At 41.7% G+C, this 72089-nt stretch overlaps 1 protein-coding gene across 1 annotated transcript; it reads right to left on the reverse strand.

The window, feature by feature from the left end:
• Positions 1 to 37877: 37877 nt before the first annotated feature.
• On the reverse strand, positions 37878 to 49932 carry LOC115384260 (uncharacterized). Its single transcript, XM_030086592.1, has 3 exons — positions 49804 to 49932; positions 39868 to 40626; positions 37878 to 37973 (listed from the first exon to the last, which is right to left on the reverse strand). The coding sequence occupies exons 1-3, from the start codon at positions 49930 to 49932 to the stop codon at positions 37878 to 37880; spliced, it is 984 nt and encodes a 327-aa protein (XP_029942452.1).
• Between the last annotated feature and the right edge of the window lie 22157 nt (positions 49933 to 72089).

Below are 72089 nucleotides of genomic sequence, written 5' to 3' on the forward strand. Positions count from 1 at the left end.
GTCCTGTTGTTGTATTTTGTGGCTCTCTCGACTTTGTTGGGGCTTCAGTAGTCACCTTGGGATATCCTATATTTCAGGTTTTGGCTTCAGAATGGATGAACTGTGAGAAGGAAGCAAAGGGTGGGAAAGGGACACAGTTCTGTTCTTTGTACTTTGAACCCTGGGAGATCCACTTTTCTTGAAGACTGAAGGGGAGCTTCTCCAATATGGGATTCACTCCTCGTGAAGGATGGAGATATGCTAACCCAGGAAAGTACCCACCTGTCTTTGCATACTCCAGTTCATGCAACAGGTCTCCGTGTTCTTTTAATTTCACATTGTGTTTGTTTGTGATCCTGGGGAAGTCTGCAGTTCTCTTCAGGAAAGAATGTTGGACTCCTTCTGGGGGTCCATAGGTCTCCTCCAGTCTTTGCCAAACCATGTTTAGCCCTGGAGCTGAGCTTTGGCTGTGGATGGCTGGGATTCTTTTAGCCTGTTCTTTAGACGTTGGTCCAAGCCATTTGGTCAAGAGGTCTAACTCTTCTCTTGGATTCAAGGTAGGGCTGCACAATTAACAAAAAAAAAAAAAAAAAATCCTGATCTCGATTCATACATCTATGCGATCTCATTTCTCAATGGTGACGACCAGGCCAGCTGACAGCTTTGCCTGGGCCCTGCGTGGTGCCTGCATGCAGTGTCAGACCGAGGGGCAGGGAGGGGCCGAGCGGGGCGGCGCAGTGAGTAAGTAAGTAAGAAAAATTTATTTATAGCGCTTTTTACAGACCAGGAGTCACAAAGTGCTTCACAACAAAAACAAAGTATAAAGATAAAAGAACATTCAAAAGAGCATTTAACATAAAGATAAGGGATTTGTAGACATAGCTCCGAAATAAAAGCGAGTGTTGGAAACTGTATAATCAGTATATGGTGCCGCCAAGACACACCGTGTCAGTGGGTCTGAAATGCCTTCTGGAACAGATGTGTTTTTAGATGTTTTTTGAAGGCCTCCACTGAGTCCAGGGAGCGCAGGTCTAGGGGGAGCTCGTTCCAGAGGCGAGGCACAGTGGACGTGAATGAGCAGTCACCCCTAGTTTTAAAGTGAGTCCGGGGGGTTCTCAGCAGGCTCTGTTCAGTGGACCTCAGGCTTAGGGCCGAGCTGTATGGCTGAATTAGGTCTCTGATGTAGATGGGTGCCTGGCCATGTAGGGCTCGGAAGGTCAGCACCAGGATGTTAAACTGGACACGGAGCAGAACAGGGAGCCAGTGGAGGGATTTTAAACCAGGTGTGATATGGACCTCCTGTTGGTGCTGGGCAGTAGTCTCGCAGCTGAGTTCTGGACGTACTGAAGACGAGCAGCTCTTTCTTGTTGAGGCAAGTGAACAGGCTGTTGCAGTAGTCCAGTCGTGAGGAAATGAATGCGTGAATGATCATTTCTAGCTGGTTTTTTGATACCATGTGTCTGAGCAGTGCAGCGCGGCGCCTGCATGCTGCATCGGGAGCCATGAGCGGGGTGCTGGATGGGCCCCCCACCTTTAATTCTGCCCCCCTAACCCTAGGCCCGGGACAATAGACCCTTTTGTCCCCCCCTGTCGGCGGGCCTGGTGATGACCCCACCCCCCCTCCCCCCCAAAACAAAAGGAAAAAAAAAAAAAAACACTTCGACCACATTTTGATCCAGAGCTTAATCTGCAACAAAACAAGCACTCCCACTTTCTCCCTCGAGTTGTTTTCTAGTTGTCTCCTTTACATGACAAGGATGCAGACTCAGTCAGCCGTTTAGTATACCTTTCTATCAATAGGACACACTGACACGTAGACATTGGAGGCATGGACAAGCCTTGAAGGCTGTCCATGCACGTGCTTTCTCCCATGCTACATTCTGGGCTCAGCTGTGAGCGTTCCATGCAGGCGCACTGATCCACGCATCCTCGGGAAGCTTTTCCGGCTCTACAGACTGTTTATCTGCTCCTTTATTACAGATTATTTAGAGAAAATAAAGCACATACATTGTCATTTATTTTTAAAGTTTTAGCCTTTTTTTTCTGTTTCTGAATCTCGGGGCCGGCGTCGAGCGATTAAATACTTTCATTTCTGTCGGCAGACCTTCTCCTCACTCCCGACAGAGTCTGCCCTCTCTGTCCACCAGTTTTTCTCTCTCTGGCTGTCTCTGTGTGGAGCCATGAAGCTGGAGCTCCATCTACCGTCACTTTTACCGTCATATACCGTCAGCAGCAGCGAGACGAGTGCGCAGCACCGACGCTTCCGGGTCCGAAGCAGAGCAGTGGCACCGAGGTGGAGCGGCGGTTTACGAGTGGCGAGCCGGTAGCGGTAAACCAGGAGCAGCGAGGCAGCACGAAGGCGGCACGGTTACACCGGTAGTGAACCCGGGCACCAGGGACAGAGGTACGCACCCGTGGGTACCGGTGTGTGAGGCCGTGCCGCCAGCCCAACATGGCCGCAGCGTTGCACCGCGGACCTCACCTGCACCCCCTGGTCGTGAAGGACAGGATCGTTGCCGACCTGCGGGAGGACATCCGCCGGCTGTCAGAGGAGCTCAGGGAAAAAGACGATCTGCTGGAGCAGGCCTGGACGCTGGCCGAGGGACAATCCATGCTCATCTCCTCCTTCATGACCACCACCACCACTCCAGCTCCCTGGGCTCCCTCCTGCTCTACTCCGGACCATCAGCGCTCCTGGGCGGAGGTGGTAGTGCGAGGCCGCAAGCCTAAGCCCGCCGTGGCTTCGCCTCCACTGCCCCTCTCGAACCGCTTCCATGCCTTGGAGCAGTACAATGACAGCCCGGTGGGTGGTGAGGGTCCGCGGCCTGCTGCGGCCGCTGCTGCTCCCGCGTCCTCTGGTGGGTCCGCCGCTCGCCGCCACGACACCCCGGAAGCCACGCTGCCAGACACCACCAGGCACCGCCGTCGCTCCGCCACGGCTTCGGATCATTTCACCCCGGCCCCGGAGACGGATTTCTCCCCCGCAGTCCTGGCCTACTCCACCTCGGCCCTGGAGAAGGAGCTCCCCGCCGCAGCCCCGGATCACTCCGCCGCGGCCCTGGAGCCGGACTGCTCCCCGCTGGTCCCGGGGTGGCGGCGATCGCCCCGGTCCGTGGCCTCCACAGCCCACCTGAGGCTGATCAGAGAGGCGATGAGGAGGCACTCCGGGAGCCACCACCACCAACGCGGGGAGAACCGGGACCGGAACCAGGACCAGGGCCAGGACCACCGCTCCAGCAGTGAGGTTGCAGCCGGCGGCGCCGCTGCACCGGCGGAGCGCTCCCCAGCCCCGGACACTGACACCGTTGCCCCACAGCCGCCCCCGCCCCGCCCCCTTTTTTCCCCCACATCTCTCCTGGTTGGGGACAGTAGCATCAGGAACATTCACTTTTTTAACACCATCCCGCGGTGTATTCCTGGTGCTACTGTCCCCATGATCCTCCCTGCAGTCCCTCCCCTCCACTGTCCGCCGGGTCATCGTCCACGTCGGCACTAACGACATGGCCCGGCGGCAGTTGGAGGTCACCAAGCAGGATTTTAAAGACCTTTTTAACCTGTTGGAGAGCTGTGGAAGGTCAGTTTTAATCTCTGGACCTTTGCCGACCTTCTCCAGGGGCGCTGAACGCTTCTCCAGACTGCTCAGCCTCAACACCTGGCTTCAGCGCTCCTGCACAGCCTCCAACTTTTATTTCATTGACAAGTTTAATCTTTTCTGGAACCGCCCAGCTTTTTATCACCAGGATGGACTTCACCCGAGCACGCTGGGCAGCTGCATTTTAGCAGATAACATTCAGCACACAGTCCACACATCCCCCGCTGACTGACTACCTGCAAGCCCCCCCCATCCACCACATGCCACACACACCCCTCACACACCTTCACTACCCCCTAGGGTTGCCAACTCACAGAGATTGATATAAAGAACGCCTCTCGCGGGCAGCTGAAAAAAACTGGGTTTTTGGGGGGTGAAAAACGCATATATAACAGCATTTTGCCACAGTTATACAGACTATAAAAACACATTAGGCTACTGTATTACACTTACAGTAGCAAGATTGTAATAACTCATGATCAGCTTGATCTGTTTGTATTTGAGGCCTACAGTGAGACAGTTATCATTCAAGTATCATCCTCATCATGGACAGCAGCTCTCAGCCACTGCACCGGACGGTAGAGCAGCTCAGCAGCTCCTTCAGAGGCGACTGAGACCCTCAGAGCAGGAAGGAGCTACCACAGGTCTCTCATCCCCACCGCTGTCAGACTGTACAGTTCTACTGTGTAGAATATGAGCAATAATCCTGGACATTATAGTATCCTGTACCCCCCCCCCCCCCTTTAAGAAATTCAGCGCCACTTTATCATCCATTCACTCCGCTAAAACATATTGTACATATTATTTATCATACTGTATAGTTATATATTGCATCATATATTGCATATTGTTTTGTATATACTGTATATAATATTTATATCCTGTTATATTTTTAAGATTCAGGTAGTACATACAGTTAGATCTTCATTGTCTTTAGGTTCTATTATCATTCCTAGTATGATTTGCACTATAACTTGTTAATTATTGCACCATTCATTAGTTTTGCACCCCGCTGTGTGTTCTATGAGCCGATACACCTGTAAATTTCTCCACTGTGAGATTAATAAAGTCTTCTATTTCTATTCTATTCTATATTTATTGCTAAACGTGCAAAATAACAAACAGCTGCTGTCTCTTCTGGATTTTAACATGTTCTTTTTTTTATTTTCAACTAAAAAAGTGCAAAATCAAAACTGAAAAACCTTCTGAACAAAAAAACCAACAAGGTTCCGTTTCTAAACTGAAAACACTCCACAGTCTGCAGCAGCAGACACACATCAATGAACTAAACATGATATATCCGATATGGAAACGGCACAAACTTACATGTCTCTGGAAGCCATGCTGCGCTGCTGTAATGTTTTGATTTCCTTCTTCCCACGCGCTCTGTGACCGAACTGACTACTGGCCAATGAACTGCCGTAGCCTCCGAGGAACGGTCTTTTTTTGACCAATGAGATAAGAGTGATTCTGCGTTGTCGAGCCATCTCTGTCAGCTCATTGGTCACAGAACGTCAGAGAGCCGGTGAACAATTTACAGTAAGTTTACAAAAAAAGCGCATGTTTCATTGCTCACGTTTTGACTCTCACAAAAATACGGAACAAAGTGCGTTCCTTTTCAGCTCAATACGGAACGCACACTTTTACATCCAAATACGGAACGATTCCGTTTTTCAAGGAACGGTTGGCAACTCTACTACCCCCGGACACACCACACACTGTACACAGCATCCCAGTTATCATCTCCTCCAGACACCACATCCCCCGGACTGTTTTTAAACGACAAAGGACTCTTTTAACAATAAAAGTCCACCGAGAGCGCACATTCAGCCCGCCCACCACCATTAATATGGCCCTGCTGAATGTGCGCTCTCTCTTAAACAAATCTTTTATTATTCATGATCTTATTTCAAACAATAACTTAGACAGTCTGCTTGACACTGACGCACCTGTTATCCTCACTGAGGCTTCCCCACCGAGTTTTAACTTTTTATATTCAACCAGACAGGGTAAGAGGGGTGGAGGGACTGCTTCCATTTTAACACTAGGAATACCAGGATTTTCTGGCCTCCCTGGGAAACCCAGAGAGGCCAAAGTGGTCCAGTACTTTTGAATACACAAGTCGTTCTCCTGCAGCCAGCCACCATTCATTTGTAAATGCAGCCGATACCTTCCAGCTAGTTGGTTCATGGATACCTCTGAGGGGGAGGAGGAGGCTTGAAAACAGCCAGGGACTACTTTGAGATGTCCTCCTGAGTTTGGCAGAGAAGATTCTTTCCAAGCACAATTAACTTTTTTACCCATCACAAATTGTGATGTAACTCCCAGGTGTTTGACTGGGACCCAGTTGAGACTGACAGGTTTCCCCCAATCTCTAATGTTTGGAGTTTCTTTGTTGCAAACTGCATTTGGTCCTACAATCCAGGCAGGCACATCACCACAGACAAACAGCTGTTCCCAACAAAATCTCAATGCTGTTTCTTGCAATACATTGCAACAAAACCAGACAAGGTTGGGATAAAGTTCTGGGTGGCATGTGACCTGAAGACTAAATATGTGTGCAACATGACCCCTATGTTGGGAAAGACCCCAGCCATGCCAAGGGAGTGAGAGTGGGAGAAGATGTGGTGATAAAGCTGATGGAGCCGTTTCTGGACAAAGGCAGAACGGTAACAACAGATAATTTCTTCATGTCTCTGGCTCTCGCCAAACAACTCCTCCGACGGAAGACCGCCATCCTTGGCACAATGAATAAGATTCATCGGGAGGTGCCCGGATCAGCCAGGCAGACTGAATTCTGTGCATCATCAATAAATCACAGGAAGAAATTAAAAACATAAACTGCGTCAACCTCTTACTTCAGTTTTACATTAGATGCTGATTCAGTGTTTTATTTTCTACAAGCACATTCAGCGCCTTGCAAAAGTATATTTCCCCCTTGAATTTTTTGGCCTTTTGTTAAATTTCATACTTCAAACATAAATATATAAAATTGGCAAATCGGCCAGGAAGGAAGATTCTTTCCAAACTCAATGAATTTTTTGTAATCCCAGGTTCTTCTTTCCTACCTATGAAACTCTTCCCCTTCTCCCCTGGTTTTCAGTGCACAGCTCAGCGGCCACTCACTGGCCTGCTTTTCTTTTGTAAACGCAGCCGATACCTGCCAGGTTGTGGGCTCATGCATACCTATTGGGGGGGGAGAGTGAGGAAGGAAGATTCTTTCTCCAAACAATGGATTTGTTTTTTGTGGTGGGGGTTTGGGGGCCAGAGTGTGAGGGGGAGAAAGGCACTTCAGTGTAGGAGGTAGCCTTATGAAAAGGCCACCTCAAACCTCCCCTCAACAGAAGGACTGATTTTGTGGCAAAGAGAAGAGTGTAGTTTTGCGTTTGTCACATCTGTTCTAAGACTGGATTGCACTCAGACTCTGTTTAGTCATTAGCTCAACATTTGATCATTGAGGAAACGATCAGACAACTTCTGAAGCCACTATGAGAAAAGGGGGTGAATAATATTGCACATCCCACTTTTCAGGTTTTTGTTTCTAAAAAAAAAGTTTAAATGTTGTACAAATTTCATTTCACTGCACTTGATGTTGGTTCCTCACAAAAAATGCCAATTTTATAACTTAATGTTTAAAGTATGAAATTTAAGAAAAAGGGCAAAGAATTCAAAGGAGGTGAAGACTTTTTCAAGGCACTGTACATACTATGTTATAACAAATATTGTTTTCATACGCAGGACCCACAGATGCACCGGAAGAAATATATCTTATTTTTTTAACTATGAAATACACACTAATAAAATGTGCAACCCCCCCAATTCTCATGCAAAATGATACTTTACATCCACAACAAAGTTTTCTCCTCTGAAAATGGTCATTTGTGTCAAACTGATACAAACTATCACATGAAGAGAGTTTTAGAAGCATCAGCTGAACATTGGTGTGTGTGCTACACTTCTCCCTCTGTTTGGGCCTCATTCCTGCATGATGCATTGCGTAGTGGCTGCATTTACAAATGAAAGGTGGCTGGCTGGAGGACACCGACTTGTGTATTCAAAAGCACTGAGCCACTGTGGCCCCTCTATGGGTTCTGGGACGGGTTGGGCCAAACCGGCCCCTAGTTGGTAAACCTAGTGTTAAAGAACTCATTTAACACGTGTGCAGTAGCTTTTAACAGTTTTAGCTCCTTTGAGCACCACGCCTTTGTTTCTAACAGTCCCCCGATCCTGTGTTTAACTGTCTACAGACCCCCTCAGTACTCCAGTCTTTTTATCAGTGAATTTTCAGAACTTTTATCAATAATCATTCTAAATATAGTAGAATTTTAACAACTGGTGATTTTAACCTACATGTTGATGACATCTCGGACTCTTATGTCCAGAGAATTTTTAAACCTTTTAAACTGTTTAGATTTTAAACAGCATGTCGCACAGCCAACTCACAACAGAGGAGACACCCTGGACCTGGTTATAACCCACGGTCTGTCCATCAGTGTGTCCTCTGGTGTTGACCTGGCTGTGTCTGACCACTACTGTGTGTTTTTTAACATCACCAGTTTTAACCAGCAGGGGGCCCCAGTGAGAACAGTGAGGAGACGCTACCTTACTTCTGAAGTGGCTGCAGATTTTAAAGAGATTTTACAGAGCACTCCTGCTGTGATTTTACCTGCACCCTGTGATTTTATCGTTGATGATTTTAACAGTAAACTGAAGTCCAGTCTGGACTCAGTAGCTCCACTTTTAACCAAAACAATCAAGGGCCATTCCAAACCCCCGTGGAGGAAAAACGATGAAATCATCAAACTAAAAAGAAACTGCAGGAGAGCTGAAAGAAGGTGGAGAAGATCCAAGTTGACTGTTCATCACGACATTCTACGTCAACAACTCAAAATTTACAATAATGCAGTTAAACAGGCTGAACTTCCCACTTTTCTCAACTTATTTCAGACAATAAAGACAACCCCCGGTTCCTCTTCTCCACCTTCAACATTTTAACTGGCACTAATTTTAATAAAGCTTTTAAGGAGTCGACAGACGCTCTCTGTGAAGACTCTGCAGACCACTTCAGAACTAAAATCATGGACATCAGGTCCAGTCTTTTACCCCAACAGGTTTTATCAGTGAACACAGCTGAACCGTTGTCCATGCCTGAGGAAACACTGGACAGTTTTGACCTGGTTGATGCGAGGACTCTTGGTCGAGTTTTCTCCCAAGTAAAATCAACAACCTGCCTTTTAGATCCCATCCCCACACCACTGTTTAAATCACTTTATGGATTCCTTGAGGAACAGATTTTAAATATCATGAATTGCTCTCTTCAGACGGGTGTCTTCCCCACTGCCTTTAAAACGGCGGTGGTGAAGCCCCTTCTGAAGAAGAGCAATTTAGACCCCGATGTTCTTAATAACTACAGACCAGGATCAAACTTACCATTTTTAAGTAAAGTTTTAGAAAGACTGGTTTTTAACCAAGTCAATGACTTTTTAATGATTAATAACATTTTAGAAAGACATCAGTCTGGTTTTAGAGTGAACCACAGTACCGAGACCGCCTGTGAAAGATTTTAAATGATATCAGGTGGAATTTAGATGACAAAAAACTCACAGTGTTGGTTCTACTGGACCTGAGTGCCGCCTTCGACACAGTAGACCATCACATTTAAATAAATAGACTGAATCACCTGGTGGGCCTCTCTGGTACTGTTCTTAACTGGTTCAGTTCTTTTCTCACAGATCGATGTTTTCATGTAAGTCTGGATACCTGTTCCTCAGGAACTCATGAAATTAGATGTGGGGTTCCCCAAGGTTCAATTTTAGGTCCCATACTTTTTAATCTCTACATGCTTCCACTTGGGGACGTCATCAGGAGACACGGCATCAGTTTCCATAGCTACGCTGACGACACTCAGCTGTACATCGCCGTGTCTCCTGGTGACTCAGGGCCAATAGAAACCCTTTTAAACTGTATTTCAGACATCAAGTCATGGATGCAGTGAATTTCCTACAGCTCAACCAGGACAAGACTGAGGTTTTAGTTATCGGTCCTGAAGGTCAGAGAGAGAAAATTTTACCTAAATTATTAGATTTTAAACCAGCACAATCAGTTAAGAACCTGGGCGTGATTTTTGACTCTGAGCTAAGTTTTATCCCACACATTAAAAACATAACTAAGATTGGATTTTATCATCTAAAGAATATAGCCAGAGTCGCCCGTTTCTCTCTCAGGCCAGTACAGAGGTGCTAATGTAGCTTTTATCTCCTGTAGGTTAGACTACTGTAATGCCTTGCTCTCTGGTCTGAAACAAAAGAACATTTCAAACCTATTACAAAACTCAGTCGCTCGCGTGCTGACGAGGACCAGGGGGCGGAGCCACATTACACCGGTTTTACAGTCGCTGCATTGGCTCCCTGTCCGCTTCAGGATCGATTTTAAAGTTCTCTTATTAGTTTTTAAATGTCTTAACGGCCTTGCGCCTTCTTATTTAGCTGATCTGTTTTTACCCTATCGACCCTCGCGGGCCCTGAGGTCCTCTGGCAGTGCCTTATTGTGTGTTCTCAAAGCTAGAACCAAAACCCATGGTGAGGCGGCTTTCAGCCATTACGGCCCCCGCCTGTGGAACAGCCTGCCAGAGAACCTCAGGACCGCAGAGACTGTTGATATTTTTAAAGGGAGGTTAAAAACACACCTTTTTAATCTGGCTTTTAATTAACCTTTTATAGTTCTTATCTCCATCATTTTTATTTTTTTTATTATCATTTTATTTAAATCTATTTATCCTATTTATTCATTCTATTTTTATTATGTACTTCTAACTTATTTTAATTTTTTAGTTTATAATCTTATCTTACTTATTTTTATTAGCTTTGTATCATGTGTTTTTATGTTTTTAGCTGCTGAACACCAGTGTTTCCTTCAGGGGGGGTTCTTCACACCGGGAGTTGGTCCCGGTCCTCTGCTGGGGTCGCTGCGCTTGAGTCCTCTGGTCCTGGCTGGCCTGGGGGGCTCCACACCTTGGTGTGCGGGGTCCCTTTGGTCGGGCGGGGTCGGGGGTCGAGTGCTGGGGCCCCAGTATTAATGACCTTTGCCTTCTTCTGGTGTGGACGGCCCCACTGGTAGTGTTTTCCCATGATGCTTAGTGCCATGCCATGTCTCCTCTGCTGTGTGCAAATAATTCAGAGTGAGTGACTGTGTGTGTGTGTGTGTGTGTGTGTGTGTGTGTGTGTGTGTGTGTGTGTGTGTGTGTGTGTGGTGTATATATATTGATGGTGCTGTTTTTATTCTTTTGTTTTTATGACTGTTTTTACTGTTCAGCACTTTGTGTTGTTTTTATAGATATGAAAAAGTGCTCTCTGATTTGATTTGATGTTTTGTTTGCCGTGGCGCTCTGGCGCATGCGTATACCGGCGCGACCTGCGCGCAACGCCCTCACAAAATCCGCTGCTACGCGGACGTCTGCAGATCCTAGCGGACCGGAACTCATGACAGTTTTTACGCCATGCAGACCCACGCAGACATGTGAAGCGAGGACGGGCCGCTGGATAAAAACTCTGTTTGTTTTCCATTTGTTGAGTTTGTATATGTTCTTTCCTTTAATTGAAAAAAAAAAAAAAATAAAACTCCAAACACTTACTACATTACCCACAATGCCTTGGGTGCATGTCAGTACAGCAGTGACTGTGAATGCAATAAATATTTATATTTGGGAAAGCAAATGGTGAGAGAATCGTGATCGCAATCCTAAGCCAAAAAGATCGTGATTCTCATTTTTTCCAGAATCGTGCGGCCCTAATTCAAGTTGAGTTCTTCGATGACGCCTCGAAAGGAACTTTTCCAAGCCCTCTGCGTGGTCGTCAAACTCCATCAATCCAGATGTGATCACCTCTCTTCGCATTAGATATTTTGCATCATCTGGTGTGGCTGCTGCCTGTTTTGACGGACTGGTAGGATCCCACCATTGTGGTGCAGACGGGCTCAGGTGAGTTGAAATTGGATGTAAATCCGGGCATCCCTTGTTTGTGGGAGTACATGTTTGCTTTAAATGTTGCCTTTCCAACTGCTGCTTCAGCTTTGGCAAAAGCTCTGAGTGCTGAGGAGCTCGCTGTTGAAGATTTGCTACCTGTGCGTCCAGATGTCTTGGAAGATTGGACCATGCAACTCATCTCTAGAGATGGATTTGATGATTCTGTATCATGCCATATGGCTGCTTGGAGGCCGACTGAGAGCGACGAGAAAATCAGTGTATCAGTTGAACTGCTTCGTATTTAACTTGATGTTTTACTGACCCGCGCTCGTAGGACAGCCCAGATAAGTCCCATTCTCAAGGACCTGAACTGGCCCCCTGTTTCATTCAGGATAAATTTTAAAATCTTGGCTTTGACGTTTCAGGCTCTACACGGGCAGGCACCGGACTACATCAGGGGCCTGATCCAGCCCGATGTTTCCACTCGCTGCTTGAGGTCCTCCAACCAAAACTTGTGACTGGTTCCCCGCACGTTTTAAAACTCGAGGGGATAGATCATTTAAGGCAGTGGCACCGCGTCTGTGGAACGAGCTTCCCTGCTCGCTCAGGTCTCTGGACAATGTCGATTCTTTTAAAAAGCAGCTAAAGACCTTTTTCTTTTAACAAGCCTTTTAGTCTGTATGGTACTGTTTCATCTTGCATATGTATGTTATTTTGGTGATTGTATTTTGTATTTTGTATTTTGTATAGACTATTTTTATGTGAAGCACTTTGTGACCCTGGTCTGGGAAAAGTGCTATACCAATAAAGCTTACTTACTTACTTACTGTTTTCTTACTATTCTGCCCTCGCACCACGTTTCCAGCTAGACAGATAGTTAACACGATGGAGGGACAAAAGCTCCAGAAGTTCTATTGAGGAATGATGTTTCTTCTTCTTGACTCTTTTCTTCCTCAGTTTTATTTCTTTACACCAGAGGTGGCCAACCTTTTTTGGGCCAAGACCTACTTTTCAAGTAGTCAATCCTTCAGGGTCACCCGGGGAGGTGGTGGCGGTGGTGGTGGTGGTGGGGGGGGTTACGGGATAGTTGTTCCAAAATAAGTGATTTCCAAATAAAATATGTGTCATGTTTTTGCCTTAATACTCTGCTTTTTTTTAACTTCGTCTGGTAGAATACAGAACAAACAACGTGAAGAATGAACGGTTTTGTACTTCATCCCTGCAGGAAAGTCAAACGACACCAAAATGGCACAAAACAGCTCTCTGACCAGAGCGGCTATCTGTTGCCAGAGTGAGCGGGTTTCTGCCAAAACAAGCTTCTTTTTTGAACTCGTTGGACGGATTGATGCTATAATTATGCTTTTATGATGTGTTTTTTATTATACCAATATGGTTTTAACGTGCATTTTCAACTGAGATGGCGGTTTGGGCTGCCTTCTATTGAGTTTAACGGGTTCATATTGTTTTCAGGGGATAACGACAGATCTGGCAACCTCCTCTAGCAGACTGCAGAGACTCCGCAGGCGGTGTGAATCACAGTGCTGCGGTGATTCCGGACCGCAGCCGGACCATATCCATTGTGCATCAGGCGTGATTGTCATGCATGGAGCGTGGTGCGTGCACACACACACACACACACACACACACACACACAGTCTTGTATTTCTATCCTTGTGGGGACCGTTCATTGACTCCCATTCATGTCTAGCCCCTAACCCTGACCCTTACCCTAACCCTAACCCACACCACAACAAAGCCTAACCCTAAAGAAATGTTTTTGCACTTTTACTTTTTTCAGTAACAACAACATGGTCAAGAAAACACTGTTTCTCCTACTTAGGACCGGAAAAAGGTCCCCACAAGGCACGTCGTTCCACGTTTTGCTATCCTTGTGGGGACATTTGGCCCCGACAAGGATAGAAATACAAGAACACACACACACACACACACACACACACACTCACTTGCTCGGGCACGCACACAGATGTTGCTTTCTTCTTTCCTTTTCTTCCCTAAGACTACAAAGGATGAAAAATATAACATTCAAAGTATGAACAATCACATCAAACATTCTTAATATCACTAAACAGATGTAAACAAAGCCTGTCATCAACTTAAGATGTAGCGCTGAGGCCCTCTGCTGGACAGATACAGTACTACACTGGTGAAATGAAACTCGTCACCAGAACGTAACTCAGCAATAAAAAAAGCAACAGAACGTGCAGAGATGCATAACGAAGGTAAAAACACTCCAACATTAGTGTGAAATCACTGACAGACAAAGCTCTGATCAAGTTTTGAAGAGAAGCCAACTCGTGGTGATTTTCACGTGCTGCTGCGCAACTGTTCCGTCCGTGAAACAGGTCCCACTGGGAACTAAAACCACCGGGCAGTACAAATAATAAATTAATTTATTATTATTATTATTATTATTATTATTATTATTATTATTATTATTATTATTATTATTATTCATTTACTTTATTACTTTTATTAGAGTTGATATATTTGTAATAAAAATAACTTTATTTTGCCAACTAATGTTTTGATTATCATAATTATTATTCACTTTATTAGTTTCATTGTCCTTGTTCATATATCTTTAAAAAAAGTCTGTTTTTCTTTCTCATTATTGTCAATATCCTTATTGGCATTGTTACAATTATTGTTGTTGTTGTTGGTGTTATTATTAAAGACACTGTTAAAAACTTGTTCTAATGAAAATGGAAGGTTGGGCGGGTTTCAAAACTGCACTCAATTCCAATGCATTGCTAAAAACTGACATATTATTTCTGATAATGTGTCCAGTAGACATTCATTCAACCCTCGGTTGCCGTGACGATGGCGGACATTAATCTTCCCAGGTGGAAATGGTGTTTTAGGCAGATTCATTCAAGCGTTCAGCAGCTGATGTGGGAGGTCAGAGGTCACGGTCGCTCCCAGGGGAGCGTGAAGTTGGGGTCAGAGGTCGCTGAGTCTGCATGTCGGGAATGTTTTGAGGATTGATCAGCAGGGAGAACGACTGTGGCTCCAGCTGTTCGGCTTGTTTCCATGGAAACGGCAGGAACCCTGAACATCTTGTTAGTGATAGTTAATCAAATTAATCATGATTAGGATCAGGATCAGGATCATCTTTATTGTCATCGCAACAGGTTACCGAAGTTACAAGTGCAACGAAATTTCAAGGGTTTTTAAGACGCCCAGGCAGCCAATTACGGCGCTCCGTCTTGAAAAGGAAACAGAGTTAAAGAAACTCAGACCGAGATAAGTGGGGGGGGGGTTAAAAAAAGATGCATCAGTTAATAAAGGGCTGCATGTTTTTTTAATTTCTGATTAATCACAGAATTAGAATGATGGCTTAGTTTTCAATTTTAAAACTGTGTTTGACCTGGAAGTCAAATTAATTAAGTGGAACTTTATTTATTTATGTATGAGAGAAAAGCCAGTTCTTTAGCGTATGAACTTTTTTTAAACTTTTTTTTTAATATTTAAAGTGCATTACAATTCCGTGTTTACTATTATAATTAGAATAATTCTTTACTTTATTATTTTATGATAATTTTTAGCATATTATTGATTTTTTATTAATTTTTTTATTCACAAATTATTAATATTTATTTTATTGTTTTTTATCAGTATTATTATATTAATATTCATATTTTAATAATATTTTGCTTTCATGAATTCATTGTTATTATTAACATTATTATTATTATTAACAGCAACAACAGTAACAATAACAACAACAAATGATAATAATAATAATAATAATAATAATAATAATAATAATAATAATTATATATTTACTAATTATTATTGTTTATATATATATAAATATTAATATTTTTGTTTTCTGAGCAGTCAACTAACCAATTAATTAGTTAATTAATTGAAGCTTTAATCCAGTACGTGGCTGCAGTTCTCCCTGATAGAAAGTTTTCCACTCAGGTTTGGTTCTAAAAGATCTCTTAGCCTGTTGTCAAAACAAAACAAAAAGAAAACATAAACAGTGTGTGTGTGTGTGTGTGTGTGTGTGTGTGTGTGTGTGTGTGTGTGTGTGTGTGTGTGTGTGTGTGTGTGTCAGCCAGTGATTGGTTTAATTAAATGTTCTTTCAGCCTGGGCCGTTCTGAAAGCGATCACTGTAATCACACACTTGTTGGAATTGGCAATCTGATGCAGCGGCAATTTGGGGAGGAGGGATGGAGGAATGGAGGGATGGAGGGATGGAGGGATGGAGGGATGGACGTGGCGCTGGTGGCGGCGGAGGGACGTTCAGACGATTTGTCCACCAGACGAGCTGAAAGTATCTAAATGTGTTGATTGTTTGTTTGGTGTTTATGTCTGATTAGATGCAATTTCAGCTGGAATTCCTAAATTGACCACCGCCTGAGAGAGATGTGTGTTTTTCTGCTTTTATCTACTGCAGGAGGAAGAGGAAGAGGAGGAGGAGGAGTACCGAATGTTCCCTTCACTTCATTTGAGCTCCACCCATCTTTTATGTACAGTCTATAGATGACGCCACGTTAGCTCCGCCCATCTTCATATACAGTCTATGGATGATGTCATGTTAGCTCCGCCCAACTTTATATACAGTCTATAGATGACGTCATGTTAGCTCTGCCTATCTTTATATAGTCTATGGTGATGTCATGCTAGCTCCGCCCATCTTTATATACAGTCTATGGATGATGTCATGTTAGCTCCGCCCATCTTTATATACAGTCTATGGTGACGTCATGTTAGCTCCGCCCATCTTTATATACAGTATATAGATGACATCATGTTAGCTCCGCCCATCTTTATATGCAGTCTATGGTGACGTCATGTTAGCTCCGCCCATCTTTATATACAGTCTATAGATGATGTCATGTTAGCTCCGCCCATCTTTATATACAATCTATGGATGATGTCATGTTAGCTCCGCCCATCTTTATATACAGTCTATGGATGACGTCATGCTAGCTCCACCCATCTTTATATACAGTCTATGGATGACGTCATGCTAGCTCCGCCCATCTTTATATACAGTCTATGGATGACGTCATGCCAGCTCCACCTATCTTTATATACAGTCTATGGTGACGTCATGTTAGTTCCGCTCATCTTTAACATACAGTCTATGATGATGTCACATTAGCGCCGCACATATTTTATATATAGTCTATGATTATGTCACGTTAGCTCTGCCTATCTTTATATACAGTCTATAGTGACGTCACGTTAGCGCCGCCCAAATCCAATGGTCGACCGGGAAGAAGACGCATCCCGGGGGAGACTAAACCACCGACGAGAGCAGCCGAAGCCAGCAAAACCATTCGAACAACGTAGAAGCCGAAACCCCGAGCCGATGGGACCATTAAAGAGCAGTGAGAAACAAATTGATCACTTTAAAAAAAAGGTTTGGCCGCTGTTCCTTTCACCGGGAAAACAAGAAGGCGGACAGCTAGTATGACTTGGAAAGCCTGAAACAGAGACGCACAATCAGTGCTGATAGACTAAACGAAGCTGAGCTGTCAGAAGAATTCTACATAGCTGCACTGAAGGAAAAAGAGTCACCAGGGGGCGATGGTGAGTCACAAGATGCTCTTAAAGGTGCAGTAAGGTGTTTGCACGTTTCATGTGAAATAACGGCCCCTGCAGGCCTTGGGCGTAACTACAGCTTAGTGAAACACTCGTGTCTGTGGCTTGTGTCTATGTACGTGCACGGAAGAGGGGAGCTCCTTCCTCGCTCTTTAAGTAGCGCTCGAGTAAAATGTAAGTTTCTTTTGCCTGGTGGGGTCTGTGCTGGAGTTGTGGCCGTGCCAGAAGCTGGTCTTTTTTAATACTGCTCAGTTCTGGCTGGCGAAGCATCTGGCCGAGTAATGGCGGACAAAACGAAAGTTAAGCGAGTCAGGCCAGTGGGAGCGCGCATTACGTCTCATTGTCTCAGATTCTCCCCAAGAAATACAAATTGCCGGACCGGCACTGCAACTTTCAACTGACAAGTTAGCACTGTTAGCGGTACTTGCAATGAATATGTCAGGGCACATTGTACACATCATTTTTAGTATAGACAGTACAGATGATGTTGTAAAGGACACACTCAGGTTGATGCGCTGCAGAGACGCCAATGACATTTTCAGGGAGCAGGAAAACCGTTACGGTGATAGAGCACAGACAGCAGAGGAAATCGTGTTGCAGTTACAATCATGACCAGCTGTAAAAAACCGCCAACCACGAGAGATGTTAGAATTAATTAATCCTAGCGGTGGAAAGAGCAGCACAGGATCTCAAAGACCTGGACTGCGTTGAAGCTATGCTCAACCCACTAGTGATTCGATCTTTGGAGAGTAAAGTCACTGACGTCATGAAAGGAGAGGTGGCAGCCTGGGGGCTGTGGTCAATCTCGCCTCTGATACCAACTACATCACACATCAAGCTGCAGAGAGTCTTGGACTGACTGGAGAATCCATCTCGCTGGTTGTGTACGCTGTTGGCAGGATGAAGGTGAAGGTTAAAACAAAAAGGTACCTCATCACAATAAAGGTGTGGACGTCTCAAGGCACCTTGAGGCTCCATGAGCTGATCTGCTACAGGATGGAGGACATCTCCAAGGTGCACCGTGTGATAGCTTCTGATCAGCTGGAGAACTTTTTTCCCAGAAGTTAAGCAGGGGAAATTAGTTTGCCCAAAAAAGATCGACCTTCTCATCAGAGTTGGCGACCTCGTACTGTGGGACGGTCCTCTTGAAAAGCTCGAGAGTGGAACGCACCCTCAGCTCTTCGAAGAAATAGAGGTAACCACGCAGCACTCAAAGACACACTTTTCAGGTTCTATGAGGTCACTAGCTGTCATGGTGGAAGAGCATCCCGTGGGGAAGACGGGAGGTCTCCTGGAATGTGAAGGTGAGCTGGAAATCTGTACGACAGCTGGAACGGCGCCACATGGTGGGTGAGTCACCTGCATAAAGACACCTGACAGATAAAGCCCTGGGGGTTGGCTACCTCCTGCAGGAGGATGAGCTCTTTTTGATGGCGTCCATCAACTTTTCGAAGAGGAGGAAGAAGATGAGGACTGAAGTCGACCTCACAGAGGAGGAGGACAATGTCCAAATACCGAATCCATTGACTCGTCATGGTTTGCTGAGCCAAGTCACCGGTCTGTACGACCCAATCGGATTGGCCACACTTCTGAAACAGAAAGGTGTGATCCTCGTAAGGAGGGAATCCAGAAGGCTGGGCCCATAGTGGACTGGTGATGGATCCCCGCACAGCTCAGTATCGCTGATTTGCTCACAAGAGGGTCCTCTCCCAAACAGCTTGATGGAGAAAGCGCATGGAAGCAAGGTCCCGCGTTCCTGTCTGGTCCAGTTGAAGGATGGACCATGACGTCCGCTTCAGAAGTAGCAGCTGATGCTAGAGAATCCTTCTCTGCCACTCTCACAACTAGCCTGGCACGCCAGACTGTCTCTCCATGCTCAGGGATACAAGGGGAAAGAATCTGGGACCGCGCCATTTCAATCTGACTTATGCCGGGCCAATCATAGCCCACGAGAGGCGGCGTTAGCGTTGCGTCCCCCAAAACAATCATGGTGGCGGCCGCAACACAGCGAGGTTTTATCATGGCTCTGTCTGAAGTTTTGAATGAACTGAATTTTTCGCTGAAACCACAGCAGGAATCTGCTCCGAAGGCTTTTCTTTCTAACCCCCAAATTCCACCAGACACGAAAGCACCGTGCCGCGTCCCAGAGGGGCCGGTGTTACGACGGATCAGCAGAACACAGGCGCCACGGTGCTGGTGATTCACAACGGTGCTGCACCGCGCTCTTGGTGCGCGTTGACTATGCTGGCGCGGCGCTTTAGCGTCCGGTGGAATTTGGGGGTAAAACGGACGTATTCGCCACTCTCCCCACTCATAGATTTTTCTGACAGAAACAGCAGAAATCATTCACCAGTTGTCTCAACTACATGCCATGATCCCGTGTTTTGGACTACAAAACGACGACAGCGGAGCGCTGCGTTTGTCGCATTGGGGTTGAGTCACAGCCTTGTTTCTTGGATTGGCTCAATAGTCCCGCCTCTCGTTGCCAGTTTGAAATGCTGCCCCAATGGCGCGGTGCCAGACTGTCTTTATATGTGTGTAGCACAAATTCAGGCTACCTCAAAAGAGCCCAGGCCAAGACAGTGGCGATGCTCAACAGTCCATCAGTGAAGATCAACCAACCACAGATGGGATCAGTGAAGCTCCAGATTCTAAAGTAAATGCAACTGATTCAACCTCAGATGAACCTGATGATCCTGAGGCGATGTGGGGATCCCCCAGGAGAACCCAGGTACAGCTCTGTAGCTTAGCTCTGTAGAGTAACTGCCTCTGTCCACATAGACTAGAGGCAAAATCTGAAAAGGGGCCTAGAAATCCCTTTAGGGAGTACGGAATGTTAGGAGCCGGCATTCATTTCAGACTATTAAAGTGATCCATACAGAAGATTTTTCAGGTGGATGCCCATTGAATTAGGCTTTTATTAGTTTTTAGAGCAAAAAAAAAAAAAAAAAATGGCTGCCAAGGTCGAAAATACAGAATTATAAAAACATGACACAGCTTCATATGTACTTAAGATAATGTTATGAAATTTGCTGTAGTTGAAGATATTATCACGTGTGATGCATGGTGAACTTAGTTCAGATAGATTCCCATATTTTTTATGCATTTAATATGATTTTAATATTACTTTGTAGCCAAATCAAAGATGAACACCATTATGAAAACGCTTAATGATAACAAAATCACCAATGTTTTTATTTATGATGATATCATGAAATTTTGAAGATGCTCTCATGCTACAATAACAAAACAGTCTGAAAATATCATCCAGTCTGAGTCATCATGGGCACAGTTCAAAGGATTTTGACAAGTTCCCTCCAAACAACCACAACCGGCGGGGTATCTCAGTTCCTTCAGACGACAACTGCATCTTTGAGATTCACAGTTATTGCACTGGCATTGTGTGAGTTTGAGGTAAACCTCTGGCAATGGATCATCGTTCATCAGATGAGGAAGTATATTTCCAGTTGTGCCGTCCTGGTTCCATTCATTTCCAACCGGGGGACATCTGTCTGACCGTGCAATCAGTGAAGAGAGCCAAATTGTACACTGATGATGTGCTCGCTGAATGTGCAGCTTCAAGGAAGACCGAGTTGGTGGTAACTTCTCTGGATCTTTGGGACCCTTGAGGAACATTTTAAAACGCACATCATTGATGTTTGTGTCATTTGCATTGTTGGAATACAGCCTGCAGATGAAGTTCTCCACAACAGTCAGAGTTTGTTCCGTGAATGTGCCATGCCCAAGCCCGTCCAGTAAGGGACAATTACTGGTGAATGTTTTCCAGGCTGTTGTTTTGCCAATGCCACAAAATTGGCTGATGGTGTCACAGCCTGATATGGTGTGAAATCCGGGAAGGTTGTTTCAGAGAACTGGATCAAGGTCTACATTGTGTACAGCAATAAAGCTCCGTTGCTTCGCTGTTCCTGTCTGGAACCAGATCTCTCTGGTTAGGTCACTGGCAAAGTGAACAAGGAGAACAAGAACGTCTGTGTCTCTGGAACTAATGACCAGTTGCTCAAATCCAAGATCTGTCACACATTTACAATGTAACAGCATTCTGGTATCAGCTTCGTCGTGGTTACACTTCAGGGAATTGACGTCTGTTCAACGGGATGATTCTGCAGATGATTCTGCAGATGATTCATGGAATCCTCCAGAAGTCATGACTTCGTGATGTCCTTGTGTTGACTTTGCTTGACGGATCAGCTCTATGATCAAGAAGTGTTCCAAATCTTGTTTGTTCTCTGGGAGGTCAATAAACTGTCTCCAGCTGACAGGTAGTGGCACGTCCCTGTTATCCACTTTGCGACGTATTGGCCGGCTTTTTCCTGTCTGTGAAATCTGAGTGGTATCCTTGATGGTATGTGCTTCATACCGATCAAATACAACATCGACTCTGGAGCACGACTGACTGAAGTGACTGAAGACTGAGGCGACAAAACGGTCTGCGAGTTTTCCAAAATTACGGGTATTTGCAGGCTTGCCAGTTGCTTGGACAAATGCCTGACCATCGCTGATCACACAAGTTTTCAGGTTTGTTATTGGCAGTTGTTTCTCTACAGTTGTGCTTTTCAGGAGAATGTTGCCCAAAGCTGCTTTGTTTGTGGATTGTATTACTCCGGAGGTGTCTGCAAGTGAAAGTGGAACTGGCGAGAGTTCATAGTTGAATTTTGAGACTTGAATTATTTTTGCATCGAAATCAGACTTTGAATTTAAAAAGCATTTGAATTTCCAGCACTGATTTCTTTTAACTGTGTAAAAAATTTAATTGCAAAAAAATTCAATGGCTAAAAAAATTCATTGAAATAAAATTCAATGGCTAACCGGTTTCAAAAAATGGAAACCGGTTAACAGTGCAACTTTCCAACTTCATCTCCTTGGAAACAGAGGAAGCACATCGTTTTATAAATGTCCTGATAGCCATCACTGTGAATGGGTAAAATTGTAACTTTTGGAAAATGTCTCGACTATGTTTCCATGGAAACAGGGGAAGCACAGTATTTTGAAAACACTCCAACCCTGTCTCCATCTCCATAGAAGTGATTGTTGGTACCAGGGAGTAAAGTCTGGGGACCAGGAAGTTAGATCTGGTGACCAGGAAGTGATGGTTGGGACTAGGAAGTGATGATTTTGACCAGGAAGTGGAATCTGGAGACCTGAGAATCAAACAGATCACCTCTTCAACAGTTCCCATAATGCCCATGGCTGGACCCATACTCATTATCAATCCCACCCTGGTTCCTGGTGATGACGTGCAGCTTTTTGTAAAGTTCCAATCTACACCATTCAGTCACTATTCAGTATCGTCACCTAGATGGAGTCTCTGGACTAGCAAGGCACCATTTTGTACTTTTTTTGTTTTTTGTTTTTTTTTTTTCGGGAAAATGTCTCATTTTACTTGATTTAAGATAAATTCACTTACAAAAATGATATTCCAGCAAATTGAAAAGACTTGATTTAATAGAAGTTCTCTGAAATCCAAACAGTTTCCATTTGTGTTCTATTGGCAGATGCTTTATGATATCAAAGACTGAAAACTGTCTTTTGAATACTTTATTTATTCATTTTCATTTTCAAAAACATTGCAACACATAAAAACCTGTCCCCTCAAATCTAATTCTCTCCATGTGTAAATTTTTGAGAGCTCTCCTAGCCAGACATCAAAACTTGGGGATGTATCTTTGTTCCAGTTTTGCAAAATAATTTTCTTAGCAGTAACCATCCCGCGCTGTATTGACATAACCTTCCAGTGGCTCAGAGCCTCGAGTTGGTGAGACTAGCCAAGAATGGCTGTCTCTGGGTCTGGGATGAGATCGTTTCCATAAACCTCAGAGTAAAAATGAAAAACTTAATTCCAAAATCTGCTAAGTTTAATGCAAAACCAAAACATATGTGCCAGTGTACCGTCAGAGTGTTTACATTTCACACATAATGGTGAAGTAGAAGGAAAGAATGAATGCAGTTTAACGTGAGAATAATGTAGTCTGTGTATGACCTTGTATTGAATTAGCTGGTGTTTTGAATTAATTGAACATGTGTGTATACTATGAAGAGCTTTACACCATGCATCTTCAGAGATGGTAATACCAATTTCCCTCTCCCAACTCACTCTCAGGTGTTGTGAACTTGGAACGGTTTGAGCTGTAAAGGCATTAACAAACAATGACATCAGCTTTTTGCTCTCAGGTGCCTTTACTAAAAGAGAGTCGATTTTGTCTGGTGGGTTGTAGATTTCAAACGGTGAAATGTTAGCTCTAACATAGTTCCAAACTTGCAGGTACCTGAACAGATGAGATGGATTTAGATCAAATTTGGCATTAAGTTGGTCGAATGAAGCAAAAACATTATCAATATACAAATTCTTCACTGTAACCAGGCCCTTCTCTTTCCAGGTACTGAAAACAAAATCTGACTGAGGAGGGTAGAATGCATGATTTTGACAGATGGTAAATGGACTACACTTGTATAGCGCTTTTTATCCTGCATGACAGAGCCCAAAGCGCTTCACACTGCAATATCACATCACCCTTTCACACCATACTGGGTGGTGGTAAGCTACCAGTGTAGCCACAGCTGCCCTGGGGCAGACTGATGGAAGCTAGGCTGCCAATCTGCACCATCAGCCCCTCCGACCACCACCAACCATTCGCTCTCACAACTTTCACACTAGGCAAGGTGGGTGAAGTGTCTTGCCCAAGGACACAACGACAGTTTTACGCCTGCGGGAGCAGGGATCGAACCGCCAACCTTCTGGTTATAAGACGACCTGCTCTACCAACTGAGCTACTGTCGCTGTAGATGGGAGCAAAAATAGAGGTGTTTGTTAGATTAAATGTTTTCTTGATTTGATACCACACCTTTAGTGAATGCTTAACTATAGGTCCAGTCCCTTTAAATGGTGCAGGGCTTCTCTAAACTGTATTGAGTAGTGCTGGGAGAGAGGTGCCAGTGATGTCCTGCTCTATGGCCAGCCATGAGGGGGTGATATGGAACAATGCTTTGTTTCCAAGTTCTCAGGAACACAGTGTGAAGGCCGCTCTGTTTTGTCTGGAGTCACTTGGAAACAGCGTCTGCTAGTCTTGTGAGATCTCGCTATATGAGGTGTCATGGCTGGAAGTCATGCCAGAGTCGGGTTGGATTCTCCCCGGAGCAACAGCCTTGCTCTCAATCAGCTGATTTGAGTGTGCTTCTTCTGCAATCCTCAATAAATCCTCCTTGTGCAGCGTCAACACCTTGACTCGTCATCTTTGGCTCTGAATCCCCAAAAATTCCACAACAAGGGGGTAGTCTCGTTAGATTCTGCAGGATATGTTGTATGTATTCTGCAGGCCTGTTGCCAATACACAAGTGCTCGTGCATTAGCTGCCCAATAATAATATTGGAATAGAGGGAGCGCTAGTCCAGCCAGTTCTTTTGGCTTACAAAGGTGCTTTTTGCTTATTCGGTGTGGTTTATACCCCCAAATGAACGGCATGATGACTGAATCTAATGTTTTTTAAAAAAAAAATTTAGAAAGGAAAATGGTCACGTTCTGGAATACATACAAAAATCTGGGTAAGATCACCATTTTTATAGAATTGACTCTGCCGATCATTGACATGGGAAGTGTACGCCCAAAGCTCAATGTCGTTTTGAAGTTTGTCAATCAAAACTCTATAGTTGAGTATGTAAAGCTGATCAAATTGTCTTTAAAACTGTCAAAAATGTCTTTAAATGGTTCTCAATCCTTTTTCTGGTTGGAGACTGCTTTTTGCTCTGGAACAAATACTTATTTATATTTTCTGTCATCCACTTGTGTCTGACACCTCCTTCTTTGGAGTCATTGATCCTCATGTTTTGGAATCAGGAGTGCCGTCTTAACTTCAGGCAACAGACACTGCTCTGTGTCGTTTCTGGTGATTCTTCTCTTCTTCTCTTCTTCTTTCAGCAGATCTTCCACACACAGAGAAATGTCTCGTTGTTTTGCATTAAGTGGTTTCCTTGTTAACTGGTGACTGGTTCCTCATTGCTGCTGGTAACAACAAATGTTTAAGATGAAAACTTATTTCCAATTATCTATCTATCGGTCGGTCTGTCTGTCGGTTTATCGGTCGGTCGGTCTGTCTATTGATCTATCTCTCTGTCTGTCTGTCTGTCTAGGAATGACCTTTCAACCTATCTACCTAGCTAGAGTGTAGACCAGCCTATTAACCTACCAATTTACATACCAACCTACATACCTACCTACTGACCTAGCCACCTATTGAGGTGGCTACCTAACTAGTGTAATGGAAATTTCTCATGTATGCATGCTTTTTCTCACTTGTAGTGCTCGCAGAGGTATTTTTGTAAACAACCGTAGCTCACACACTCAGATGTGTGGGGAACCATGAATGCTTTGTCTAGAATTTACTTTTCCTGATAATCTTAGCGTAGCAGCTGCGGCACTCGTGGGAGTCTTCCTGTGTCCAGCCTACGGCTGGGTGCAGTCAAGGCCCCTGGGAGTGAACGTAGCAGATAGTTATTAGAGGCTTGCACGCCCCTGCGAGGGCAGAACTCACTCTGTTACTCTGTTGACTGCGTGACTTCTCCTGCTGTACAGCATAATAAAAGATACCAAAACGAACTCACCGGCGGAAGCCCTTTATTAAATAAAATTGCCATAACAGTTGGCGTCACGAACAGGATCCTACGAGTGGAATCCGGCGGAGGACAGAGACCTGGTGATTGGCCATCCTGCGGACAAATTGCTGCAGCCCCGCCGCCATTGACGGACTCTATGGGGACCGGGTCTGAGCCTACCGTCCGGACCACCGCTAGGATCCACGAACTGGTTTCCCTCCTTTTCGGGGAAACTCCTACAAGCACCCGGTGAGTTCTTTCCATATTGGACTGGTTGGAGGGCGAGTGACTGATGTAGTGCCGGTCACTATAATACACAGCATAAAACTTCAATCCTCCCAGAGTGAGTGGGAGAGAGATTGGAGAGGGTTTTTTAGCACTTTTGCACCCTCGGGTCTGGGCTGGGACCGTAGAGGCGAAAAGGCCGTTGGAGACGTCCAATTGAAAATGGGTAACAGATCTGTTAAAGAGAAGAGTCCTCCAGACACCCCAATATGTAATGACATGTCAGGAAGGTATGGGCCCGAGTGTGTGGGACGTGTGAGAGAATTGAGTGAATGGTTTGGGTTCCCCAAAGGGGGGAAGTTTGAGCATGAGACAGTGACTGGTTCTGCTAAAATGTTCACTGGGAAACAGGAAAACCAGGGATAAAAAGAAGATTGAGAAGTCACTTTGGATGAGTGAAGCTGGAAGCAGAGGTAGAAAGCAGAGGGACATCCGCTTAGGGAGAGAACAGGGAGAGAAAACATCATGAGGGACATGAAAGGGTTTTACTACAGATACATGTGTCTCCGTGCCATCTGCTCTCTTTCGAGGTTGATTCGTTCTGGACGTCGGATGTGTGAGGAAAGTGACTGGACTCCTCCCCTTCAAAGATCCATCCAACCACCGTGGCCTCTGCTCTACTCTACTCCCACCCTCTCTGACGTGTCGAACTCCACCTCTGCATCGGCTTCCTGCTGAAGGAGTGGTCTGGTCTGTCAGACACTCCCAACACATCGGCGCTGGAAAGCACCACCTCCTGGATGAATGATGGAAGTAAAAACCGAGCCAACAGCTCAACATCATTCATGGTTCTTCCGAAGCAACTCTCCTCAGGGCTCAAGCTACAAGAACCACCCTGACGGGGACGGAGGACGCCAGGGTGAAGCTGGTGGACAGACTGGACACTGGGTCCGTAACTGCCCACATAAGAACTGTGGACATGGACGATGGTGTGGAGAACCAGGCAGAGGAGCACAAGAAGGGGGGACACCGGGTCACGCTGAATTCTCATCCGACTGACGGAGGACATTCGGACTGAGAAGATGAAATCACCACTCACTGATGGCATGGGTGACGTACGCAAAACAACACACAACCCGCTAACCGCAATGAAGAAGCGCTTTGCACTGATACACAGCTTGCACAGGGTCAAGACAGAATAGCAGGACTTCAAAAGAATACAAACAACAACACACTGATTAATCGTATTTCATGCACAATTAGTGATGTGGGGTTTTGAGGTTTCCCATGCTCACGCTCAAGATAACACGGAAACCTGTGGGATTTTTATTTTAGTTTATTTTTATAAACTTGGTTGATTCTGGGACGGTGAATTGGATGTTGACTCCTGGTAATAGAAGAAAGCTTTCCATGTCCACTGAGATGCGACATGTTCTTATTGTCTAAACTTTGCCCGATGACTCTGATTGACTGACAGTCGATGATCAAACTGGAGATGGTGCTCACATCAACCGCAAATTTAAAACTTCAGATAAACCCCAGTGCATATTATATGCACTGTGCATACAGGACGTGATGTTGACTATGAACAATGTTTTTTTCCAGGACTTTGACAGTGATTTGACTATATCAACGTTTTTTTTAACAGGACTCAATGGCAAGCGTCTGTATGTCTGTCTACTGTCCAGATGTCTTTGTTTAATGTTTCAGGTTCTCACAAATATTTCCAAAGTTCCCTTGCCAAATCCCGCGATGGGCAATGGAATGATTTGGGACGGTTCATGCGACAACGCGTGATTTCAGCCGACTGCTGATCCAACCCTCCAATATTCGCCATCTCTCTCAGCATATCGTAAGACCTCCGCTGAAGTACATGATATGCCAATGAGCATGCTTGAATAACCACGTATGCAAATTGTGTTTTCAAGAACAAACGGAACAAAAGTTCACTTTGTTAGGATCAGAATGTAAAACCTTATTAATTTAATCTTGAGAGGGTTTTTTTTATTTCAGACCCTCCAAAGCGAACTGTAAAACAAACAGTTCATTCAGTAGCTGCATCTTTATCAGCTGAGGAGCTGAGGACAGTTGAATATAAAACAATTGCAGAGGCCTGAGAGACAGCATCACACACACAGCCTCGTGAGCTGATGATGTGAGGTTGAAGATGCACCGATCAGATAGTTTAGTACAAAATAATATACTAATGGGTTTTTGTTTTGTTTTTTGTCTGGGAAGCATTTGTTTGTTTTGTTAGAAAATTCCTGCAGGTACCCCCATCGCTCCGATCCACAATCCCGATCCTCCATTGCCAGCTGCACCGCACCGACCTGAGGAGAGCAGCTTCACAGCAGCGGGAAGTACAGACACACACACACACAACTAGAGGGACTCAGATTGACACAGATTTAGGGAGAAATTGGTTTTTCCTGAGCCTGTGAGGACATGTGCGGTGATTCTGTTCTTCTCTTTCTGCTGAGGTTTTTTTAATGCAGGAGAGAAGGAGGAACTGTTGTGGCTGTGGAAGCAGTGGACACAATAATGGAGGGAGCTGCTCCAGAGGCTGGAGGCGGGGCGGCTGGCGGTTCAGGAGGTTGTGGAGGCGATGGGGTTTTGATTACGAACGTGGAAACTTCCGACGTGATGACGACATGTTGACTGCTGGCTGATCGCCGAGGTCAGAGCATGAACACACACACACACACACGGACACTTACAAAACCACACAGACAGAGAAAAAGAGAGGTAATTGGAATTCCCAAAGTTATTTTATCAACTTTCAAATGGTGATGATTGTGTCTCGTCACTCTCAAGGGAGAAATATTAGTGGGTCAACAGAACTGATCAATCCTGATAAAGGGAGAAAGAAGAGGCAGCAGGCTGCCTCCCTTATGGGTCACTTCTCCCCCCACAGCGCTGTGGCTCTGACCACAGACTGTGAGGCTCATTGTCTTAGTGAAATTATTTAAGATGTCATGCTTTAATATTGTGAACTTTATGTTTATCTGTACGTATTATGGAGAAAATATACCAATGCTAAACACACTAGAGAACTTATTTAAAGGTATAATACATGATTTTGATTTCTGGGTGGATCACCTAAATAACTGGTGGGTCTGTTTGTCAGTCATTCTGACGAGCTGCTTTCGCGAGGCGGTTCTACGTGCTTGCGCCCAATCAGCTTCTCCCTTTTGCGCATTCAGAGTGTTTATGTAGCCGGTGAGCTTCTGAGCTAGTACTTACCGATGGCGAGTCTGACATAATGAAACTGTAACTGTTTCGGGAAAAAAGCTTTATTTATGAGCGAGGCGGATCGCAGAAACTGTAAACAGAGCCGTGCATGTCGGAGAAGAGGAGATCGCACTCGTACACTTCCGCGTTTCCTGGGAGAAGCAGGACAGCCGGGCGGATGGTCTGGCGCATGGCGTTGTTCAAAAAGTGAGTAACAGACTTGGGGCTTCGTCTTTTCGAGAAAATCGTGTATTGGACCTTTAAGTGAAGGTTTGTTTATGATTGGCTACAAGAACCCTCAATCAAATGTCAGTTTCAAGATCCACTGACACAGATGGAACTTCCATCTCCATCTGTTTTAGCTGGAATATTTGTGGACCGAACATAGATTATGTAGCTTAATAAGCTCAGCTAAACCTTGCTGAGTAACACTGAGGCCAAGTGTCACATTGACACGTCCTGGATGATGACAGTGGTTACAGGTATTGGATGTGTTATGGCGTGAATAACTGCTGAAGGTGTTTAGTTGAGACGGACAGTCCATATGATACACCTGATTTCACACCAAATCCGCTCACCAGGAAACAGGTTGTCTCTTTCCTGGGAATGTATTCCTGCTGTCGACAGTTTATTCCAAATGATTTTGATTTTATTGCTCCCATTAGGTCTCTGACTGCATGTTTGCAGGTTTCCTGGACTCCAGATGCACTGGACGCGTCCCGGGCCCTGCAGTCTTCCTTCACTTTTCTGTCTCGACCTGTCATTTCGTTGTTTCTGATATTGAACAAACTGTGATGTTATGGTTCTGATAGTTCTGGTAAAATGATAATGTTCCTTCTATATTAGCAGCTTGCTTCACGATGCGCTGTTTTGACCGCCAGGCTCAGGTTGTTTGGGATTCACGCCGGGGGAATGGACGGCGTTGAAGGACATGTTGATAACATGCAGCTTGTGTTTGAGGTTGTTTTCATGGAGCTGTCTCTTCAGACTGCTCAGCCCCTCCTTTACACTCTCACCAACTTTCTGGGGAATGAGGACAGTTTTTTTTCTCGCTCGGAGCTTCGATTAACAGACTAACCCATTCTGATGTGATATATTCTTGGTGTACATGGTGGTTCTGAGGGGGGAATGGTACATCAGGCCTTATCATTCCCAACAGGTTACATCATTGTGGTTTTCTGGGAAGTTCTCAGTGGTGGCAGAACAGCACTGTAGAGTGTTTGGTGTGTGCAGCTCACAAGGCAAGGCGAGGAGAACGCTGTGGGGAATGCTGCTCACTGCCACCTGAGTACCCTGTGACCACCTGATGGTGGACTTCGTGGAGCTGCTCTGTTTCAGATCAGACAGACCATCACAGGGCCCTTCCCCTCCTGGCTGAAGGGCCTCTCCACTCTTCTGGCTGAACCCAGGTGACTGGATCCAGGTGAAGGACTTCTGCAGGAAACACTGGAAGGCCAGGCAGTGGCCAGGTCCAGGTCCTGCTGGACTCATGCTGCCTTTAAGGTAGCAAAGCGAGCTACCTGGAGCCAGGCGAGTCACTGTAAGCCTTTCCCAGCACCACCCTGACTCCAACAGCTGATCTCCCAGCCACAGGGCAGAATAATCCCTGAGATCAGCTCCTGTGTGAGGTAGTCCACCCTCCACCAGGCAACAGTGAAGATGTTCCTGCTCCTGAGGGTGCTGCTGCCCCAAACCACAGTGGCCCCCCTGCTTCGTTGCAGACGTATGGTGGACCTCACAGGACTCCAGGACAGCCTGTGGTGGAGAGCTGCCCCTGCGGTAGCTCCAGAGTCACATAATGCCAACTGTACTGTTTGTGCTTTTAAGACTTATGCTGCCTCTGCTAACACTTTACAATTCCTTGTTCCTGTTCCTCTCCAGGATTCTCTCTACACATTTCTGCATGCAGGCAGGAATAGCACTGGCACAGAGCTGCAACATCCTTGGTTCTCACTCTAACCCTTACCCTTAGCCTTAGTCTTACCCTTACCCTTTCCCTCTCCTTTTCAGCAGCATTCTGAGGAGGTGTCTTCCCTTAGCATGGCACCATTCATAACCAGCATGAGAGCATGAGAGCCTCACTAGTCTTGTTACTGATGGATTTGACCTCCTCATGGAGGAGCAGAAGGCTGTGTGTCCTGGGCCTGCTGAACAGAGTGGCCCTGGACCTCCTTCTTGAAAAGAAAGGGGGGTTTGCCCTCTCATAGGTGATCAGCACTGCTCCTGGGTTCCTGACATCTCAGAGAACATGACTAACGTAGACACTCAGCTGTCTTCCCTGCTTGCTGAATTGAGCTCTCAGGAAACGGGTGTCCCCTTGTCTGGATGGGACTTCTGGGATGGCTGACTGAGGGCAGCTGGCGAGCTTGGCTTACTAAGGTTGCTGGCATGCTTGCTATTTTCCTGTCGATTCTGGGGGTTTTCTCCTGCTGCATTATTCCCCTAGTCCGTTGTCTGGTTGCTCGCATGTTCACAGCTACTTTGGCTCATTATACTTTGCTTCATTCCACTGAACTGTTTGCGTCCTTGTTCGCTCACCTTTCTGATGATTCTGATGATGATGATGCTGATGATTTGGGGTTGATTGACTGATGTGGGGTGTCTGTTGGCATCTCCCATGTGTTGAAGTTGATTAAACCGTGGTTGATTTAATCAAAAGGGGGGAATGTAATGGAAATTTCTCATGTATGCATGCTTTTTCTCACTTGTAGTGCTCGCAGAGGTATTTTTGTAAACAACCGTAGCTCACACACTCAGATGTGTGGGGAACCATGAATGCTTTGTCTAGAATTTACTTTTCCTGATAATCTTAGCGTAGCAGCTGCGGCACTCGTGGGAGTCTTCCTGTGTCCAGCCTACGGCTGGGTGCAGTCAAGGCCCCTGGGAGTGAACGTAGCAGATAGTTATTAGAGGCTTGCACGCCCCTGCGAGGGCAGAACTCACTCTGTTACTCTGTTGACTGCGTGACTTCTCCTGCTGTACAGCATAATAAAAGATACCAAAACGAACTCACCGGCGGAAGCCCTTTATTAAATAAAATTGCCATAACACTAGCTACCCAGCTGTTTTGAAATGTTTGGTGATCAGAGCCAAAGATGACGAATCAAGGTGTTGACGCTGCACAAGAATAATTTATTCAGGATTCCAGAGGAAACACACGGCAATCACCCGATTGAGAACAAGGCTGCTGCTCTGAGAATCCAACCAGGCTGTGGCATAACTTCCGGCAATGCTAGGTCATACAGACAAACTTCCCAAGAATAGCGGCGTTGTTTATTATTTCTGTTTTCCTGAGACAAGTGACCTCAGACTAAACAGACCGTCCTTTGCACTGTTTCTGCAATTTGAAAACTTGAAGACATAACATTATTCCATATCACTAGCCATCTAGCTAGCTACCTACCACCTACTGACCTAGCTACCTATTGACGTGGTTACCTAACTACCTACCTACCTACCTAGCTAGCTATCTACTGACCTAGCTACCTACTGACGTGGTTACCTAACTACCTACCAAGCTATCTAAGCTCTTGACCTACCAACCTACGTAGATTATAGTCCTACTTATTAACCTTCCTCCCTATACAGAAAACGTTTTGTCATATATTAGATCCAAAGTCCAGCAGTTTCTGTTTGTAGAATCTGAATTATTTTCTTGCAGAGTCTCTGAACTCACGATGAACACATGATGAACACATGATGGTCTCACTACAGACCCTCCATCATCAAAAGCTCCATCTGTGACCAAACCAGGAAGCAGTTTGACTGAAACCTTCTCACATCCTGCTCACACTTGTCTCTTCAGACCAGATCACACCAACCTCCAGGTCTGAACAGACACTCGTCTATGTTTCTATATTTCCCTTTCAGAGGATCCAGCAGAGTGGAGGATTTCCACAGAGTTCTAAACTGAAACAGATGGCGGAGAGAGGAGACGTCTTCACAGGCTGGAGCCAGATTATATTTAATATATTGATGGCGAAGGGAGGAGAGCTCAGGAGGGCTGCAGGGATTTTAATCAGTCACTGGATGCGGTTTGATTCCTGAAGCACTAAGACTGACCGGGGAGGAGGCCCAGTGAAAGGGGAGGGGGTCAGAAGTCTCAGTTGAATAAATAGTCTGCATTGAAATATTTTGGTAAAAAATTGAAATGATAGAATTAAGTAGATCAGTGTGGCAGATCTACACGCTAGGAAAGTAGGTTATACTTCAGGCAGGTAGGTCTATGATCTACATACAGCAGTACTCTACATTGGCAGGTCTTATCTTTCACTGATAAGGCACAGTGTCACTTGTTGAACGTGCTCAGAGTAACCAGGGTGAACTGAGCATGACCAGCTGCTGTGCTGTCGCCGTAGTGACGTAAACAAGCCAACACCATGTTTTCTGACATCAATGTTTATGCTGTTTCCACGGTAACGCCTCTCTCTCTCTCTCTCTAATGTTGCTGCATGATTCTTTGAACATCTCTGAAGTGAGACCAGAACAAGATGTTGAAATATTTCCATTAACTATTGATTGCCTCTCCTTTAATCCTTTCATTTATTGATGGCCTCCCACTGGGAGCCAACACGCACCGCTCAGATCACCATGTTGGCTAGGAAAAAGAAAAAAAACACGGAGTGAATCCAGTTTTACAGCCTCTACATCATTTACACATATAAATATGATATATATTTTATCATGCTATAAAAAATGTAAATATAAAGTGGTTTGAGTGAATTCATTAAGACCTATAATACCCTCCTGTCAAAACCAACTCAGTAGATCTGTCCATCTCCCTCTCGCTCTCCCTCTCTCTCTCTCTCTCTCTCTCTCTCTCTCTCTCTCTCTCTCTCTCTCTCTCTCTCTCTCTCTCTACATACATATTTATATATATTAAAAATTTCTTTATATAAATATTTATACTGTATTTTAATACTTATTTGAAAATGTTTATATTTACAATAAATAAAATATCTATATTTATATCGATTTTTTTTAAAGAAATCAATGTTAATTAATTAAATTAATGAAATAATAGAATAAATTTAGAGGAACTCGTCAAGAAAACCTAAAGTATCTAGTTTCAAAAAAATATTAAAAAAGGTGAAATGTGAACATTTTGGATGAAAAAATTAAAATCTGACTAAAACACCGTCGCCCGTTGGAATCTAAACCTATTTAAGCTCCTTTTAAAAGCTTTTAATGTGCTTTGCTGTTCCAGGGACTTTGTTTAAAGAAGTTCCACCAAAAGCAAAAACTGCTCCATAGATAATAAAGGTCACAAAAAGCAAAACAAAACAAAACAAAAACAAACAAACAAACAAAGACACGATAGTGACAGCACAGAATTACAGATGCTTTCAGCTTGCACGCATGATTTCACTACTAATGATCTTGAATTGGCTGAGCTGTTGCCATGGTAACTGTTACCACACCTGGAAGTGATCACAGCCAAGTTTTACAGATCTATACAAGGCCAATTTAAAAATAAATAAATAAATAAATAAATAAATAAATAAATAAATAAATAAATAAATAAATAAATAAATAAATATAGCAATTTCCAAAACACCATCAAATAAAAAACTTTAAATATTTAGTCCCCAAAGATAGTTGAAACAGTTGAAAACTTATATTACAAAAAAGAAATAAAACATTAAAATCAGACATTACAACAGCTTAAATGAAACATTGTCAGTCATCACTTTGATTTGAAACTTATTTAAACTAATTCTAAAATAATTTGAATGTGCTTTACTGTTGCAGGGGAATTTGTCTTGTTAAAAAGTCACAGAAAATCAAACAATCAAAAAAGGCAAAAAAAAAAAAAAAATCGTGTTTATTAAAAAAAAAAATAAAGAAAACAAGAGGAAACTAAACCCTCAGTAGTGACGGTGTCAAATTACAGCTGTTTTCACCCACAAATGACGTCACTGCTAATAACGTGTATTGGGCTGAGCCGCTGCCATGGTAACTGTAATCCTAACCCTGCCTGGATGTTTTTTTTTTCAGATCGATACTAGTGTAAATAAATAAATAAATAAACAAACAAACATTCAGCGGTGGCTTCACGGCTTTGGAAGTGGTAATGAGGGCAGAGCTGCCGGTTCTCCGCCCGTCAGTCAGCAGAGCTTGTTATCTGGGCTTCCTTCACCGCTCGGCCTCGTTATCCTGAACTCCAGGAGGCTCCAGGTGTCAGGTTACAGGAGCAGCGGGGGCGGAGTCTAGAGGGGAACCTCATCTGATCCACTTCAACATAAGAGTCCAGAACGTTTAGAGAATCTTTTTTTAAATCTTTTATTTTCATTTATTTTCATCATTCGAAATGTATATTTCAATAAACATACATAAAACACAAAGACACAAAAATGAAAGAAAAAATAGAAGTACAATAACAAATAACTAAAGATAAAGGGTCTACTAAGATGGGGTAAGAAAATTGAATTTTTCTGAGATTCTTAATGTTGTTATCAATTTTTTATTCAGTTGATTTAATTTTTCAATAGTTTTTAAGTAACTTTGGAAATCTGTAGTTTCAAATACATAAAAGGAGGGTAATTTCTTTAGACAAATCATCTTATGAATAAAGAATTTTGGGAGTATACAGATCAGATTAATGATGTATATTTCATCAAAAAGAGAAATTAGGGTTGCTAAAGTAAAATAAAATGTTTTTTTTTTTGATTGGTTCTTTTTTTTAAGTATTTTTGAGATATATCTTTCCAAATGGAACCAAAAGGAAGTGGAGTGAAAGCAATCAGCAAATATGCTCGACAGTTTCTCCTTCACAATCTGAAAAGGTACACTGGTTACTTATGTCTGGTATAAAACAACATATATTTGCTTTAAAAAAGATAGTATGTATGGACAATCTTATCAAGAAATTCCTTTATTGTATTTGTGAGCATATACCTATGAGGCATTAAAAAGACTGTGTTCCATTGTTTTTTATTCAGACATACTGAACGATACTTAAGAGAATTTGTTCATTTGTAAAAAAAAAAAAAAAAAAAAAAAAAAAAAAAAACAGAGTCCAGGAACAGTTCTTTAATTTCTTTAATGTTCCGCTTTCAAAATCAAAAAATATTTTCTTGTTCTACATGTTTTAAGGTTAAAAACAATTCAAAAAGACAATTTTCACTGTTTTATTTGAAGATTTTTTTTTTCATTTAATTCAAGATACTTTTACTTTGAAATAAGTGCAAAAACATCTTCCAATAGAACGAAGAAATGGGGGATTTTTTTTCCAAATATTTTTGACTGTCTCTATAGAAACGAGAAGACAACTTCCTCAAAACACCATGGCTCCGTTGGAAACGGAATTAAAACACAACATTTCGAAAACACTGAATCCATCTCCATGGCAGCAGTAGAAAACACAACTTCCTGAAAATGCTTGGATTCTATCTTCATGGCAATGACGGAGGAGGAAACACAACTTTTTGAAACCATTTTGACTCTATCACCATGGTGATGGACAGAACAAACAACCTTTCAAAAACATCTCCAATCTGTTTCCATGGCAACAGGACAAGACACAATTTCTTGAAATTGCCTGGATTCCATCTCTGAGGAAATGGTTGGTGAAAGATGTAACTTTTTGAAAATACTCTGCACTCCACTCAGTGGAAACCAGAGAAAGTGCAACAAAAAACCTATCATAAGAACACGTAAATAATGTCTTTAAACAAGTCCTGAAATGTAATTTACAATTAATCTTAAGACATTTTATTTAAAAGTGAAAAACTTTAAAACAACCTTATCAATTTTTATAGCTTTTTTCTTTTTTTTTGTCATTGCTTCTATGTTAAAAATACAAAAATAAAAAATAAAACAAATAACTCAATCAGTAATTTAACATCAAAACCCAACCTTCAAATCTCAATTGATTATTAAACAACCTTACTGAGAAGTTGTGCTTTTATTGTGAAATATGTGTTGAATTCCTGTTCGGAAAGCCTCAGTGATGCTCGCTGAAACCCGAAACCTTCCAGTTTGATTAAGAACAGCATTAATTACCCCCACCCCCCCCCACCCCCCACCCCCGACTCCCCCACAACAACGGTGGAGGTTGTTGAGGTTGTTGATGCTGATTTTGAACATGAGCTTGTTTCCATGGTAACATCACACCAAGAGCAGTGTGTCCCTCCTGACCTTGTTACTTTAAGCTTTACAGAATCAGCAATCATTCTGATCAGCTGTATGCTCTTATTGTGAAAGGGAGCGGAAGACATGAAGGAATCAATGACATGATTTATTTATCCTTTTATTCATTTATTGTCTCAGTTGGAAGGTCAGAGGGCGGGGCCAGCTGCAGTAAACAAACAAACAACGTGGTACAACACACTATGGAGGAATGGAAGGGGGCGGGGCAACACTATGGAGGAAGGGAGGGGGCGGGGAAACACTATGGAAGATGGCAGGGGGTGGGGCAACAGTATGGAGGAAACCACCCGGCCACCACGGTCCAGGGCCCCGAAGGATCTGGGAGGAATTCTCCCTCCGGGGACCAGCTCTGCAGAGGATGCCTGCAGATCCGGGGCCCCTCTGGGGCCGGACGCAGACCCAGCAGGACCCACAGCAGGCGGTCCACCCAGTTGGATCAAAAAGCGACGTCGCTATGAATGCTTGGCCGCCACAAGCCACTTCTGCCTGTGGGAACTTTTCTGACACCTCCTGCTTAAAACCCAGAAAGTCAGAAGGATGGTGAGGCCCCGCTTTCATGGTCTGTACTCACACTGATAATCCAGATCAAGCGAGCTTTTGCCCTCCTGCTCTACAGCCCAAGCGTGAAGCAGCCGCTCTGCATCTGACAGCTGGAGGAGCCAGAGGAGCAGCGCCTTCAGGGCGGCATACTTTTTTGGCGCCGGCGGGTCATGCAGGGAAACCCATTCACACCAGACACGATTTTGCGTCAAAAAACGCACGAAGTTGAACGCGCGTCAATTTTGAGGTCCGACGCTGAAAAACGCGGTGCGTTTTAATGCGACTCATATGTGGTGGGAAGGTGGGACTTCCGGCCTTTAACTGTGTTAGCTTAGCATCACGGCTAACCCTGTAGAGCAAGTGGTTTATGCTTAATAAAGCCAGATGATGCCATGGGCGGGACAGTACACCGTGCCTGGGTGCACGATATTATCCACTGACAGTCGGAGTTCAGTGAGTTTGAGGGGGGGCACAACCTATGTATAAATTCACAATGCAAAACAGTGTTGTCGACACACCACACGCAACCAAGAACAATCCCAAACCCCAATCTAGACAACACCAAAACAGAGCCGACAATCAACACAAAAGGACGCCACAAACTTTTTTTTTTGTTCTTTTTTTTTTTTTTTTGAGATTATAGCTAATAGTAACTAGTAGTAAACTCGGGGCGTGCATCAAGAGAGGGCTACTACAGATCACCATTATTCTAACCACCACAAGAAGACAAGGTAACCGAGTATGTGAAGAGTGATTAAAGATCATCGTGATCATGCAAATGTGATGGTGATAGAGATGGTGACAGTGATCATGCATATATGACCTCTGACCCCTGAGAAGGCCAGAAGCAGGCCAGAGAGGCCCTCAGAGCCCAGACAGCCGGCGGTCATCACAGAGCCCGGATCCCAGCCGCTCCCCCAGGCAGACGCCCACGCTCCGGTCCAGAAACGGGGCAGAGGAAAGCCCCGGCCGGGGACCCCGGCAGCCCCGGGGCCCGGGCCCCGTTGAGCCACAACCGGCAGGAGCCGGTCCAGGCGGAGGGCCATGACCCACCCAGGAGAACCGGCCCACACAGGCGGCTACCCACCCCAGGCCAGCACCCCCCCAGCGTTCCAGCCACGCACCCCGAGATCCAGGGCATACTGCCCCCCCCCCCCCCCAGTACCAGGGTGGACAGCGACCATAGCCAGAGAGCCACCGACCCAAGAAGCACACACCCATCATGCATCAGGAGGAGTGGAGGTGAGGAGAGACGGGGGCAGCGGAAGACCACCAGGGCCACCCCCCACAGGGCACCAGTGTGTGTATTTTGTTGTGACTCAGCTGCTGCGCTCCAGGTTTTTATTTTTCTCTGCTGAAGTTTCCGTCCTGGAACAATCTGACCTCAGGTCACCAAAATAAAACAGAAGGAAGAAAGTTTCACAGAATGCAATGCTGCGACTGGCCTCTGCTGCCGGTGATCAATCACAGCCGACTGGACCTGGAGGGGAGCCATGGAGGAAGCAGTGTTTTACTCTCTGGGGGAAATGAATGATGGAGTAGGGATTTTATTTTGAAAAGCTGAATATGAAAACAGCAAATACTCAGTAGATGCACTAAGATTTAAAACTGTTTGTAGCCCCTGTCTGTGGAAACCAGACAAAACACAACTTTCTGAAAATACTGAAAGATAAGTGATGATATCGAACGAATACAGATATGTTAGAAAACGATGGATATCGGACCGAGAGTGATTCATGAACATTACTGATAAAGATTTAAAAAAATGACCAAAACTGATTTAAAAAAAGGCCAAAACTGGCTAAACAATGAACAATAATAATAATAATAATAATGAATTTTATTTATCATGCACTTTACATTTGTAAAACAAATCTCAAAGTGCTACAATGGAATTTAAAACAACAGTGACGATTAAAAGTAACAGATACAGGCTAAATCAGTAAAAACACTCATACTTACACTCATAAAATGCAACAGAGAACAGTAAAATCATTCAAAAGCTTTCAAAAACAAAAACGTTTTCAGGCGAGATTTAAATGAGTCCACCGACTGTGGTGCCCTCAGGTGGACAGGTAGGGTATTCCACAGTCGGGGTGCTGCAGCCTGAAAAGCCCTGTCCCCCATGGAACACAGTTTGGTTTTGGGGACCTTCAGCAAATTGATGTTGGCGGAGCGGAGGCGTCTGGTCGGGTCATGTGGGGAGAGAAGTTCTTTAAGGTACACTGGTGCACTACCATAGACACACTGATGGGTCAAGAGGCAGATTTTGTATTCCAGCCTGAACCTAACCGGGAGCCAGTGAAGGTTATGGAGAATGGGAGTGATATGGTGTCTTTTTGGCACCCTCATCAGGATCCTGGCAGCACAGTTCTGGATCGACTGAAGCCGTTGAAGGCTTCTTCCAGAGATCCCGATGAGGAGTGCATTGCAGTAGTCCAGCCTGGAGGAGACAAAAGCATGGACCAGCTTCTCAGCAACGGGGAGGGAGAGGAAGGGGCGTAGTTTGGAGATGTTCCGGAGGTGAAAAAATGAGGTCTTACAGATGTGTTGGATATGGAGGTCAAAGGAGAGGGTGGGGTCAAAACGGACACCCAGGTTGGTAACGGCAGTTGTTGGGTTGATTATGTGACCGGCAAATGATAGAACTGTGGAAGGGGAGGACTTGAGTTGATGTGGAGTTCCAATTAATAGAAATTCAGTTTTGGAGCTGTTGAGCTGGAGAAAATTGTCATTCATCCATGCAGAAAAAAAGGACAAGAACTGAAAAAAGGACCAAAACTGAAGAAAAAAAGGACAAAAACTGAAAAAAAACCTCCAAAGCTGAAAAAAATGCCAAAAACTGAAAAGAATGCCTAAAAGTGGATAAAATGAAGAAAACTGACAAAAATGGACCGCAGCCAAAATGACTTCCAGAGCTAAAAAAAGGGACCAAAACTGAAGAAAAAGGACCAAAACTGAAAAAATTACCAAAATTGAAACAAAAAAAAATGCCAGAAACTGAAAAAATTACCAAAGCTGAAAAAAGGACCAAAATTGAAAAAAACTGCCAAAACTGAAAGGACAAAAAACTAAAGAAATTACCAAAATTGACAAAAATTCAAAAAAGTGTCAAAAAAGGACATAAACTGACAAAAATGACCAAAACTGAAAAAAAATTCCAGAAACTAAAGAACAGGACAGAAACTAAAAGAAAACTGTAATAAAGTTAAGAAAAAAAGATCAAAACTGACAAAAAAAACCCCCAAAATAAAGAAAAGGATGGAAACTAAAACAATGCAAACAACCAAAGAAAAAAGGACTGAAACTGAAGAAAAATGCCAACAACTAAAGAAAAGGACCAAAACTGACAAAAATGCAAAAAAGTGACAAAAAAGGACAAAACTGACTAAAATGACAGAAGCTGAAAAAAAAATTCCAAAAACTACAGAAAAAGACAGAAACAAAAAAAAAATGCAAAGAAGTCAAGAACAAAGGACCAAAACTGAAAAAAAAACCGGAAAAAAAGAGGACCACAACTGAACAAAACAACAAAAAAACTGAAGAAAACGACCAAAACTGACAAAGATGACCAAAACTGGAAAAAAAAATGCCAAAAACGAAAGAAAAGGAAGGAGACTTAAAAAAAAATACAAAAACATTAAGAAAAAAGGACCAAAACTGACAAAAATGGGAAAAACTAAAGAAAAGGACCAAAACTGAAGAAAATGCAAAAATCTGCAGAAAAAAGGACTGACACTGAAGGAAAATGGCAAAAACTAAAGAACAGGACTGAAAGTAAAAAAAAAAAAAATGTAAAAAAGTTAAGAGAAAAGGACCAAAACTGAAAAAAATGACCAAAACTGGAAAAACAACTTATCAAAGACTAAAGAAACGGACGGAAACTAAAAAAAATGCAAAAAACGGAAAAAAAGGATCAAAAACTAAAGAACCAAAACTGAAAAATGCAAAGAAGTGACAAAAAAGGACCAAACACGAAAGGACCAAAAATGAACAAAAGGGCAAAAAACTAAAGAAAAGTACCAAAACTGACAAAAATGCAAAAAAGTGACAAAAAATTACCAAAACTGACAAAAATTACCAAAACTGGAAAAAAATGGCAAAAACTAAAAAAAAGGACGGGAAGTAAGAAAAAATTCAAAAAAGTTAAGAAAAATAGACCAAAACTGAAAAAATGCACAGAACGATATAAAAGGTAGGAAACTACAAAAAGGGGGAAAAAAGGACCAAAACTGACAAAAATGACGAAAAGTGGAAAAAATGGCAAAAAATGAAGAAAAAGATGGACAGTAAAGAAAAAAATGCAAAAAAATCAAGAAAAATGGACCAAAAATGAAAAGGAATTGCAAAGAAAGAAAGAAAAGGTAGGACACTACAAAACATACAAAAAAAGGACCAAAAATAGCAAAAAAATGAAGAAAAAGATGGAAAGTAAAAAAAAAAAAATGCAAAAAAGTCAAGAAAAATAGACCAAAACTGAAAAGAAATTGCAAGAAAGAAAGACAAAGTAGGAAACTACAAAACATACAAAAAAGGGAGGAAAAGGACCAAAACTGGAAAAAATGGCAAAAAATGAAGACAAGGATGGACAGTAAACAAAAAAATGCAAAAAAGTTAAGAGAAAAGGACCAAAACGGAAAAAATGCAAAGAACGATAGAAAAGGTTGGAAACTCCAAAACATGCAAAAAGGGGGGAAAAGGGCCAAAACTGAAACAAATGACCAAAACTGACCAAAAATTACCAAAACTGATTTTAAAAAATGACCAAAACTGAAATATTAATGATGAAATTGTAATTTTTAACAGAAAAGTCCAATTTTAAAAGAAAATCTGCACGGTATATGTATACATATATTATATTATGTGATGTCCTATGATGTATGATTTTAAAACTTGTTAATAGTTAAAAAGGGCTAGGAATCTCTAAAAAGTGTTTACTTCTTCCTACTCCTTTTTTCGAACTGTGCTGTTATGTTGTTTTTTTTTGTTTTGTTTGTTTATGTTTGGTTTTTTTTCTTTTTTCTTTGATTCGCATTAACTTTCCTTTTTATCTTTTTTCTTTTTATACATGTTCGAAAAATAAATAAATTCATTCATTCATTCATTCAAATGTAATTTATTTAAGGACAAATGTAAAATTTTATGGGAAAAGTAATATTTTAAGGGAAAGAGTAAAAGAGAAGAAACATAGCATTTCAAAGGAACGGTACCTTTTAACGGAAAAGTTATTTTTTTAAGGAAAAAGTAGAATTTTCAGGGAAAATGTAACACTTTAAGTGAAAAGTCCCTTTTGAGGGAAAATGTGCCATTTTAAAGAAAATGTAAAATAATACAGGAAAATTAACATTTTAAGATTAATGTATCATTTTACATTTCAGGGAAAAGTAATTTTTTTTTTAACAAAAACGTAACATTTAAAATCAAAAGTTACATTTGAAGGGAAAACTACTGTTTTAAGGAAAAATTTTAACTTCTAATGGAAGTCAAATTTAAAGGGAGAAGTCACATCTTTATGGCAAATCAATCACATTAAAGAAAAAGTTACATTTAAAGGAAAACGTACCATTTTGAGGGAAAAGTTACATTTTAAGGCTAACATACTACTTTCACAGAAAACGTAACTTTTTTTGGGAACAGTCCCATTTTAAGGGAAAATGTAAACCATTATTGGAAGAATTACCTTATAAGGGGAATGTAACATTTAACATTTAAAAGAAAGGTAGAACTTTTAGAAGAAAAATATAACTTTAAAGTGCCTGTATCATGCTTCTTTAGCTAGTCCAAACCCTATTATTGACATTAACACGGTAATCGTTCATTTTTGGCGCTAAGGAAAAGTCATTTTGTGTGAAATAAAAGATTTTCTGGGGCTAATTCTGAAACCCGGAAGAGAAAATGCTCTGTTTCACTGAAAATCCCGCCTCTCCCCCTGTGGACGTAGACTGACAGCGTACTTCAACCAATCGGAGCTTCAAAACAAATGCGTCATGCGTTAGCTTCTCTATTACCCCTTTCCCACTGCAACTAGCGGGTTGACCCGTGTCTGCGACCCGCTAACTATCACCTTTTTAGACGCCTTTCCCACCACCTGCAGACCCGCGTCTCACCTCCTGCTGGCGAGCCGCGTCCCTGCGTTTTCCCGCACTGATGGTGTCCCACGTGGATGACATCATCAGCGCGACGGAGCAAAACAAAAGTAAACAATGCAGCGGTCCCTGTTGCCTGTAGACGAATCTCCTCTTCCCCACGGATCAGGGGAAGCTCTCTGGTCTCGCTATCTTGCCAATGCTGGGTCATGTTGACGAAGGAAATCTCACGCTGTGTCCAGAAACAACAACTAGCGCGCTAACTTAGCCGCGCTGCGTCGACGTCATCATGTAAGTTCCCGGATGTGTCCCACCCACTAAAAGCCGGTAGAAAGCTGACCCGGGAATTTACCGGGTCGATTGCAGGGTGAACGACCCGGGTCGAAATCCCGGGTAAACCTTTTCCCACTGCCATGAATTAGCGGGTTTAAACAGGTTTTTTGGCCAGTGGGAAAGGGGTATAACGGTTAGCTTTAAATCTTTAGCTCTAGCTTCTCTACACGCAAAGACACGCAAAAATGTCTTTTCCTGTTAGAAACTCACCAAGCGCAGACCCTTCAGACCCTTTAGACTCTTGCTCTTGCTTGATTGTTGCTTTCAGATGATGGTTAAAGTTTATCTCCGTAATCAGAGATACAAAAAGCGGCAACGCTGACTGCTGAGGGCCTGGGGGGGGGGGGGGGTCTCCTCAGTCCTCAATGGAAAATGCGAATCAGCTGCATGTTGGTCACAGGAGAGTGGGGGTGTTGTCTGCATGGGGGTGGGGTGGGAGAAGAGTGGTGGGGAGGAACTCAACTTTAGTGACGTACTTAAGTTGGAAGAGTTTCAAACGAGCTGTTTTCTACCCGAAGGGAGGGGCTGCTTTAAAGAGCAGCAGACTGAAAAAGATTACCCAGACATGCATGGATGACGGCAAATAACATTTTGGGGGTGGTTTTAAAGGGAAATCAACTTTGTGGCATGCTTAAAACCTTAAAAAAGTGGATTTTGCATGATACAGCTCCTGTAAGGGAAAAATTTAATCTAAATGGATAAAATGAAATTATACGGGAAAAATGAATTTTCAGAAAAATGTAACGTTTTAAGGGAAATGTCCCATTTTAAGGGAAAAGTTACATTTAAAGCGAAGAGTAACATTTTATAGACAGACATACACTCGTTTAAAAAAAAAAAAGATTCAGACAGGTGGAGAGATGTTTATCTCATCGGTGAAGGACTTTCCCCCGGAGACGTTTCAATACTTCATCCCTTCATACACTGAACAAATGTCATGGTTCACTTTCCATTGGACGCTTCCTAATTGCCATAAATGAGCCGCTGTTCCTCTGGAGGCCGGAGGAAGAAATGTGTTCTTTAATTAATTACAGCCGTTTAATGAAAGGGAAATATTCCACATTGCCTGATGGAGAGTGATGGCGAAGGACTGTCTCCGCTAATGGAGATGAGCTTTTAACCGGTGTGCCGGAGTCGCACCGACACCCTCGTTGATCTGAAACACTTTTCTCTCATCACTGTGGCTGTTAATATGACAGTCGTCCTGTTTTCTCTTTGGATAACTTTTTAAATCTGCTGATTTTAATAATTATCAAACCTTGTGCCTGTTCAGGGACATTCCTGCTGTATCGTTCAACTGTTGAAATCTTTAAAAGTTTTGAAAATATTTAAGCTTTTCTTTAGTTATTGTGATTTTACTTTAATCAGCCTGCCTTAGCAACGGTTGCTAGGCAGAATTTCTATTCATGGGAAGAGAGCAAAGTTGTCCCAGTCTAAGAATTGTTGCTAAGCAGAATTTTGATTTATGGGATGAGATATTAAAGCTGGCCTGCCCTAGCAACAGTTGCTAGGTTGAATTACTATTTCTGGGAAGATAGATCAAAGCTGAAACAATCTAACAACGGTTGCCGAGCTGATTTTTTTCTTATCGGAAGAAAAATCCTAAGTAAAATTTTTTTCTCAAAATTCAGGAGTCAAAATTTTACCTAGCAACTGTTGCTAAGCAGAATTTTTGCTGATTATAAGATCAAAATTCTCCACCCTATCAACTGTTGCTAGGCAGACTGTTTCCTCATGATAAGTGACATGAAATCTGCCCTGCCTTAGCAACGGTTGCTAATCAGAGTTTTTACTCATGGTAAGTGATGTCACAGCTTCCTCAACCTAGCAACGGTCGCCAGGCAGAATTTTACCTTATGGGAAGACAGATCAAAGCTAAATCACCCTAGCAACGGTTGCTAGGCAGACTTTTTACTCAATGTATATTCACAATTTCAGTTTCTTTAAGAAAAAAAAATCTAGTTTGGATCATTTTCGTGACTTTTGTATCATAACAAACAGAAAAATCAGGGATTTTTCCTCCGTATGTTAATCTGATTTTTTTCGGTGTCATTTGTCTGACTTTTAGTGTCACTTCCCAAACTCAGACACGAATAAATCTCACAAACGGAACAAACATCCTTTATTTCCAGCATTTATCAGAGAGGAATGAAATATTCAACATTTTTCCTGCCAAATGAGGCCAAAAACCTGGGCATTCAATCCATATTACTCCCCAAAAACATATCCTTCTGATTCATAACCCAATCACTGAACAAAAGAAACACTTTGTTGTTTTAGCTTCCTCACCCTAGCAACGGTTGCTATGCTGATTATTTTAATCATGTGAAGAGAGATGGAAGCTACGTACAATTTTTGCTCAAAATTCAGGAGTTCATAATGTTACCTAGCAACCATTGCTAAGCAGAATTTTTGCTCATTGTAAGTAAGATCAAAGCTTCTCCGCCCTAGCAACAGTTGCTAAGCAGAATGTTTCTTTATAGGAAGAGAAATCAAAGCGAAGTGAAAATTTTAGTGAACATTCAGGAGTAAAAATTCTGCCTTTCAACCATTGCTAGGCAGAATTTTTACTCATAAATAAGATCAAAGCTGCTCCGCTCTAGCAATGGTTGCTAGGCAGATTTTTACTCCATATAAACCTGTAACATGATCCAAAATAATGTAGTTTAACTTTTTTTGCTCAATATTCACACTTTCAGTTTCTTTAGGATAAATTATTTTCTAGTTGTATTATGTTCTTAATGTTTCTAGCTTAAAAAAACTGAAAATTCAGCATTTTTTTTAACGTGTTGTTCTTAGATCAGCTTAAATCAAAGTTGTTCTCCAAACTGACGTGTTTTCATTGATTCTCCCTTTTATGTTAATCTTTTTTTTTTTATTTTTTCATGTGTCATTTCTCTGACTTTCAGTGTCACTTCCCAAACTCAGAGACCAATAAATCTCACAAATGGAACAAACATCCTTTAATTCCAGTATTCATCAGACAGGAATGAAATATTCAACGTTTTTCCTGCCAAATGAGGCCAAAAACCCGAAGCTTAAACCTATATTACTCTCTAAAAACACACTCTTCTGATTCATAAGCCAATCATTGAAAGTAACCAACGCTTTCCCGTCTTTTTTCTGAAGCACTTCCATCCTAAACGGCTCCATTTAAATAAACATGAATCACTCTGAAAGCCTATTTTCACTCCTAATTTAAACCTCTGCTGATAAATTACCAAGCAGCCTCTGCATGCTGATGGAAAACAAGGCCTAATGCTGCCGTTAGATAGAAAATGAGAAACGGCGAGAGGAGAGAGCGGTGATGAAGCGGCGGACAGCTTTTGTCTTTTTTTCTTCTGCTAATGGACCAAAGTCATCTGTGTCCTGCTCATGAAGGACACTTTTATTTTCTTTTTAAGTTATTGAATGGGATGTCAAAATAAGAGCGGGTCTCCATTTACCTCGCAAGCTCCTATTTTAAAACACACAGTAAAAAATTGTAATTCTTACCAATTTTTTTTTAACTGGTGTTGGGGTTTACAATTGGAAATTGGGAATAAATTACTAAAGTATTGATTACTGAGAGTAATTAATTACTTTAAGCAATTTAATTACTTATTAATATGAGTAAATTTTCATTTACCAATTAATAATTGCAGGTCATTCACAGTGGATCACCAATAACAATCAATTACGATGTAATACACTGTTTACAGTGAAGCACCAAGTAATTTAACCCAACATCAATTATTATTAATCAGAATAAATGGTTACTTATTCGTTAATTATGTTAAATAATCAGCTATTTGGAAATGGAGTAGACCACAGAGTGATTTAACCATCAACTTATTGATTAACAAGGTGTTATTAATTAATCAATAATGCCACAAATTACCAATTACTGGAAATGGGTAAATTACAGAAAATGAGCTGAGGGAAGTTGTGAATTATGCATTAAATAAACCTGTGGGTTATTTCATTAATAATTCCGGGGCACCACCTCGTCAGAGGAACATTCATTACCAATTTTCAATCTCAAAGATGGAAAGATAATTTAAGCTGGATGTTAATCTTTGGATAAACAACCGTTGAATTATCAGAGAAGGTGTGAGATCGAGCACAGGCTGATACAACCAGGAACTTAGTCACAAGACCACCAAACCAAGAGAATGAATCGTTCAGTTCAGTTAATGAGCATTTATTAACGATGTCTATTACTAATTAACACATTTAATCAACAAAACAGAACATTCAAAACTTGCAAGCAGCGTGTGTGTGTGTGTGTGTGTGTGTGTGTGTGTGTGTGTGTGTGTGTGTGTGTGTGTGTGTGTGTGTGTGTGTGTTTGTGAGAGAGCATCTGGAGACGCACGAGGGGGGATGTCTCGTAGCGTGGCCCGGTGGGGCCAGCTGTGTGTGGTTCCGTGTACGGTGTGTGAGTGGGTGTGTGACTCGGGCTGGGTCCGCTCTGTCGGGTGACCGGCCGCGAGTGTATGTGTGTGTGTGTGGTTGTTGAGGCGGAGCAGCGTGTCTCTCGGAGCTGCTCCCTGAAGGGGGTGAGGGGCGGGGCGACAGTCCTGGTCTTGGTCCTAGCTTCCCCGGCAGGGACAGTGGGAGAGAGAGACAGAGAGAGAGAGAGAGAGAGAGAGAGAGGCGGAGTTCTGGCATCTCCCGATTGGCGGAGTTCGGTGTGCAGATCTGCTGCACGGGGTGTGAGGCGAGATCACACAAGAGGGGTCATAGGCTGAAAAGAAAGAGAAAGGCGGGGAGGTGAGAGAGTCAAGCGGGCGGGCGAGCTCTGCGTGTGTGTGTTCATGACGGAGGTCTACCGCGCTGGTTCGAATCTGGAGTTAGTGAGAGCAGAGCTTGAAAGATGAGCCCATCTTCCTATCTCACACGCACAGATGCACGGCTAGCCGGCATCTTGCGGGTTTGATGTGAGGAGGAAGTGCGTGCTTGTGAGTGTGCACACGGGAGCGCACGAGGAGAAAGAGAGAGAGATGAAAAAAGAAAACAACAGTGCAAGAACTGAGCCGTGGCTCTGCAGGAGGAGAGGAGCTGTAGCAGTGCAGTCCTGCTGGTGTCTTCGGTCGGGGAAGTCGCTGCTGTTCTGCTCCGCTGGGAAAAGGGGTTCACCGGTGAAGGAAAGATGGATCCGTGGCGTCTTGTCCAGCAAGACGCTTTGAGGCCGTTTAATCCGTTTGAGGACGCAGTTGGTCCACGTCCTCTCAGATAGAGGTTCGGCTAGAAAACTGAAGATGGCGCCTCTGGTGACGTCTATTTGACTGCGGAGCGGAGCTCCTGCCCCCAGGGTCTGCTTGGCCAATCAGACGGTGATCTGGGTCCTCCTTTCCTCTGCTCTGCGGAGGAGCCTCACGAGCGCCCTCGTGAGGTGGGCGGTGGTGTTGCATTATCTGGTTTTCCTCTCGTGCAGAGGTGAGGAACAGACTCCTTAGTTCTTTTGTTCTCAGGGGAGATCAGGCTGGCACATGGTGGGTTTGAGATGGGCAGCCATTTTAGATTTGTGGGACCGCCAAACGGTGCTGGTCTCCTGCTGGGGGAGGAAGTTCCTCTCCTTTGTTCTAGAGAGCTTCAAAGTCTGCTGCGTCTCCGCCACAGCGGGGGTCATGTCTCCTCCTTGAGGAGGGACGGTATTCGCAGACAACATGACTCCGGGTCATGCCTTAGCTGGATCTTTCCATCAGTGTGTCCCCGACACTGGTTTGAGTGAAAGTGTAAAATTTGTTGACTTATTTCAAAGTACAAGCATTTTGGTTCATAAAAAGAAAATCTATATCTGGCAATAAAAAAGTGAAACCTGTTCTGATTCAAGAGAAGTGCTCTTAAATCAAGATTAATTTCACTTGTTCTATTGAAAGACTTTTTAAAAAAATTTATTTCAAAGTAAAATTCTCTAAAATCAAGACAATTTCCACTGGTTTCATGGGGACATGTTGTTACTTTTTTCACAGTAAAAGTATCTTGAATGAAGACAATTTTCACTTGTTCTACTAGTTGATTTTTTTGTACATATTACAAAGTAAAAGTATCTGAAATCAAGACAATTTTCACTTGTTCTATTGGAACGTTTGTCTTTATTTATTTCAAAGTAAAAGTACCTCAAATAAAGACAAATTTCACCAGTTCAATTGGTAGATTTTTAAAAACTTATTTCAAAGTATAAGTGTCTTGATTTAAAAAAAAAAAATCTGGCAATAGAGGAACTGAAAATTGTCTCGATTGAAACGAATTTGTGTTAAATTAATAAAAATGAGTCATTTTTATTTTAAATGAATAAATAAAAAATTGGTGATATTTTCAATTTTTCCATTGTATATTTACGTTATAGATATGGGTGTACTGCGAAAAAGATCTAAATCAAGTTTTTTAAACTTATTTTGAGTGAAATCGTCTCATTTTACTTGATCTAAGCTAAATTCACTTAAAGATTATAATTCAACAAAATAAAAAACTTGATTTAAGAGATATTGTCTGAAATCAAAACAATTTTCACTTCTTCGATTGCTAGTTTTTTTTTAACTTAATTCAAAGTAAAAGCATCTGAACACAAACCAAATAGATTTATATGACTGATTTCAAAGTAAAAGTATCTTTAATCAAGAACAGTTTCATTTGTTCTATTGACATATTTACTTCTTAAATTAAGATTCTTTTATCAAACTTATCTTAAATGTAGTTTATGAAATATACATTTTAAGTGAATTTATCTTTAATCAAGTAAAGTGAGACATTTTCACTCAATGGAAGTTAAACAATGTGTTTTGCAATTTGTGATATAACTTAAATATACTGGTACATATTCAATGTAAATAGTTGTCTTGGGATTTTGTCTCTGATAAATTTGTTGATTATTCAGTTTTTGCAGTGTATATTTAAGTTGTGGACACAGATACTGTAAAAACAAAAACAAACAAACAAAAAAACCTACAGGTATCCAACACCACCCCCTGCTGGAGACCTGATAAATGCAACCTGGAAGTGTCTGGACATGCCCAGTGGTATATATATATATATATATATATATATATATATATATATATATATATATATATATATATATATATATATGTGTATATATATATATGTACATGTAGAGAGAGAGAGGTCAGATTCAGATTTTTTACAGTGTAGAGACTCCTCTGCCTCCTCTTATATTTCCCTACTGATCCATTTGCTGTGAAATTAATTAAAGTCCCTGTTAACTGAGGCTTCATGACTGTTTGCAGATTGCAATCTGATCCTTCATCTAACTCCAGCAGCTCGGCCGGCTACTGACTGGCAGCTCATTACAGAAGGACGGCGGCGGTGGCGGCGATACGGCCATGATGGACTCTGGGAGAAAGGCCTGATGAATTAAAAAGTTTTCCACCTCCATCAGGCGGAGGTTACTTTGTCTTAACTGGTGATAAAAGACTGAAGTAGAATGAAGTAAGAAGCAGGGAGTGTTTATAGGTGCCTGTCACTTTAAGAGAAGAATGCTTACACTGTAAAAAAAAAAATGGTGGCCCAAATAAAAGACATCTGCACTGTAAAAAAAAAAAAAAATTCTAAATTTAAATTTTATTTAAAAACAGATCTTGGTGCAAGAATTTCAAATCAAGAAATGAAAGTGTCTTTCTTAAATTTTCTGAAAAAAAAAATGCTTCCGGACTTGGTAAGATTCAGGATTTGTGCATTTTTGCAGTTTAAAACAGAGGGGGAGGGGTCTGAGGGGGCCTAAAAGGAGGAGTCATTTGGATAGAGGAAAAAAACAAATGTAATGTAACGGAAACTTCTAGAAAGGACTTGAACTTCGTCTCCATGGAAACAGAGGGAAAAGTTTTGAAAATGCAATTGAAAGTAAAATTTAATCACTTCATCACTCAGTCTCCATGGAAACGTGGAAAACAGAATTCGTCAAAGACAGTTACAATCTGTCTCCATAGAAACATGGAAAAGTACAATTGGTCGAAAATGTGTTGAATATGTCACTATGGAAATGAGGAAGACAACTTTTTAAAAGTGCGACTTGTTGAAAATGCTCTGACTCTGTTTCTGTGGAAATCAGGAAAACACAACTTTTCAAAACTGGAATTTGTTGTAAACACTTTGACTCCATTTCTATGGAAACAAGGAAAACAACTTTTTGAAAACACATTTTGTCATAAACACTGGGCCTGTTTCCATGGAAATGGGGCAAAAAGTGGCACTTTTTTTCCCTCTCTTTCCACAGATCAGTAACATTTTCAAAAAGCTACGCTGTCCTCCATTTCCACAGAGCTGTAACCTTTCAAAAACTTGGATTTTTGTCCCTCTAACTCCATAGAGCCATCACATTTCCAAAAAGTTGCATCTTTCCATTTTTGCTGACTACTCATCTGTATTTCTAACATCTGTATTTTCAACATCTTGCTCTCCGTCCTTCAGCAGCTCCAGGCTTTCATTTCATTCCAGGCTGAATAAAGTCATTCAGGACTTTTACCTTGATTCTCTTCAGTTGTGACTTTCACAATAAAAGCTTATTCTTTTCAATTTCTTCAAGGGAGATCTTGATCGAAGTTTTTCAAAAGGAGTGCTGTAAACTGTAAAGATGTGAGAAGATAAAATAATGAGGCTATTTAGCTGTTAAACTGTCACTAGAAATGTCACAGTGTCCCCAAATATTTTCAAAATAAAACTCCAATAGTACAGAAGGACAGTTTACAGTGACCTTTAAAAAAAAGAAAAACTGAATAACAGCTGCTTTGAGGATATAGATAAATAAATAAATAAATAAATAAATAAACGAAATTTTTGCTCTGCTAAAGTCAACAGTTAAAAGAGGAGCCAGTTAGTCTCAAGCATCTGGTCACCAGCTAACAGGGGAACCAGTTAGTCCTATACGCCGACCCCTCTCCAGTCTCCAGTCAGTCCTCCTGCTGCGTTCAGGTGACTGTATCCTGTGTTGGAAAACTCGAACTTGAACTGGGGTGTCAACAGTTTGGATTCAACGGGACAAACCGGTGAAACAAGCGTAGAAAGAAAACGGTTCTCATAAAATGTCTCTAACATGTCTAAAACATTAGCTTCAAAGTAAAAGCCAAGCACAACAGATAGGAGTTAATAAAACCAAACCTTCAAGTTCCAGCTTTGCTCCAAGTCTGTTTTCTTTTCCTCACCCGTGGCTCTGTAGAAACAAAGACTCACCATGTCTTGTTTTCACATAATGAATCATTTCAAAACCGTTGTGACGAAGGACATTCTATTTGAAGCATGTTTTTACTTTGAAGGTTTTAATGAAAAACATCTCCTCTTTCTTTTATGTGCTTGTATTCTGTTAACTATCGTTCACTTCCTGTTGTGTCTATCAAAGTTATTAAGTCTTTTCTCTCCTTATTAATTCCATGTTCGAGTCAGTTATTCTCTGGAATTTTGAATTTGCCATTTTTGTGGCAGTTTTTTTCCTTTTTTGTTGGCCAGTTTTTTGCCTTTTTTTCTAGATTTTCTTTCTTTGCCTATTTTTTGCCCATTTTTTCTTTTTCCATTTTCCCCTGTTTTATTGTTGTCTTTTTCACATTTTAGTTGTAGCTTTTTGTTGCATTTTTTCCCCCAATTTTTTGCCAGTTTTCTTTTTTTGCCTGTTTTTTTTTAACCCTTTTTCTGCCCATTTTTTGTCTTTGCTTTTTTTTTGTTTTTTTTTTGCTAATACTGATTTTTTTGTCCATTTTCTGCCTGATTTTTTTTTCTCTACTTTTTTTTTTTTTTTTTTTAACAATTCTGACATTCAGTCCCATTTCTGAATGAAACCCGAGAACATGAAAATGTGGATCAATATATTTTCCACCCATCCCTGATCCTCTGTCATCACCTTCATCTGCTCCATGAACATAACGGCTGATCCTTAATTTCTTTATTTCCCTTTCAGCCTCTACTCTGCAGCCTTTCTCCTAATTACCCCATGTGCCGTCGAGCCAGGCGGGAAGTGAGAATAAAGAGATCGGTAAGCAGAACGGCCATCTGTTCCCCTGGCTGTAAACACATCCGTCAGCAGAGCGTCACACTCGTTCGTCTCAGTGACTCTTCACATTCACTGCTCTGGGTCATTGTGCATTCTGAACCGAGGGATTTGAACCGTCATCTCATATTTGTTCTTTTCTCTTCCGCTAATAGAGGCGGGGCTGTGATGAGTTGCTGTCGGGGTTTGGTGCTTCACTTCCTCTCTGCAGCAGATCAGAGGAGAATTTGAGCTTCAGTCACAACATAGGATTCTGTTATTTCAGCCTCAAACACCACTGATGCTACATGCTACATGCTACACGATACTTGTATATGATACACTTGATATATGCTATATGCTGCATTGGATTTGCTATATGAAAAATTATATATGTTACATTATATTTACTATATGATATATACTATATATGTATTTGCTATGTTATATGCTATATGTTACTTTGTATATGCTTTATGTGCTATATGTTATATGTGACATTGTATTTGCTATATGATATATGCTATATGTTACATTATATTTAGTTTATGATATATGCTATATGCTACATTGTATTTGTTATATAATATATGCTATATGTTTCTTTGTATATGCTATATGCTATATGTTATATGTTACATTGTATTTGCTATATGATATATGTTACATTATATTTACTATATTGTGGTGTCTGTGGGGAGGGAGTTACCTCACACTAGAAGGGGCAGGGTTGGTGACGTAAGGGGGTGTGTTGCACTGTTGATGGGGATAAATAGGCGGAAGTGTTCTATCAATGGAGGCTTCCTGGATGACAGCTGTCACGGTCGGTGCGAAGAATAAATCACGCTCAATCTCAGTCCAGCGTCCATCTCCTTCTTCCGCAACCTCCACAATATGATATATACTATATGCCATATTGTGTTTGCTATGATATATGCTATATGTCACATTGTATTTGCTATATAATATATGCTATATGTTACTTTGTATATGCTATATGTTATGTTATATTGTATTTGCTATATGATATATGCTATATGTTATACTGTATTTGATATGTGATGTTATTTGCTACATGTCATATGGTATATGTTAAATTGTATTTTCTGCAGGATATATGCTCAATGCTACATGCTATGTGCTATATTGTATTTGCAAAATTATATTTGTTATATGCTGTATGCTATATACTACATTGTAGTTGTTATATGATACATGCTAAATGCTACATGCTACATTGTAGTTGTTATATGATGTATGCTAAATGCTACATGCTATATGCTACATTGTAGTTGTTATATGAGATATGCTAAATGCTACATGCTGTATGCTACACACTGCATTTTATATGCTACAAATTACATATCCATGCTACATGATACACGTTAAAGAGTTTTAAGGCTCAAATAGCAGTGATGCTACATGCTGCATCCTAAACAGCTTCACAGCATCCATGCTTCATTCTAAACACTATTAAAATGTTTGATCCACTCAACACAGGAAGCTTCTGAAAGTTTTCGCAGCTTAAAGTTATTTTTTCCTTCTTTCTTCAGACTTTTCCTTTAATCTTCTACATTTGATTCATTTCATTTTGCACTAATCTATTAAAGAACAATGTTACTGGCTTCAGTTTCACCTTTACAAACCTTCCATCCTGTTGTAATTTGACACCTTCTTGGCACGAAGAGTCAAAACAAACTGCATTCCAGTCTGAGTGACTGTAATTATTACCTGATGGAGCCCAGCTTTTACTTTGGTAATTAAAGCTTGTGTCCAGAGTTTCCGTTCGTTTCCAACGTATGTGTCATTTTTCAACAGAGCTTAAATGTGTCAGTCTGGTTCGATACTACAATATAATATTAGCATAAAGCAATATAAAAATTTATTTATGAGCCCCGCCTTCGTCTCATAGACCCCCATGTTATCCGAAAAAGCGCCGGTCAGCTTCAGCCAATAGATTTCGAGCTTCCGCATTCTCGTGCCGTCAATCAAAGTGTGCGCCCAGGCAGAGAGCACGGCAGCTCGCCCAGGCAGAGGAGAGTTAGCTCCGCAGCAGCCGGTCCGCTTACCTCGGATATATCCACTGTCTGCTGAACATCCACCGTAAACAGCTAACCATGTAGGTTGCTGTAGGACTCGGAGGCTCTCATTTTCACCCGACGGATAACAGCGTGCACAATTAAAGGGGAGTGGCTTGGTCGTTCATGAAAGCAGAGGGAGGGCGGAACCTGAGACATTGGATTAAAAAAAAAACCTCTCTCGTTCAAAACTCCGGACATGAGCTTTAAATTAAATCAGAATCTCTCCTCTCATGTTGGCTGTGAAGAAACTCTTGACCTCACTGAGATTCAAACAGGGATGCTTGTCAACGAAGAGGTGTTGCTAGGCAACCGCAGCATCGCTTTAGTTGTCGAGGATGTTTTAGAATGTAAAAAAAAAAAGTGGCTCTGTAGGAGGAACTTTATGAAAATGTTCTGACTGAAGTCCCACTAAAATGTCGACAAACGTTAATTGTTGAAAATGTGTAAACAGCTTTTTTGAAAAGTACTCAGATTCCATGGAAATAGGCAAAAACATTTTTCTCTTTTATAACAAACTTAAGTTTGTGATGATAAACCATTCGGGGAGAAATTACCTTCAGAATGAAAAATAGTATAACTAAAATTATTTATAAATTGTGCAATTTATATTTATGAATAAAAATAAACAAATACCAGTATCAAAAACAAAATGGCAAACACGCAAATAAGAGAAGAGGGAAACAAAATTACAAAAAAACTGAATCAGTTTATGACAACAGTGAATTACAACAACAGCTAAATAAAATAAAAACCAAATATTAACACAAATGGAAATATTTGTCAAACCTATTTTTTTTAAATCCCAGGACTGGAAAAAGTAAAAAAAAAAATATTTATTTATTTATTTATTTATTTATTTATTTATTTATTTATTTAAAAAAATATCTATAAAGTTCAGTTCCCACTGGATCTAATATCATCATTCATGATTTCCTCATTTAATTGTGGATATTTCCTCAATTGTCATCTGAACCACTGAAATCTACTCTAATAACAATAATAATAATAATAATAATAATAATAATAATAATAATAATAATAATAGGTATTATTATTTTTTTTATGTTAATTATTATAATGACAAAAAACACTGAAAATAATAAATTCAATTTTCTATATTTTTTTGGAATGATATTATTTTATTTTATTATAATTTAAAATATATTGCAATTAGTATACAATATAGTATAACTAGTATATTGGAAAATAATGTAATATAATGTAATGTAACACATGTTGTCAGCTGATCTTTTGTAAACGTTAGTACATTTTCACCCGACGGCTGATGTTAATGATCAAAGGGATTAAAGCAGCAGATTAATGATGTCATCCTTCTCAGCTTCATTTGAAAAGTTCGTTACTCTGTCCAGTCCGCGGTGGTGACAGTTGATGATAATCACGGAGGAGGAGTAAGAGGCTTTGGGAATTCAACCGTGTCATTTGAGGTCAGGATTAAATCCTGGACTGATGAAGGCTGGTTGCCCCCGGATACGAAGCGGTGGTCAGTTGGTTAGATGTCGTTAGTGTTAACTAACCATAAGAAAGCAAGTTGCATTTTTTCCTTTCTTCCAAGGAGTCTCAACATTTTTAAACTGTTGCCTTTCTTCTCTTCTTCCAAGGAGTTTAACTTTTTTCAAAAAGTTAGGTTTTTCTTCCTCTGAGTTTTAGCATTTTCAAAAAGTTGCATTTTCCCTGTTTTCCAAGGAGTACCAGGTTCTAAAACTTGCACATTCTCTGTTTCCATAGAGTTTTAACATAAAAAAGTTGCACTTTTTGTCCATTTACAAGGAGTCATTTTCAAAGAGCTGCATTTTCCATTGTACAAGGAGGCACATTTTCAAAAAGTTGAATTTCCCCTTTTCCAACAAGTTTCATTTTCAAAAAAGTTGCATTATTTCCTGTTTACATGGAATCAGAACTTTTTCAAAAAGTTGCTCTTCCTACATTTCCATGGTCATGATGTCATGGACATGGATATAGCATTTACTTTTATCTCCCCATTTCCACATAGTCATTAGGGTTGCACCGATACCGATACTGGTATCGGCAGTGGCCCTGATACCGCACTAAAACGCTGGTATCGGTATCGGTGAGTACTCACAAATAACACGCCGATGCCTTTTTCCGACTTTCATATTGCACTTGAACGCACCGCCGTGTGAATTGATTCTTCGACATTCACACTGTGTGATCTGTGTTTTCAGCGAATGATAGCAATGATTTTACATCCCAGTGAGGATGCAGGTCTTGTTACAGAGCATGGATCTGAGTCTGAAGAGCAGAAAAGGAGTTATGTTAGTGTCATGAGATGAAGCTGGTCTCCAGCCACAGGAGCAGACTGAGTCTGGAGTTTAACCCAGTTCCCCGGTGAAGTGAGGACAGCAGCCGGTCTCCAGGAGCAGGTCTGGCCGAGCGGCGAGCGGCTGAGGCGGGTAAAAGGAGCTAACTGGAGGTACAGGTCCAGGGTTACTGCCACATTCCACATAATGTGTGTCGTTCCGCTCTGCCGCCCGCAGTAAATACGTTGCTTTTTTAATCAATCAGTATCGTTGCACATCCTCTGCGCTGCGCTTTCTGTAGGAACTGTGCAGCTGCAGTAGTCAGGAGCCTGCAGTGTGGTGTGTCCCGGTCGATGGTAACATAAAGAGGCCGTAGTGCAACCATTGGAACACAAGCTGCCGAAAAACAACAAAGAAGGAGGATCCCACAATGGCGTTGCTTAATTCGCCTTATTATTTAAATACAGACTTACTTCAGTAGCATCTTTGATGTAGTTCTTATTTTTTAACCGGTATATTGAGTTCTGTGAGTTCCTATGTTTTCAAGTAACTTGAATGCACCACTGTGGCCTGAGTGGCTGGGAGGGAGCAGGGGGCGGGGCCAGGAAGCCAGCATGTGTGTGTGTTGGAAAAGCGGAGAGAGAGCCGCCTCTCAGCTGTTTTTTTCTTAAGACTGTTGTTTTGAGACCCAGTCCAGATAAGTGGTGGATGGATGGATGGATGGATGGATGGATGGATGTTTTGCTGTAGTTTTGCCGTGGTTACAACCACAGTAAGTTCTAAAGCTTAATAAACCAGCATTAAGAATCCAACTCATCTTCCTGTCATGCTGCTGGATGTTACATTTTCATATTCCAGTGCGTCTTGTGGCCCAAAAAATACGGTATGTAGTAAATGAGGAGAACAGAAACAAGGAGAAGGAGGAAAAGCAGCAGCACTGCCCCCATGTGGTGGCCGAGGCAGAGGACGTGACAGTTTCTGACAATTAGAAGAAGCGTGGTTTCGGCAGGGTATCGGTATCGGCCGATGCTACACAGCCAGGTATCGGCATTGGTATCGGCGAACAAAAAATGGTATCGGTGCAACCCTAATAGTCATAACATTTTTTTTTAAATTTGTTGTGCTTATCTTGTTTGTGTGTAGTTAAGCCTTTTCAAAAAGTTTAACTTTCTACCCTTCCTTGGACATTATGTGATGGACATGAATATGAAGTTTCTTTTCTTTCTAGCCATTTCCACATAGTAATAACATTTTCAAAAAGTTTTGCTTTTCCTGTCTCTATATACCTAAAACCATTTCAAAAACTTGTAATTTCTATTTTCCCATAGACATGATATCATGTACATGGACATGAAGTTCTTTTTTTTTTTTTTTTTTTTTTTTACCAGTTTCTATGTATTGATGAACTTTTCCAAAAGTTGCATTTTCCCCTCCGTCCCCATGGAAACAGAGCCTGGCCACATTCTAAAACTCGCCCCTCCCCTCCTGATCCTGGTAGTTTGATTTATCCTGCTAATATCCAGCCGGTCAGCAGGACCTTGCAGGCCTCGGCCATAAAAACCGCCACTGCTCCTGTTTTTAAAACCGTCTCGCGGAAGGTCAAGCGGCTGGAGGTCAAATGGAGCCTCGGAAACAGCGGGATGTTCCAGGGCTCTTACAGAAAGATGACCTCCCCCCCCTGCTGTTCCCGCCACCCCCCCCGCAGAGAAGTCATTACTCTGAGGTACAAGGTGTCGCTTTTGGAAAATGTGTCTGCTCTGCTGGAGGAATGATACACACCGAGTGTGTTTTCCTCTGGAATCTTTTTTTTTCTTTCTTTTTTTTTTTTTTTCAAAGATGGGAATAAATGGTCACACTTGTATGTTTTGCTTTTCAAAAAATAAACAGGGTTGATGTGATATAATACAAATCTGACAGTTATTTTCAAAAAAAGTGATCAAATTTGATCAGAAACTGGATTAATATGTGTCACTTCTGTGTTTTATGTCGCAATGTATTGAGAAACATGGCTGTTGTCATGGAAACGACAGCTGCTTTAAACAAATACAGTTTCTATAGATATGATAGAAACACTGGAAATGAGAGAACCAGGAAGTAATGATGGGCTACAGGAACCAGGAAGTAGTGATGGGCTACACAAACCAGGAAATAGTGATGGACTACAGGAACCAGGAAGTAGTGACGGACTACAGGAAACAGGAAGTAGTGATGGGCTACAGGAAACAGGAAGTAGTGACGGACTACAGGAAACAGGAAATAGTGATGGACTACAGGAACCAGGAAGTAGTTACGGACTACAGGAAACAGGAAGTAGTGATGGGCTACAGGAAACAGGAAGTAGTGATGGGCTACAGGAAACAGGAAGTAGTGATGGGCTACAGGAAACAAGAAGTAGTTATTTTTATTGGATGATTGATTTCTAATCAAATACAGTTTGAATTAATCAAAATCAGGCGAACAACAGGTCCAAACATTCTCATTTATAAAAAGTTTCTTGTTTAAAATGTTAAATTGTGAACAGTTCTGATTAGAGAGTCGAGGCTAACATGTTGATCGTGATGCCGCCGTCTTCATTTCCTCCTCATTACAGAGGAAACCGTCTCTCCAGCTGTGGGATCAGCACGTCACCCCTCAATTATTCATGCTTTTATTTTGATGACTCTCTGACAGAAATGCAAAGAGAATACGAAGCTTTCACACACACACACACACACACACACACACACACACACACACACACACACACACACGCGCGCGCGTGCACACACACACACACACAGGGGATGCTGAACTGAAAGGTGTCTTTCTTGTTAATATAGAGTAGCATTAGCATCAATGTGCTAACATGCTACATGCTGAAGAAGTTCTGATTCTTAGATTTGAAAGGCTGGAGCTGATGTTACAGCAGCATCAGAGTCAAGACCAGGACCAGACGAACCTGAATCAACACAAGACCAAGACCAGAACATCTAGAGACAACAAGAAGATCAAGGCTGTAAGAGGCTGAGACATAGTCAAGACGATGACCAAGACTTTAAAGGGCAACTTCGGTTTTTTGACACCTGGACCTTATTTCTAGGTGTGTGCATGCTCATATACTCACTCAGACAAACATTGTGCAGCACAGAGTCCTTCAGAAGTTATTTACATCCAACCGATTCAGCCGCACTTAGCAGGGGCCACGGCAAGGGAGCCTTAGCGTGGGACATAATCTCTACAAATTCGCTCATTTCGGCTGTATTTTTTCATCCATCACCAGTGTTATCATAAAGTCAGCTCATCTACCGTCTTCAGGTGGGTCAGCTCAGCTGACGAGCTGACAGTTTTCACTAACTTAGCCACAACTAGCTACTATTACTACAACTACTATTATATCTTAATCAAGCACAATACTTTGATATTGTGTTATTATATCTATTATCAATGTATAACATGTTATTTTACTTTGCAAACATAAAATTAATATAGTAAGTGATAATGGTGCTAATCTTAAACAAATACATATTAAATATTACACTTAACAAGTCTTCAGTATAGGGCAGGCAAGCTGGGAGGTCACCACCATCTGGCAGTAGACTCCCAGTTCTTGTCTTTTTAATGCACAGTACAGACACTTCCAAAGGGTGGTCCTATTGCCTGAGGACTGCCCCCCTCTGGCAGCAGGGCCATATAACACCATGCTTAAATTAAAGTTAAATATAAACTATTAGCACCATTGATTACATTTACTGGGGATATCCTTCTATATGTTGATATGTGTTGATGATGTGATAAGGGCAGTGGTACTGATAATGGTAATATGTATGTGTATGTGTGTATATGCATGTGTGTATGTATGTATATGTGTATACATATGTATGTGTATGTATGTGTATGTGTTTGTATGTATATATTAGGGATGAGCGAGTACACCACTATCTGTATCTGTATCTGTATCTGTTTACCCATCCAAATGATCTGTATCCGCATCTGTACTCGGAGGGGGCGTGGTCTAAACCGGAAGTGGGCGTGGCTTAACTGGAAACAGACTGGGGCAGAAATTGGTGCACTATTTTAAGTCTGAAATTGATATGGATTGCTCAGAAGTTGCTATATTGATTCTTCATTTGAAAACTATTTACAGAACAGTCTCAATGATACAATGTACAGATTTTTTATTTTTTATTTTAGTCAGAACATGAATATTTTTAAAGTTATATAAATGATTATTTATTCACACAAAACCCTCAGAAATAAAATTTGAATATTTTTGGTCACAATAGTAAAGGAACTATTTACAGAACAAGTATTTTTTATTGAGTCAGAACATGAATATTTTAGTTGTATGAATGCCTCCCCCCACGATCCCCACCGGAATCTCCCCTGCGTCCAGGGAAACCTCTCATCCGCCCCTGCTGAGCTTCCTGGTCCTGTCCGCGGCTGCGGCGCCGATCATAGTAGATCTCGGTCCAGTTATCATCTCTCTCCCACAGATCACAGCCTCCCAGTGGAGCACAAGTCCAAATTATTATAAAAAAGAAGAGAAAAAAGGAAAGAAAAAAAAAACGCGAGGGAAAACGAAACTTAAAAACCCCCGAACGTGGTGCGTCCCCGCGAGCACCACGGCCCACACGCGGTGCGGCCAGGCCGGCCTGGAGACCTCCGGAGACTCCGTGGAGCATGCTCCGGGCCGTTTACCCACCTCAGCCCCAACTCGGACCAACTTGGCCCTGGAAGTCAGACGCCCGTGCGACGTGACAGCTGAGGCCCAGCCAAAGTGCCTCTCTGCTGGGGAGAGGAGCTCCGCGAAGTTCCCATCCAAGCTAATTGTGGCTAAGTTAGTGAAAACCGTCAGCTCGTCAGCTGAGCTGACCCACCTGAGCTGACGTTATGATAACACTGGCGATGGATGAAAAAATATGGCCTAAATGAGCGACTTTGCAGAGATTATGTCCAGCACTGAAGCTCCCTTGCCGTGGCCCCAGCTAAATCGGTTGGATCTAAATAACTTCTGAGGGAATCCATGCTGCACAATGTTTGTCTGAGTGAGTATATGAGCATTCACACACCTAGAAATAATGTCCAGATGTAAAAAAACCGAAGTTGCCCTTTAAGGGGTCAAGACCAAGACCAGAACATCTAGAGACCAAGACAAGATGAAGCCTTTACTGGATCAAGACTAAGACTAAAACATCTGGAGACCAAGACCAGAAGATCTAGAGACAAAAAAAACATCAAGACTTTAAGATGCTGAGACAGAGTAAAGACCAAGACTTTAAGGGGTCAAGACTAAGACCAAGAGCTCAACATCCAGAGACCAAGATCAAGACTTTAAGGGGTCAAGACCAGGACCAAAACATAAAGAGACCAAGACAAGACCAAGACTTTAATCAATCAATCAATCAATCAATTTATTTTTGTATAGCCCAGTATCACAACAACAGTTGCCTCAGAGGGCTTCAAGATGTTACATTTGTCGGTAAAAGTAAAAACAGTGAATAAGCATAATGGTAATATGTCAATATTTACAGTAACGAGACAGAACGAAGCAACCACCGCCTTCGACCCTCACATCCGGCAAGAAAAAACTCCAAAAACCCAGTGGGAAAAGAAGAAATCTTGGGGAGAACCACAGTATGGAGGGATCCCTCTCCCAGGGACGGACAGCTTTGGCAACAGCTAGCATGAGACAATAAGAAGTAAAGCCTAGGACAATGTTGAGGACAGTCCGTTGGACGGTCCAGCACAAGAACCACGGATCCCAGCAGTAGAACCGAAGCCAGTCCACGGGCAGGACCGACAGGGGTGTCCTCCCGGTCCGGACGGAGCTTGTTCATAGGCCTTCGTAATAGTGGAGTCAGCAACTGAAACTGGAGAAGACTCCCCCTCGAAGGGGGGGACAGCAGGTGAAAAGCAATGAACGGACTAAAGGGAATAACATTCAGACATTAGAGGACAGGGCTCAGTGCACCGTACTTCCCACAGCGTTCTAGCTCCTGGGGCAGCTTTGTGGATACTTAACTGTTTAGACTAGTATTTAGTTAGTATAGTTTAGTTTAGTTTAATTTAGTTTGGTTTAGTTTAATTTTGTTTAGTGTAATTTGGTTTGGTTTGGTTTAGTTTAATTTAATTTAATTTAATTTAATTTAATTTAATTTAATTTAATTTAATTTAATTTAATTTAGTTTAGTTTAGTTTAGTTTAGTTTAGTTTGGTTTACTGTAGTTATAAGGGGTAGTTATAAGTAGTTATAAGTTTAAGTTATAAGTTTAAGTAGTTATAAGTTATAAGTTTAATGTAGTTATAAGTTTAAGGGGTCAAGACCTAGACCTAAACATCTAGAGACCACAACAAGACCAAGGCTTTAAGACGCTGAGACAGAGCAAAGACCAAGACCAAGATTTTACGTGGTCAAGACCAAGAGCTCAACATCCAGAGACCAAGACCAAGACTTTAAGGGGTTAAGGCTAAGACCAAGACCAAAACATCCAGAGACCAAGACAATACCAAGACTTTAAAGGTTCCAAGACTGAGTGAAGACCAAAACCAAGACTTTAAGAGGCTGAGACTGAGTCAAGACCAAGACTTTAAGGGGTCAAAAATAAGACCAAGACCAAGACTTCAAGGGGTCAAAAATAAGACCAAGACCAAGACTTCAAGGGGTCAAAAATAAGACCAAGACCTAAACATCCAGGGAGTAAGACCAAGACTTTAAAGTACAGAGACTGAGTCAAAAACAAGACAATGACTTTGATGGGTCAAGACCAAGGCCAAAACACGAAGGCCCTCATTTATCAAACGGTCGTATGACGGTATATGGGCGTATGCCCGCCGTACGTCCATATGAAAGATGGGATCAGCATTTAACAATATGATCGTGATCTTTTGGAAAGATGAAATCTCATGACAGGTCTGACATCGTGCACGCAAGTTTGAGTCAGTGTGGATCTGTGGTGCAGTGCAGAAAAACCTGGCGGAGCGTGAAAATAATTATAAAGTAAACCTCAAACATGTCATAAAGCACAAGCAGCACATATTCAGGACAGATTAAAAAGTAAAATAATAGAAAAATAAAATGATGCCCTCACAGAACATTTAATAAAATCCCCCCTTGTGGGATGAAGTAAATCCAAATTGTTATAAAACATTTTAAAAGACGTGTTTTCTTTTCAATCTGTTAAAATAATGTTTTGATACACACAGATCTGCACAAGCATAGTGCTTAGGATATACCGGTGCACAGCGGCTGAGTCTATGGTTTCTACTGCTGTGCTCCGGTGTATCCTTCCGCGGAGCACTGCACATGCGCAGGTCTGTGTGGATCAAATCATTATTTTAATGGATTAAAAAGAAAACACGTCTTTTAAAATGTTTTAGAACCATTCGAATTTACTTCACGTGCTAATACGCCGTCCCCTGGACCACTGGAAGGAGTATTTTGTCCACTTTCGTCAGTCTGGCTGTTTCCTCTTCACCTCCAGTAATTGAGCTAAGCTAACTGCGATGCTAACAGCTGGGATCCAGCCACTGGACACACTGACACAAAAAAAGGTATTTATGAGCTTATCTAACTTTGTCAGTGACAGGGATCAGGGATAAGGTGGGGGTCAAAAATATTCGGAGTATTCCTTTAAGGGACCAAGCTGGTGTCAAGACCAAGACCAAGATTTAAAGGGAAAAATACAGAGTCAAGACCAAGACCAGAGAATGCCAAGACCAGGACTAAGAGGCTGAGACAAACTCAAGACCAAAACAAGAGCTTACCAAGACTAAAAGACCAAGTCACCAAGTCATGACTTTAAGGAGTCAAGTCCAAGACCAACACATCTAGAGACCAAGACAAAGGATCCTAAGACTAATCGGCTGAGACCAAATCAAGACCAAGACCAGAGAATTTCAAGGCCAAGACAAGATCAAGACTTTAGGAAACCAAGACCGAGTTACAACCAAGACCAAGACTTTAAGAGAACAATAGAGTCAAGACCAGGATTTTAAGGAGGAAATACAGAGTTAAAACTAACTGGCCAAGACCAAAACAAGTCCAAAACAGGACAATACCAAGACCAAGAACGAACCAAGTTTTAAAGGGGATGAGACCAAGTCAAAACCAAGACCAGAGCATCCCAAATCCAAGAATAGACCGAGACTTTCATGGAAAAATACAGTCAGGACTCACTGGCCAAGATCAAAATCAAGACCGAGAAAGGACTAAGACTTAAAGGAGCCAAGACCAAGGCCAAGACTGTAACGGGTCAAGACCAAGACCAAAGCATCCAGAGACCGAGATGAGGCCAAGACTTTAAGAGAAAAATGCAGAGTCAAGACTGAGACTTTAGGAGTCAGAAACCAAGTTCAGACCAAGACCAGATCATCCTCCGACTAATCAGCTGAGACCAAAAATCAAGACCAAGACCAGAGCTTACCAAGACCACAAAAGAACTAAAATTTAAAGAAGCCAAGACCACAACTAGAGTATACTAAGAAGACTTAAAGGAACGAGTTGGAGCCAAGACAAAGACCAAGACTTTAAGACTGAGTCAAGACTGAGATTTTAGGGGTCAGAAACCAATTTCAGACCAAGACCAGAGCATCCTAAGACCAAGAAGGACCAACACTCAAAGGGGCCAAGACAGAGACCAAGATAAGACCAAGACTTTAAGAAGTCGAGGCCAAGACCAAAACATCCAGAGACCAAGACAAGACCAAGATTTTAAGGTTTAAAAAAAGACTGAGTCAATATCAAGTCTTCAGGGGTCAGAAACCAAGTTAAGACCAAGGCCAGAGTATCTTAAGACTAAACTGGAGCATACCAAGACCAGGAACGAAACAAGACTTAAAAGTGGATGAGACCAAAGTCAAGACTTTGAGGTCAAGTCCAAGATCAAAAATCCAAACACCAAGCCGAACACTAAGATTAATCAGCTGAAACCAAGATTAAGACCAAGACTAGAGAATCTCAAGGCCAGGACAAGATCAAGACTTTAGGACACCAAGATCGAGTGAAGAGCAAGACCTGAAGGGACCAATACAAGGGCTGAGACTAAGTTAAGACCAAGACCAGGAAATCCTCACCAAGAAACTATAGACCTGGTCTCAGGGTAGTCCCACCATGCTGGATCTCAGATCAGCAGGTTCAGGGGTTTTAAACTTAACCTCCTGGTTTCAGATCAGCTGCCAAGCATCCTTTATTTTCCTGTAATTTTTCTACTGATTCATGTTTTCACCCCCCTCTGGTGAGGATGTGTACATGTACTGTGGGTGTGTGTGTGTGTGTGTGTGTGTGTGTGCGTGCATGTGTGTGTGGTTGCCGAGGCGATCACACTTCCTCTGTCTCCAGCAGATTACACTCCTTCACTGTCGGCACAGTGATTTTTTTTTAGAGGCGCCTTGAGAGATGTAAACCCGTCTGGCTGTGTGTGAAGTGTGTGTGTGAGGGCTGAAGAGGATCATTCATGACACACACACACATACACACACACACACATGGATTGATGTGTTCATTCAGAGGAAGCTTCAAAAGGACCTGGGATGACTGAAACACTATTTTTCCTCTTACTCTGTTTTGTTTTCATTTTTTCTCTCTATTTCTGTCCTTTTTCTTTTTATAACCTTTTATGCTTTTTTTTTTTTAACTCCGTTTCCTTTTTTTCTTTTCTTCTTTTTTCTTTCCCCCTTTTTGCTTTAATCCATTTTCCTCTTTTTCACTTCACTCATTTTTCACTTTTTTATTTTGTCTCTTTTCCTGGTTTTTTTCCTTTAGTTTTCTAATTTTCTTCCTTTTTATCATTGTTTTTCATCACTTTTTCACTTATTTTTTTACTTTTTTTTCCATTTTACCTCCTAATTTATCTCTTTTTCCCATTTTTTTTACATTTTTTTCTTTTTTCTCTCAATGCCCTTTCTGTCTTTCTTTTTCGTTTTCTATTTTCTCTATTTTGTTCTTTTCTAAATTATTTTTTTATCCCTGTATGTCAATTTATTTTCATTTTCACTCTATTATCACCTACTATCACTTTATTATCACATATTTTATGTTCTTTATGTCACTTCCATTATTTTTTCCTCATTTTTTTTTTTTTTGCTTTTCTCATTCTCCCATCCAACTCATCATCTTTTCTTAATCGCTGTCATCAAAATTCTTTCAAGGACGCTGCTGAGACGCCTGCTGCTATTTTAAAATTCACATCTAAAAACAAAAACAAAAACAAACAGCTGCAGTGTTTTTATGATCCTCTCCATCACCATCTGATCAGTCCCTCTTTTATTTTTGTGTCAGTGAAGAAATGAAAATGAATCCAGAGAGTGGCTGAGAGCAACAACAAATATAATAGATTAACCAAAAACAAAAAAAAAACAGGCAATAGTTGTGATTAATTGAGCGTATATTTCCTTCCCGTCAGTTTTCGGAGCGACAGATGAATAATGTGCGACATTCACGGCTTCATTATGTATGGAGCGGCCAGACGAGGCCAGCGGCGGTTTAATATATTCAGTTTTTACCAAAACGGCTCTCCTCTGTCTGCTGTGTCAATAAATAGACTGAGAAACCAGTTTTGAGCTAAGCCCCGCCCCATAATATAAATGGACCAATCACATTCAGTGAGAAAATGGCATAATGCTAGTAGAAGTGAACATCTTTACATTAGCTAATATTGCTGCTAGCTAAAAAGTAAGCTACGTGGAGACATTAAGTTGTCATGTCTAAAATCAGACTGGGAAACCAGGCTTTATCCAAGCCCCACCCCCTAATTTAAATAGACCAACCACATTCAGTGAGAACATGACATAATGCTAGCAGCAACTAGCATCCTTAAGCGAGCTAATGTCAATTGTGCTAGTTAAAAAGTAAGCTAAGTGGAGGTAAATTGCCATGTCTATAAATATACAGAGAAACCAGCTTTAAGCTAAGCCCTGCCCCCTAATTTAAACCGACTGATCATACTCAACGATACAATGACCCTTAGTCTCATGACATCATGCTAACACTCATGAGCATCCTGAAGCAAGCTAATATCAATATAGTTAGCTAAAAAGTAAGCTAGGTGGAGAAGGTAATTTGCCATATCCATCAACAGACTGATTTAAATGGACCAATCATATCAAAAGAGAAAATGACATAATGCTAGCAGCAACAGGCATCCTTGAGCTAGTTAATGTAGCTGCTAGCTAAAAAGTGAGAAAGTCAGTCAGCATGTCTATAAATAACTCTGTTGACTGAGGAATTAGCTTCTATCCAAGCCCTGCCCCCTCATTTAAACAAACCAATAGCATTCAACAATAAAATGAAGTCACATGATGACGTTATGTTAGCAGCAGCTAGCCAGATAATATTGATGCTGCTAGCTAGGTGGAGAAGGTAAGGCGCAGTGTCTATAAACAGACTGAGAAACCAGCTTTTAGCTAAGCCCCGCCCCTAATTTAAATGAACCAATAGCATTTGATGATAAAATGACTCACGGTCACATGATGATATAATGCTAGCAGCAACAAATGTCAGTAAGGTATTAAATGTCTCTGCTGATAGCTAAAAAGTAAGCTAGGTGGAGACAATAAGTCGCAGTTGCCATGGAAGCATGCAGACAGCTGCAGCAGTCAATGGATACTAAATGGGGCAGGGCTTAACAGTGCAATGACTTTAAGTTGTCTATAAACTGAGAAAATAGCTTTAATCTAAGCCCCGCCCCCTTATATAAACAGATCAATCACATTTAATGATAAAATGACTCATGGTCACATGATGGCATAATGCCAGAAGCAGTGATCGTCATTACGCTAGCTAATATCAAAAAGAAAGCTAGGTGAAGGTAAGTGCCATGTCTATAAATAGACTGAGAAACCAGCTTTTGTTTAAGCCCCGCCCCTAATTTAAATGAGCCAATAGCATTCAATGATAAAATGACTCCTCCTAGTCTGGTTCTAGAAAATTGGGTTCTCTAACCCCTCTGGTTCTAGAAAGTCTCTACTTAGTCTGTTTCTAGATCATCTGGATCTAGAACATCTCTTCTTATTCTGGTTCTAGATCATCTGGGTCTTGAACATCTCTTCTCATTTTGGTTCCAGAGCATCCAGATCTAGCACAGCAGTTCTTATTGTGATTGTGGACTATCTGGCTCCAGAACATCATTCTGGTTCTATACCATCTGGATTTAGAACGTCTCTTCATCGTCTGGTTCTTCTGGTTATCTGAAATCTCTAGTGTTCCCCACTAACCCATCCGTTAACCTGTCTAACACTCTCCATTAACCATCTGTTAACTCCATGTTCTCCGCCTCGTTCTCTCCCTCGCCTGCGACGATTTTGAGAAAAAGAATCCATTAGAAAGCGTCTCCCTGGCCGTCCTCCTGTCAGACCTGCTCAGTGTCTTCTCAGTGACCTTGTCACTTCCCCCTTCAGTTCCCCCCCAATGATGTCATCACTGTTATTAATGGGAAATGACACAACCCCCCCCCCCCCCCCCAGCCCCCCATCAGTGTGACAGACCCACAGTGATCAGCAGCTTGTAACCACCACGATTAAAAAGTTGCTCCGCCGACACACGATCAGGTTGGTTGATTGATGAGGCGCCGTCCTCAATGCCAGGAGCAAGGACTTGACGTTTTAATTTGAAATTAAATATACAAATGCATGTTTTTAGTTAAATGGGGAAACACAACTTTAAAAAAATATGGAAAAAATAAACAAAAAATAAATTTGTCAGAAGTCAGAAACAACAAAAAATAAATGTTTTTTTTTTCAAATGGTGTGACGATAAGTTGAGATTTTCAAATTAAGAGCAATAAAAATTGTTGTCATTTTTGAGGGTCAAACAGGGATAAACACAATAAAAAAAGCTTCTTAAAATTGTTAAAAGTCAGAAACAAATGAAAAAAACAACACAAATTTTTGTTTTAAAAATGTGCGACCAAAAACTTGGCATTTTTAAATTAAGAGGATGTACACTGCAAAAAGTCCAAATCTGAGCTGGTTTTTTCAACTTGTTTTGAATGAAAATGTCTCATTTTACTTGATTTAAGATAAATGTGCGTAAATCTTATATCTGATCAAGATAAAATGGCTTGATTTAAGAGAAAATTCTCTGAAATCAAGAACATTTTTGCTTTTCTATTGGCAGTTTTCTTTTTACTAATTTCAAGTATTTTCTTTTTAATTTAAGGAAAAAAATCTGCCAATAGAACAAGCAAATTTTTTTTCTTGATTCAGAGAATTTTCTCTCAAATCAAGCCTTTTTATCTTGATCAAATATAAAATGTAAGTAAATTTATCTTAAATCAAGTAAAATGAGATATTTTCACTCAAAACAAGTTGAAAAACCTGGCTCAGATTTGGACTTTTTGCAGTGTATGAGAACGATGTTTTCGCTTGTTTATATTAGCAGATTTTTTATTCCTATATGAAGATATTTTTACTTTCAAATGATTAAAACAATTGTGCTAATAGAACAAGTGAAATTTGTCTTTGTTTAATATACTTTTATTTTGAAATAAGTAAACAAATCTACCAATAGAACAAGTGA

Source organism: Salarias fasciatus (assembly GCF_902148845.1).
Source record: "Salarias fasciatus chromosome 23 unlocalized genomic scaffold, fSalaFa1.1 super_scaffold_20, whole genome shotgun sequence".
NCBI lineage: Eukaryota > Metazoa > Chordata > Actinopteri > Blenniiformes > Blenniidae > Salarias > Salarias fasciatus.

Bases quoted from the DNA above. Each gene is read 5' to 3' on its own strand.
- LOC115384260 (XM_030086592.1), bottom strand. From the start codon at position 49,932: ATGTTGTCTGCGAATACCGTCCCTCCTCAAGGAGGAGACATGACCCCC. The intron at 40,627-49,803 runs GTTTGGCGGTCC...TCCTTTTTTCAG, and splicing joins CCCAGCAGGAGACCAGCACC to TTCTTGTCCTTTTTTTCTGC. The intron at 37,974-39,867 runs GCTTTTGAATGA...TGGCTCCTCCAG, and splicing joins AAACGTTTTTGTTTTTGAAA to CTGTCAGATGCAGAGCGGCT.